This window comes from Callithrix jacchus, chromosome 1, assembly GCF_049354715.1.
Source record: "Callithrix jacchus isolate 240 chromosome 1, calJac240_pri, whole genome shotgun sequence".
Classification (NCBI taxonomy): Eukaryota; Metazoa; Chordata; class Mammalia; order Primates; family Cebidae; genus Callithrix; species Callithrix jacchus.
In genome coordinates this window covers 70,369,235-70,441,323 of record NC_133502.1, presented here as the reverse complement: position 1 = coordinate 70,441,323, position 72,089 = coordinate 70,369,235, and the positions used below count along the sequence as shown (strand labels likewise).

The following is a 72,089-nucleotide window of genomic DNA, read 5'->3' as shown; positions in this document are numbered from 1 at the left end:
TTGCTCTTGTTGCCCAGACTGGGGTACCATGCCACAATCTCGGCTCACCGCAACCTCTGCCTCCTGGGTTCAAGCAATTCTCCTGCCTCTCGGCCTTCTGAGTAGCTGGGATTACATATGTCCACCACCACAGATGGCTAATTTTTGTATTTTTAGTAGAGACGGGGTTTCACCACATTGGCCAGGCTGGTCTCTAACTCCTAACTTCAGGTGATCCACCCTCCTTGGCCTCCCAAAGTGCTGGGATTACAGGTGTGAGCCACTGCGTCCAGCCTGACAATGCTTTCTGACAATTCTTCCTGTATGATTTTTATACCAAATAAACAAAATGTCACTTTTGTACTTTAGGGCACCTAATATCTAAAAGATATTTATGTAAGAAAAATACATAATTTATAAATTGATTTTTTAAAGTTTGTCAAATATCAAATCCCAAGTTATCATAAGTCCTTCGTTAACCAAAATGATAACTCTAACATTTTAAAAAGGCAAAAATTTTTACTCATTAATAGAGGGAAGACTTCACTTTCTAAAAAATCTTTTCTTTTTCCTGTTGCTCCAGTTTATTCAAAAGGGCAGACAAAAGTCTTTCATCTTTAAATTATTATAGGAAAATCTTGTTCCTGGGAAAAAGCTATCTCAACCTTGCATTAGTGCATTATTGATGTCAAACCCAATTCTTAGTAAAACCTTATAGACAGATCTATCTAGTCTTAATCAGTTTGACCAAAAGGTAAGAGTCCTATAATCCTTTTATAACACTGCAATTTTTGTGAAAGAGCAGATTAGTGCTCTAAGGAAAACCATCTGTGATTTTATTCCCATGTTCAGTTTACTAAAAAAACTGAATACCCCTTTAATTTTAGTCAATATGTTAACATCCAGAAATTCTTTTACAAGACTTAATTTTTTACAAACATTTCACAACTTGGTTAGACCTTTAGCTCTATTTTATCTAACATAAAGCAATTCTTTAACCCTTTAATTTAGGCCAAAACTAATCCACGTTCCCATGACTTCTTGTCATCTTTTGCCAAAAACACATTTTACTTTTTTTACATATCTAGCATGTACAACTGTTTTTATTTCCCAAAGATTGCTGAAGTCATGTAAGTTAAAACATACCAGTTTTTATTTTTCTGATAAAATCTTTAATTTTAAACTCTTACTATTTTTAAACCAATTAATCAAAGCTCTTTGATTTCACACAAAACACATATAAATATACAGATGGAAGAAGTTCAAGTGCCTGTAAGATTTTCATTTGTCAGTTTATTATTTGGATTACCACCCTGGCTTTAGGGCAGATCCCTGGGACAAGAAAGCAAAAACCGTGCAGTGTGTACAGCCTAATAAGTAGGCACAGCCAGAAGGCACAACAGATCCTCCAAATTAAAACTCCTATTTTTATACTAGAACCTGGATCCCCAAAAGAGGGAATCAGCCCATCACCCATTGGCATCTTACCTCTCAGTGTGGGGAGGAGACATTTCCACACCTTCTAGGTGGCCAAGAGCACACTTCTCTGATTCAAATATGTGAAAAGCCGAGTATACCCTCATAGCTACCACTAGCTATTACATATCTTAAGTTCTTTCATAATGTGAAGTAATTTCTGATACCCTGGAAAGTAAAATCCATCAGATAATGCAATGCAAAATGGAACAGAGACTTAGACTTTGAGAGGGATCTATCCACTTCCATTTCCTGAGGTTTCATGAGGAAAACAGACGTTTTCCCAAAGTGTCTATTGTGGCACCTTCTCTGTTTTTTTCCAAGGAGTTCCAGGCTCTTAGAGCTTGAATATCTGCAATCAGTTGAGCTGAATTTTCGGACAGGTGCAATGGCTAACGCCTGTAATCCCATCACTTTGGGAGGCCAAGGCAGGTGGATCACTTGAGGTCAGGAGTTCAAGACCAGCCTGGTCAATAGGGTGAAAGGCAGCCATCTCTACTAAAAATACAAAAATTAGCTGGGTATGTTTTCAGGCACCTGTAATCCAAGCTACTTGGGAGGCTGAGGCAGGTGTATTATTCCAGGAAGGTGGAGGTCGCAATGAGCCAAGATTACACCACTGCACTCCAGCCTGAGTGACTGAGCTAGACTTCATCTTAAAATAACAATAATAATTAAGCTGACTTTTAACCATGATGATCTTTTTAAAAAAATTATTTAATTCTCTTATTATTTGACTTTAGCCATGCCAAACTGCCAATATTTCTGATTTTTAAACTTTACTAACAACTTCCCAGGTGAAACCAATAAGCTTTTTCCTTTTTCTTTTTCTTTTCTTTTTTTTTTCGGATGGCATCTACCTCTGTTGCCCAGGCTGTAGTGCAGTGGTCAACCTCTGCTCACTAAACAACCTCCACCTCCTAAAACCAATAAGCTGTAACTAAGGTTGTAAACCTAACCACAAGCGTACAAAGTGTTTTCAAAAAGGTGGCAAGCAGTTTCCACAAAATCTAGAATCTTCAAAGGAAGCTCAGAGAAAGAAAAATCCAAGATGGTTCGTGGAGGGGAAGAGAATCAGCAAATGTTCACGGAGATACCAAATCAGAAATGACTCATTTCCTAAGCCAGAAACTGAACCCCGAAGCCAGGCTAGCACTGTGAGGCAGCAAAGCCCAGCTACTGAGCTACAGCACTGAGCAGTCTCTACTGGAGTCTCCCAGAAGAAGCATAGAGCTGACATCACAGGCAGGAGCTACTGTATCTGGCTTGTTTCAGAGACTTCTGACCAGAAGTTTCAACATGTGGTCTCTGGGCAAGATGGTGGCCGGGATAACAGAAAAGAGAGGAAAGGGAAAGAGAGACAGAGAGAGAGAGAGGCATTGCCTATGGCCCAGCAGGAATGGTGAAGCGCTCAGGAAAGCCAGAAAAAGAGCCATGCATTGCACTGAATCAAGCTTAGGTGGCTGCTTGTTGGTTGGGAAAGAATCTTTTTTAGAATTCCAATCAGCTCTCAAGTTTCCCACATTAGGGAGGAAAAGGCTTCCCATGTTCCATGATTCTGTACTGTTCTAATTCTGTCAGCCACAGCCATCAGCAAAAAGTGGAAAGCATATCAATCCAAAGACAGGGCCGGGTGTGGTGGCTCATGCCTATAATCCCAGCACTTCGGGAGGCTTAGGTGAGTGGATCAGCTTAGGTCAGGAGTTCAAGACCAGCCTGGCCAACATGGTGAAAACCTGTTTCTACTGAAAATACAAAAATTAGCTGGGCATGGTTGCATGCACCTGTAATCCCAGCTACTTGGGAGGCTGAGGCAGGATAATCACTTGAACCAGGGGGTGGAGGTTGCAGTGAGCCGAGATCTGGCCATTGCACTCCAGCCTGGGTGACAAGAGGGGGACTCTGTGTTAAAACAAACAAACAAACACAAAGACAATAGTGGTTAACATTCCATAATGCAAATTATAATCCTAGCTGAGAGAGACTTTACTGAGAGGGGCCTCTAACTCCCTAAATCTTAGGAAAGACTCTCACCTTTCTAAGTTGCGCCTCAAACACAAGTTTTGTCAAGTGTTCTTGCCTTTTATTAAAAGGGACCTTTTATCTTATCTGTCTTAGGAGACACTCTAACTCCCTAAAGTGGACTACTAACCCAATCCCATTCTTTACCCAGGTACGCCACCACTTAGAAACAGCCAATTCGTGACTCAGTCTATTTCTTTTGGGTTGGAGGTTTCCTTAGTATCATCCCTTTGTGATTCACTGAAAAGAAGCTTCCAGAAATGGTCCCAATCCAGAACCGAAGAGTGGGGTCTTGGATCTTGTACAAGAAAGAATTTAGGGCCAGGGTTGATGGTTCATGCCTGTAACCCCAGCACTTTGGGAGGCAGAGGTTGGTGGATCACTTGAGGTCAGGAGTTCAAGACCAGCCTGGCCAACATGGTGAAACCCCATCTCTATGAAAAATACAAAAATTAGCTGAGCATGGTGGCATGCACCTGTAATTCCAGCTACTCCGGAGGCTGAGGCAAGAGAATCTCTTGGACCCAGGAGGCGGAGGTTGCAGTGAGCTGAGATAGCGCCATTGCATTCTAGTCTGGGTGTGTTTCTCTTCCTTTTATCTTTTACACCATGTAAGGTAACTTTCTGCTGTTGCCATGGTATTTGCTAACTGTCATGGTGCTGGTGGGAACGTCTCTAGCATGTTAATGCATTATAATCAGTGTGTAATGATCCCTGAGGACATTCAGAGGTCACTTTCATTCCCATCTTTGTTTTGTTGGATTTTTGTGGCTTCTTTACTGCAAACTATCAGCAAGATCTTTGTGAACTGTATCTTGTGCCAATCTCCTATTTATTCCGTGACTTAGAATGCCTAACCTCATAGAAATGCACTGTTAGTCTAAGCCCCATTTTACCCAGCACCTGTCCAGATGCAGAAGCTCTGGTTCAAAGGCATCTGAGGTGACTACAGAGTGCTGGATGTGGCTGGTCTTAACTGCCATGTGCTAGAAAGTTAAAATACAAGGTTACACTCAAAGATTTAGCTTCAGTAATGTATACATTTTATTAACCATTGCATACTAATCACATATTAAAATAGTATTTTTGATATATTGAACTGATTAAATTGTTGCAATAAATTCCACCTGTTTCTTTTGTTTTCATTTTGAGATAGAGTTGCTCTGTCACCAGACTGGAGTGCAGTGGCACAATCTCGGCTCACTGCAACCTCTGCCTCCCAGGTTCAAGCGATTCTGTTGCCTCAACCTCCCCAGTAGCTGGGAATACAAGTGTCTGTCACTACGCCGGGCTAATTTTTTGTATTTTTAGTAGAGACGGGGTTTTGCCATGTTGGTCAGGCCAGTCTCAAACTCCTGACTTCAGGGGGTCCACCACCACAGCCTCTGAAAGTGCTGGGGCATACCACTGTGCCCAGCCCCTCCTTTTTCTTTTTACTTTTTAGCATTCGGCTACTAGACAATTCAAAATTTACTTGTGGTCCATATTTTAATGCAGAGATTGCCTCCTTTTCAAAATCTCAGGCTGCCCGATTAGTCCATTTTCACACTGCTGTATTGTTTATACAAATTCCTCAGACTGGGTAATTTTTTTTTTAAGTGGTTTAATTGGGCCAGGCGCGGTGGCTCAAGCCTGTAATCCCAGCACTTTGGGAGGCCGAGATGGGCGGATCACGAGGTCAAGAGATCAAGACCATCCTGGTCAACATGGTGAAATCCCGTCTCTACTAAAAATACAAAAAATTAGCTGGGCATGGTGGCGCGTGCCTGTAATCCCAGGAGGCTGAGGCAGGAGAATTGCCTGAACCCAGGAGGCGGAGGTTGTGGTGAGCCGAGATCGCGCCATTACACTCCAGCCTGGGTAACAAGAGCGAAACTCTGTCTCAAAAAAAAAAAAAGTGGTTTAATTGAATTATAGTTCTGTACTGCTGAGGAATCCTCAGGAAACTTCCAATCATGACCATGACAGAAGGTGAAGGGAAAGTAAGGCACATCTTACATGGTGGAAAAAGAATGGGGTGGGGGGTGGGGGGGGCGTGTCACAATTTTAAGCGATCAGATTATCTCGAGAGCTCCCTTACTATCACAAGAACAGAATGAGAATAATCCGTCCCAATGATACAATTACCTCCACCCGGTCCCTGCCCTGACGAGAATTACAATTTTTTTTTTTTTTTTTTTGAGACGGAGTCTCGCTCTATAGCCCAAGCTGGAGTGCAGTGCTGTGATCTCGGCTCATCTCCGCCTACCTGGTTCAAGCAACTCTTCTGCCTCAGCCCCCCGAAGTAGCTGGGACTATAGGCACGCGCCTCCCCACCCGGCTAATTTTTGCATTTTTAGTAGAGACAGGATTTCGCTATATTGGCCAGGATGATCTGAGCTTCTGACCTCGTGATCCACCGGTATCCCCCTTTTAAAGTGCTGGGATTACAGGCGTGAACCACCGCACCCGCCCGGAATTACAGCTTGAGGTGAGATTAGGGTGGAGCCACAGAGCCAAACCGTATCACTGCAAAGGATCCGCAGCGAAGAAGGTCATAACATTCGAAATTTTAAAATAATTGTCATTATATTTTTTCAATTTATGAATTACTATATTATGTATCTTTTTTTTTTTGGAAACGGAGTTTCGCTCTTGTTACCCAGGCTGGAGTGCAATGGCGCTAACTCAGCTCACCGCAACCTCCGCTTCCTGGGTTCAGGCAATTCTCTTGCCTCAGCCTCCTGAGTAGCTGGGATTACAGGCACGCGCCACCATGCCCAGCTAATTTTTTGTATTTTTAGTAGAGACGGGGTTTCACCATGTGACCAGGATGGTCTCGATCTCTTGACCTCGTGATCCGCCCGCCTCGGCCTCCCAAAGTGCTGGGATTACAGGCGTGAGCCACCGCGCCCGGCTATTATGTATCATTTATAAATGCACAGGACGGTACACAAGGTTAAATGCAAATATCCTCTGGCTTTGGCCCGGCTCAGATCAGGGAAGAGGCCCTCTGACTGTAAAGGCTGCAGCTAGGCTGTTATTTTTGCTCCATTCAGCCGGGTCTCTGATCAAATTTTCCGTCCTTCAGGGCGTGAAGGGTGGGTCCTGAAACTTTATCCAATCAGGAGCATTGGATTAGAAACTAATCAGGTGTGCAGCAGGATAAAACAGGACGCTTCCCTAATGTTGCGGGTCCTTTGTGTTGCTCCGTATCCAGAGTTGCAGTTCTTCTCTTCACTGCTCTGCATCCTCTGCTCCTAGAGGCCAAGCCTCTGTGGCCGTGTGTCCTGCAGGTATTCGCAGATTTATGGCTAAAAGACCGGGACCCCCTGGAAGCCCAGAAATGGTGAGTGCTGGGTCTGTCATTGTGAGAGAGGGGTGGGGGCTGGTGGGAACGGGCTGAAAGTGGCTGTAGCTGGACCCAGACTTCCTCTCAGCTCCGAAGTCTGAGGACCCAAACCCTCCTTGGCCCAGCTTGGCTCTTAGCCCCCTGAGCCGTAAGACGGTGCCTGGGCCAGCAGCTGGGACCCTGGGAGTTCTGTCTTTTTCCTCTGCAGCGGCTTTGCCCTGGACTGGCCCTCTCTGGGCAGCTCTGCACTCCCAGTGCCTCATCTCACCCAGATTGTGCAGGGATGGGAAAGTCATCAAGGGGAATCCTGACTCAGAATGCAGGACTCATGAGTGGAAAACGCTGGGGTCTCTAGTTCCTCACTTTTCCTTTTAGAAGTGTCTGGGAGTTACTGTGGAAATATTAGAAAATTAGATAAAAGTGTGATTCAAGAATCATGGCGCGCCCGGCTACGGTTTGTGGCTTGTGGTCCATAGGAGGGACTTGAAAGTCTGTTATAAATTGCATGATGAAGCAGACCCAATTCAATAATCGGTTTGGTACGGTTATGTAGTTTCCTTATTTGTAAGATTTAGGTGAAAATTTCTTGGTTATGTCATCAGATTAATTGGCACTTTGTGGTTGACTAGGATTGATTTATTTCTTCCACATACATAGTAATTCACAAAAAAAATGTTTGTTTGTTTGTTTGTTTTTGTTTTTTTGAGAGGGAATCTCTGTTGCCCAGGCTGGAGTGGAGTGGCACGATCTCGGTTCACTGCAACCTCTGCCTCCCAGGTTTAAGTGATTCTCCCGCCTCAGACTCTGGAGTAGCTGGGATTACAGGCACCTGCCCCCATTGCCTGGATAATTTTGTATTTTAGTAGAGACAGGGTTTTGCCATGTTGGCCAGGCTGGTCTGGAACTGCTGACTTCATGTGATCCACCTGCCTCAGCCTTCCAAACTGCTGGGATTACAGGCGTGAGCCACCGCTCCTGGCCCCGTTATCTTGATTTCTGAATTTTATACTTAACTACATGAAATAGGACTGGGCACCTTCTAGAAGTTTGTTCGTATTACTAATTATTTACTGAATATCCTGTGATGGAAATAAGTAAATGTATTTGTAAGTAAATGATACAGTGAAAATATCTTTTCAAGGTGACAAACCCAGGGAGTGGCAGTGCTGATTGGAACACAGATATGTCTGACTCATGTGTCAAGTCAAGCCATCCAATCACTTGAGAGAGATTCTAACATGCATCCTGCTCACTGAAATGCTCAATGACAACCATTCTAGGAGACACTGCACTGCACCTTAGTGAGTTCCCCAGGTGGAAATAAGTAAATTGTATATTCTCTGAAAGAGATACTTTTGCTTTCTCTCATTGCTGTTTCTCATAAAATGTAAGCACCTTAAATTTTTTTCCCCTTGTATAAACACTGCATTTCAGTAATTCTTCTGGATTTCTCTAACACTTACTTTCAAAACCTAAGTGACCATCTCTGACTTGGAAATTAAAGCCTGAGCCCTGTGACTCCAAGCTAAGGACAATATGGAGCCTGCAAAGGGAGGTTGTTGAAGGCCTTGTCAGTTCTTTCTAGGGAGCCTCCCTTGCAAATGTCCCAACCTGCTCACCCCAGCCCTGGACGAATTCTTTATACAGAGAAAGCAACAGAGCCCAGGAAAGCTGGGGACCCACAGGCAGATGCAGTTAGCGTTAGAATGGGTGGGAAATTTTGAGAGGGAGTCTCTGGATGGGAATTGGGAGGATCTTACTGAAGATAAAGGCGTTGCTGTTTCGGAGCAGTTTCTAGACTTTGTAAAATAAAGTCAGGTTTAGGTAAGAAGTTCTAAATCCCAACAACAGAAAAAAGTACCAAGTATAAGATTTTTAAGGACATCAACATTTAGGCAGACCAGGACTTTCTTTCATAGAGAATAGCAAACAAGCTTAGAAAGAAGGTGGAATGAGAATGGCATGATAGAAGGAAGGGGGCAAAATTAGACTCTAGATCAGAGACTGTCTTACCCTGAAGCCAGCAGGTTCTTAAGGAGAGACAGAAAATGGGCTTGTATGTTGACTCAGACTGAGGGTAGCTCAAAGATCAGGAGCCCTGGGAGAAGAGAAAAATTTAAGCAAAGTTGATTAAGAAGTATTTTGTTTTGACCACTGAAGAAAAGTATTTAGCCGATTCATTTATAAAAAAGAGGTGGACATTTGCAGTCTGTGTCTGGCTATGTGATAAGTAAGGAAACGCAATACCATCTAAGTCATCGTGGGAAGAGTGTTTCTTTCTATTAAGCTGATGCTGATGACCGCAAAGGACATATATATATATATATATATATTTTGAGACAGAGTCTTGCTCTGTTGCCCAGGCTTGAATTCAGTGGCACAATCTTGGCTCACTTCAGCCTCCACCTCCTGAGTTCAAGCAATTCTCCTGCCTCAGCCTCACAAATTGCTGGGATTATGAGTGCCCACCACTGCACATGACTAATTTTTTGTAGTTTTAGTAGAGATGGGATTTCACCATGGTGGCCAGTTTACAACTCCTGACCTCAGGTAATCCACTTGCCTCAGGCTCCCAAAGTGCTGGGATTGCAGGCATGAGCCACTGCATCTGTCCAGAGAATTTTATTAATCACAGCTATTTATCAGGACTATCTATATGCCCCATCTTTCCCAATCTTTTTTTTTTTTTTGTCATATAAATTTTTTCTTTTCCTTTTGACTGTTTCCGAGTTGCACGTTTTATAGTAAACTGGTTAACATAATTGCAGGATTTTGCTTAATTCTGCAGTATCTCGACAAATTATTGAATTTGAGAGAGATTATGGGAGTCCCCAATTTACAGATAGTAGCTCAGAAGCATAGATGGGTCCCTGGGATTTGTGACATGTGTGTACAATAAGGGCTGTATGGTGAGACTGAGCTCTGAATTATGGTTTGTGCTGATTCTGGGTGGTGTCAGAACAAAGATGTCAGACAAGAAGTTGGTGTTAAAAACTTGCTTGGTGCCAGCCTGGCCAACATGTGAAATGCTGTCTCCACTAAAAATACAAAAATTAGCTGAGTGTGGTGACAGGTGCCTGTAATCTCAGCTACTCAGAAGGCTGAGGCAGGAGAATCACTTGAACCCGGCAGGTGGAGGTTGCAGTGAGCTGAGATAGAGAGCACCGGTGCAGTCCAGCTTGGGTGATAGAGCGAGACTCTGTCTCAAAAGAAAAAAAGAGAAAAAGAAACAAGAAAAATAATTGCTTGGTGTTTAGTGAACTCCGCAGATTTGGTGTCAGAAAAAAGATGTTACAGAGCCTGCCCTGGAGGGGCCTCCGGGTGTCTGGTAAGGGGAGGCTCGGTTCTCCTGCACACAGACTGTCACACTGCACATTGTCCTGTGGCTCTAGGTCTCCTCTCAGGGTGGAAGGCACTAAAAACTTAAGGAAAGGAATTGTGATAACAGACCTCCTTCTTTCACAGCTGCCACCACATGATTCTCGTGCATTCGCAAACATACCCACTAGACATTGATGTGTCCACACCCCTCCCAGGACTAGCACCACCCTCAAGAATTCCACCACGCACCTTTGCTTTTAGTGTTTCTTGCCAAAATCCCGTCAAAGTGCCTGCAGGTTTCCTGGCACATCCCCAACTCCAGACACTGAATCTCCAGTAGCAACCTGTTTCCTCCACCAGTGTAGGGTTCTGTACCACTTGCTCATAGTCCAATGTGCCAGCATGGACGCAGGAGTAAATCAGAGTATAGCCCCACAGGGACCACTATCTGCAGCACAAACCAGTCCTACCACTCGCTTACCTTGAACTCTTTCCTGGAGTCTTGTTCTGTCCCCCAGGCTGGAGTGCAGTGGCACGATCTGGCTCACTGCAACCTCTGCCTTCCAGGTTCAAGTGATTCTCCCGCCTCAGCCTCCCAAATAGCTGGGATTAGAGGTGTGTGCCACCATGCCTGGCCAATTTTTGTATTTTTAGTAGAGACGGGGTTTCACCATGTTGGCCAGACTGGTTTCCAACTCCTGTCCTCAAGTGATCTGCCCATCTTGGCCTCCCAAGTGCTGGGATTACAGGTGTAAGCCACTGTGCTCAGTTGAATTTTGTTTCTTTGACCTTTTATGTCCAGGAATACAGGTGATTTGTATCATATCATGACGTTTTTGTGTACAGATTACTTTATCACTCAGGTACTGAGCATTGTACCCACAGATTTCTTTTTCTGATTTTCTTCATCCTCCAACTCTCCACCCGGAACTGGGTCTCAGTGTCTGTTGTTCTCCTAGTGGTGTCCACATTTTCTCATTATTTTGCTCCCACTTAGAAGTGACAACACATAGTATTTAATTTTCTGTTCCTGCACTAGTTTTCTAAAAATAACAGTCTCCAGCTCCACTCACGTTGCTGCAAAGGACGTGATGTTATTCTTTCTTGTAGCTACGTCATATTTCATGGTGTATACATACCACATTTTCTTTATCTAGTCTACCATTGAAGACATACGGGTTTGTTTATTTGTTTTTTTACTATTAGAATAGTGCTGTAAAACATATGCGTGCCTGTGTCTTTATGGTAGAATAATTTACATTCATTGGGTATATTCCCAATTATTGGATTGCTGGGTCAAATGGTAATTCTGTTTTCAGGTTTTTGAGAAGTTGCCAAACTGCTTTTCTCAATGGTCGAGCAAATTGACACACTCACCAGCAGCGTATAAGCATTCCTTTTCTCTACCACTTCACAAGTAGCTGGGTTTTTTGGTTTTTTTTAACTTTTTAGTCTCATTGTGTTTATTTGAATTATTTCTTTTTTATTCATTAGTCTAGTGTTTTATCTATCTTATTATTTTTTCATAGAATCAACTTCTGGTTTTGTTGAGCTTTTTTTTTGTTTTGCTTTTTTAGATGGAGTTTTGCTCTGTTGCCCAGGCTGGAGTACAGTGGCATGATCTCGGCCCACTGCATTCCAGTCTTAAGTGATTCTCCTGCCTCAGCCTCCTGAGTTGGGATTACAGGTGCCTGCAACCACACCTGGCTAAATTTTGTATTTTTAGTAGAGATGGGGTTTCAACATGTTGGCAAGGCTGGTCTTAAACTCCTGACCTCATGATCCACCTGCCTCGGCCTCCCAAAGTGCTGGGATTACAGACATGAGCCACTGTGCCTGGCCTGTTGAACATTTTATAGTTATTTATGTCTCAGCCTAGTTCTTTTCAGCTCTGATTTTGGTTATTTCTTGTATTTTGCTAACTTTGCAGTTTTAATGGTAACATTAAATTCTAAATGAATATCTTTCTAACTTTTTGATGTGGATGTTTAGTGTTATACATTTCGTTGTTAACACTGCCTAGCTGTGACCCAGAGATTCTGGTATTTTTTTTTTTTGAGACGGAGTTTCGCTCTTGTTACCCAGGCTGGAGTGCAATGGTGCGATCTCGGCTCACCGCAACCTCCGCCTCCTGGGTTCAGGCAATTCTCCTGCCTCAGCCTCCTGAGTAGCTGGGATTACAGGAACGTGCCACCATGCCCAGCTAATTTTTTGTATTTTTAGTGGAGACGGGGTTTTACCATGTTGACCAGGATGATCCCGATCTCTTGACCTTGTGATTCACCCTCCCCGGCCTCCCAAAGTGCTGGGATTACAGGCGTGAGCCACCGTGCCTGGCCTATTCTATATATTTTCTTTTTAAATTTAATGATAGAGATTAAAAAACAAAAAATAAATAAAATTAATGATAGACATAAGAAGAATGAATTGAAAACGCTGTGCTCTCAATCTAAATGCTAAAAATAATTTGACACTTCCTATCAATTCCCAGGGTGCTATGAAAATTAAATCACATATGTGTTATTTTCAGCACATTGTTCTGTGACTGTGATAGGATCTGCTTAACACACTTTATTAGTACATGTGTACATGTTTCCCAAGTGCAGACTTACTCAGACATTGCTGCCTTCTGTTGTCGCTGTAAACTTTAAAAATCCAACAAAAAATATAGTATTTCAGGATGGAGATTGGTTGTCTTTATTTGTACCAGAAGTATTTGTATTGTGACAATTGTGGTGGGTGTAAGGGACTCTTTTTTATTTTTTTTGAGAAGGAGTCTCCCTGTGTCGCCCAGGCTGGAGTGCTGTGGCACCATCTCGACACACTTCAGGCTCTGCCAAATGGGTTCAAGCAATTCTCCTACCTCAACAGCCTCACGAGTTGCTGGGGTAACAGGCGTGTGCCACCATACCCAGCTAATCTTTGTATTTTAATAGAGATGGGGTTTTACGATGTTGACTGGGCTGGTCTTGAACTCCTTGAGCTCCTCAGGAGTTCCAAGACCAGCCCAATCCACCTACCTCAGCCTCCCAAAGTGCTAGGATTACAGGTGTGAGTCACCGTGCCCAGCCAGGGACTCTTTGCTGTGCCTGCTTTCTCTAGCTAATGCTAATACTGTGTCTGGGAAAGCGCAGTCGGTATTTACAGGGGACTTGTTGAAAAAGCCCATTCCTAGACCTTTTAGGATCCTGCAGAATTATATTGCATAAAGCAGGGCCAATATTACCAAATGATTTATAAACTTGAGGGGTTCAAGATACATTCAGGAGAGTTTACTTCAACCTTTGATGCAAAGGTAGGCTGCATTGCCTGCCCTATTTCAGTTTGGTAGGAAATAGGTCAGTGCAGTTTATGCTCCCATTACTACAGAAAAATTGCTGGTGTCTGATAGGAGAGGGCAGGGAAAAATAAACAAGAGTTCAAGACAAGCCTGGCCAACATGGAGAAACGCCATCTGTACTAAAAATACAAAAATTAACTAGGCATGGTGGCTGAGGCCTGTAGTCCAAGCTACTACTGAGGAGGGCGAGGCAGGATAATTGCTTGAACCTGGGAGATGGAGGTTGCAGTGAGCCAAGATCATGCCACTGCACTCCAGCCTGGGCAACAGAATGAGACCCAATCTCAAAAACCAAAATAGACATATCCATGTTGATGCACTCAATTTTATAATTTATCATCCAAAATAGTATCATATCTACAGTGGTACTGTGGATCTTATGCTATCCTCTTTTCTCAGAGTTAGAGAATATTTATGTGTTAAAAATAATTTTAGTCACTCTTATAATTCAGAACTTCTTTTTACTGTTTTTTAACTTTGAGTCAAATAAAAATCTTTGCCTACGGCCATGTGGTAAGTATTTGTGTGTTCATGAGTGGTTTTTTTTTTTTTCAGGGACTGTTGACATTCAGAGATGTAGCCGTAGAATTCTCTTTGGAGGAGTGGCAATGCCTGAATCATGCTCAGCAGAATCTATATAGAGATGTGATGTTCGAGAACTACAGAAACCTGGTCACCCTGGGTGAGGATAACTTCGATACACAGTTCCTAATATACCCTGAAAATTATTTTTCTCTCTTTTCTAAGATGTTTTGGTAACTTCTGCTTTGCACAGATGAATTTTAGATGTCTGATTTTAAGAAAATCTTGGGGATTCATTCGTGTAAAACAAATTCTTCAAGATGTTTTATCTTGATTTGAACTTTTCCCTTCCCTGAGCTTATGTATCTTTTGTTCTAAGTTAGTTGCAATTCCAAAAATGTCTCGTGGCATAAAATATCATTGTCCACAACTTAGAATTCAATTGCCACCATCAGTTTTTTATTTAAGTACTGAGTAGTGAAATTAAAGACCTACAAATTTAAAATATTTTCTAAATATTTAGAAAGTTCTATTATGAATCAATATTAATTTTCTAGAATTTTCTATCATATCCTCTTTACTAAGCATAATACCAGGTTGGTTATTAAAGAATTTACTAAGATTTATGTTACTTTTTTTCCTTAATAAAACAGGTATTGCTGTCTCTAAACCAGAATTGATCACCTGTCTGGAGGGAAACAAAGAGTCCTGGAATATAAAGAGAAATGAGATGGTAGCCAAACACCCAGGTAGGTGAGAGTAAAAGAAGCAAGATGACACAAATGAGAGGTGCAAAAGTCATGGAGGAAGCCGGTCCTTAAAATGTGGGGAGTTGTGCTTCAATGGAAAGAGTTTCTGAGAAGCCTGAGTAATTTTTTTCCTTTGCTCTCCCATAGGGACACCTTCTGCCCCATGCTTTTAAATTCTCTAAGGATTCTACTTTGGCTTCAGTAATCTTCCTTCAAGTTCCCAGTGTGAGCCAAAGTTTTCTTTATGGCTTATAAGGGAATGCACAAACTGCTTTGCCATTGCTTCTGGGGACACACAAATATCTGCATATTTTTGAGAAACTCTATGTTAAACCATTTTTAAAATTCTTTTTTTGTATCGTGTAAAATGTGTGAGAATAGTAGTTTTTGTTTCATTGGTGGTGATCCATTTTTCTGCATATGCCATTCTATTTCTATTATTATAGCCTTGAAATATAGTTTAAAGTTATTTACAAAATTTTTTTATTTTTAAATTTTTATCTAGGTATTTATATATTTATTTAAAGACTGTGTCATGAGACTTGCTGTGGGGGGCTAGGCAAACAGGTACCTCTTTCATATTCATTTTACTGCGTTGCATACTTTAGGTATAGATTGGAATTGCTGTAGTATATGATAATTTCATTTTAAATTATTTGAAAACATGATATTTCTTATGATGGCTGTACTTTTTTTCTCATCAACAACTTACATGAGTTTCAGTTTCTTTACATCATCAATATAGTGTTTTTTAAAAAATTTATAGTGTCCATTCTAATCTATGTAAGGTAATTTTGTTTTATATTGTGATTTTGTTTTTTATTTTCCTAAAATTATTAATTTTGTGCAACCTTTCAAATGGTTCTTCCCATTTGTATATGTTTTTTATTAAAACTTAGTTTAATCACTTGGTCCCTTTCTTTCTTTCTTTCTTTTTCTGTCTTTCTTTCTTTCTTTCTTTCTTCTTTCTTTCTTTCTTTCTTTCTTTTTTTGTTTGGTAGAATATCTCTCTTCTTGCCCATGCTGGAGTGCAATGATGCAATCTTGGCTCATGGCAAACTCTGCCTTCTGGATTCAAAAAATTCTCCTGCCTCAGTCTCATGAGTAGCTGGGATTACAGGGATGTGCAACCACACCCAGCTAATTTTGTATTTTTAGTAGAGATGGGGTTTTGCCATGTTGGTCAGGGTGATCTGAAACTCCTGACTTGAGGTGATCTGCCCACCTTTACTTCCCAAACTTCTGGGATTAAGGTGTGAGCCACCACTCCTGGTTCATTTGTCCATTTCTAAATCAACTAATTCAATTTAATGTTACAAGAGTATATTTTAAACTGGTTAAAAAAAATGACTTCAGTTGCATAGAAAAATTTGTCATTATATTTCAATTTATTTGTTTAGCTTCTTAATTTTTTTACATTTTTTTCTTTTTTTTTAATCACCTCCACAATTTGTTTATTTTTATTGGTCCAAGCCTTTTCTTGATATTCTTATCTTCTGATTTTATTTAGATGTCTTTTTTTTATTTTTCTGATTGAGCATAATATGGATTATCTGATAATTTGAAAGTTAACATATACAACTTTATTTTTATTGTTGCTTTTTCAAAATGTTTGATCTTTTTGATTGGACCATGTTGCCCTAATACTTTATATACGTTGCAGTCTTTGGTTGAGAGTTAGAAATTAGCAGAAAACTACATTTCACGATCTTTATGCTGCAGCTCTTTCTTTCCTGGCATAGTTTGAAACCAATTATCTTGGCTAGAGATTCTGGGAGTCTTTCAAACATGTTCTCAGGATGTGTCTTGTGTGCAACTTTGTATTTCTTTTTCAGTTAAAAGACCTCTCCCTGTTTCTTCTTACCAGTCAGTAACTACTTTCCACACCTGTTTTCCGTCCCTGGTACGGGTGACCTCCTGCTGTTGTAACATTCACTTTTGATCTCAGAAAACTTAAAGCTGTCATTTCGAAGTATACCATCATTGTCTTCAGCAACTTCTGTCATGAAAGACAGAAGGCCCCCATCAGCCAAAAGTAAAGATATAGGTGCCAGTATATTTCTCGTCTTTTGCAATATAAGCCAGAAGTTGACAGTTTACTCCAAAGACACCATGTTCTTCTATGGGGGATGAGGAAGGGCTGTGTTAGATAAATAGTAGACTTTTCTTTCTATATAGTTTTTGGCATTGTGCTCACCTGGCTTACTTTATTTATAAATTTCCAACAAAGATATTTTGATCACTGTTTTTGTTACATTTATACACGTATGAAGAAATTATGGCCTGTGGTAGTTTGATATGCCATTTTGCTAATGTACTTTGTATGATTTTATATATTTGATTTGTAACGTATATTTAACTAAGTCTAGTAAGTGGAGTAACTTGCAATTTTTATGTCTTTCAGTTACATATTCTTATCTTACCCAAGACCTTCAGCCAGAGAAGGGCATAAAAGATTCACTTCAAAAAGTAATAATACCAATAAGACATGGAAAAAGTAATACCAAGAAGATATGTGGACATGAGAATTTACAATTTAAAAAATGCTGTGAAAGTGTGGGTGAGTGCGAGGTGCACAAAGGAGGTTATAATGAAGTTAACCAATGTTTGTCAACTACCCAAAACAAAATATTTCAGACTTATAAATGTGTCAAAGTCTTTGGTAAACTTTCAAATTCCAACAGACATAAGACAGGACATACTGGAAAGAAACATTTCCAATGTAAAAAGTATGGCAAATCATTTTGCATGCTTTCACACCTCAGTCAACTTCAGATAATTCATAGTAGTGAAAATGCCTACAAATGTGAAGAATGTGGCAGATCCTTTAACTGCTCCTCAACGCTTACTAAACATAAAAGAATTCATACTGGAGAGAAACCCTACAGATGTGAGGAATGTGGCAAAGCTTTTAGCTGGTCCTCAACCCTTACTAAACATAGGAGAATTCATACTGGAGAGAAACCCTACGGATGTGAAGAATGTGGCAAAGCCTTTAGCCGCTCCTCAACCCTTGCCAACCACAAGAGAATTCACACTGGAGAGAGACCCTACAAATGTGAAGAATGTGGCAAAGCCTTTAGCTTATCCTCAACCCTCACTTACCACAAAAGAATTCATACTGGAGAGAAACCCTACACATGTGAAGAATGTGGCAAAGCCTTTAACTCCTCCTCAACCCTTAAGAAACATAAGAGAATTCATACTGGAGAGAAACCGTACAAATGTAAAGAATGTGGAAAAGCCTTTACCTTCTCCTCAACTCTCGATACTCATAAGAGGATTCATACTGAAGAGAAACCCTACAAATGTGAAGAATGTGGCAAAGCTTTTAAGTGGTCCTCAGGTCTTGCTAATCACAAGAAAATTCATACTGGAGAGAAACCCTACAAATATGAATAATGTGGCAAAGTCCAGCTCTCAGGCCTTATAATACGTAATATAATTTATACTGGAAAAAATCACTGCAAGTGTGGAGAATGTGGGCAAGCCTTTAACCAGCTCCAAACCTTTATTGTACACAAGATAATTCAGATTGGACAAAAATCATATACATATAAAAAAAGTAACACAGCCTTTAAAACCAGCCCTCAAACCTTAATGAATCTAAGAAATTTATGTTAAAAAAATTTTATTTTGAGATGGAGTCTTTGTCACCCAGGCTGGAGTGCATTGGCACAATCTCAGCTCACTGCAACTTCCGTCTCCCGGGTTAAAGCGATGCTCCTGCCTCAGCCTCCTGAGTAGATGGGATTACAGGTGTGTACCACCATACTGGCTGACTTTTGTATTTTTAATAGAAAACCCCATCTTTACTAAAAATACAAAAATTATTTTTTAAAATGTGGCAAAGCCTTTAACTGGTTCTCCGTCCTTATTAATTAAAAAATGGTATACTGGAGAGAAACTCTACATACATAAAAAATGTGACAGAGCATTTAACCACACCTCAAACTTTTCTAAAAGAGAAATCAAACAGAGAAACTCTGGAAATGTGTTAAATGTGTCAAGGCCTTTATGGTTGTCACACATTATGGTAGGTAAGATAATTCATACTGAAGAATACTCGTAAAAATATGGAGAATATTGCAAAACTTTTAACAAATTCTCACACCTTATTGCACAGGAAAGCATTTATACTAGATTAAAACTGTACAAATACAAAGAATGTGAAAGCCATTAATATATGCTCACATCTTACTCAATATCAGAAAGTTTGTACTTAATGAAAGCACTCTAGGCCAGGCATGGTGGCTCACATGTATAATCCCAACACTTTGAGAGGCCAAGGCAGGTGAATCCTGAGGTCAGGAGTAGAAGACCAGTGTGGTCAACAAGGTAAAACACCATCTCTACTAAAAATACAAAAATTAGTTGGGCGTGGTGGTGTGCACCTGTAATTCCAGTTGCTGGGGAGGCTGAGACAGGAGAATTGCTTGAATCTGGCAGGCAGAGGTTGCCGTGAGCCAAGATTGAGCCAATACACTGCAGCCTGGGTGACAGAGCAAGACTCCATCTCAGGGGAAAAAAAGCATTAGAAATATGACTATAAAAAGACCTTTCAGAATATGTAGGCCTTTAAAGACTATTTACTCTGAAGACAAGCATCACAAACATAAAGAGGATTGTAGTACCTTTATTTGTATTACAGATTTTATTGTATATGTTTTATATTAAAGGGAAACCCTGAAGCAGATGCCCAAACTTTGTTGAGAATTTATATTTGAGAGAAAGCCTAAAATTCTAATGAATGTGAAAAACATTTGTTTACAAACTACAGTTTAGAAAATACCCATTTATACTAATTTCTGCAGATGCAGTAAATGGGAAAAATATATTTATTCAAAAATTGTCTATATATACATTTGAGGATTTCAGAGTAGAAAGAAGGAAGGCACTGCAGTCAGTGTCAGACATTACTCTAAATCAGAGTGCTGAGTATCAAAAAATCCAAAGCTAACACTATATACATTTTAAAGAAGCAGATTTTTTTTAGAGATTTATAATTACATTCAAGGTATGCTTCTTTTTATGTAAGAAAATTATATATTTTCTAAAAAGCAAATAATGTAACTCAATCTCAAGTATCTTCATGTTGATTCTTCTCATCGTTTATATAAAAGTATTTACTTTTTGCTTCAGAGATATTAGAGGTTGTTTTTTATTAGGTGTCCATTCTTCATGAGCTTTTCTGTGGAAGACTAAGGACATTAAGTTGTAAGTTGCATAATAAAAACCTAAATGGAGAGGCTCTTTGTGGTTGACTTGTAACACTGTGTTAGTGATGTATAAGGCAGGTGTTCTGTAGAATCCTGAGTAATATTTTGAATTCTAGTGAAAGGAAAACCTTTGACTGTTAGTAGTAAATTATTTTATCAATTGTACCTGTATTATAAACTATCCAGTCTGTAAAGAAAAATTTTAAAATAAATAAATAAATAAATATTGTCCCTGTATGTAATAAAATGCAATAAATTTAATTTTTTTCAAGATCATGTGTGAACTCAATTTTTCATTAAACAAAGTTGTTTTGATGTGTTGAAACTATTGTGTTTTGAATGACGTATTAATTTACCATGAACTTTAATGTGTCGCTTCTTACTTGAGGTTCTAAGGAAGAGATGGTAATGACATGCTGTTTGTTAATGTAGGACAGTGACATCTCTAGTAAGGTCTTCTTTGCCAGTGTTTTGTTTGTTTTGTTTTTTGTTTGTTTGTTTTGAGACAGAGTTTTGCTCTGTCACCCAGGCTGGAGTGTAGTGCCACGGTCTCGGCTCACTACAACCTCCACCTCCTGGGTCCAAGTGCTTCTCCTGCCTCAGCCTCCTAAGTATGTGGGATTAGAGGCACCTGCCACCACACCTGGCTAATTTTTGTATTTTTAGTAGAAACAGGGTTTCACCATGTTGTCCAGGCGGGTCTTGAACTCCTGACATCAGGTGATCCACCCACCTCAGAGTTCTAAAGTGCTGGGATTACAGGCATGAGCCACCAGGCCTGGCCTGCCAGTGTTTTTAAATTGCAAACAAGTTGAAGAATTTTGTTCTCATAAGTCAAATTTATATTATTTTTCACCTTAATTTTTTTTTAATTTTTGTGGGTAGATAGTGTGCGTACACACTTATGGCATTGATGCGATATTTTAACGGGCATACAATATTTAATTATTACAGCTGAGTAAATGAGGTATTTATCACCTTGAGCATGTGTTTGTTTTTTATATCACAATCCCTTTATACAATTTTAGTTATTTCAATATGTGCAATTGAATTATTAACTACCAGGTCATTTTTAGAGTCATAAAATTACATGGGAATAATTAATATCCATACATTTCTGAGTGTTGATGAAATATTCTAAAAAGTTTCTTGTATACATTTTTTGTACGTGTGGCCTCTGCTGGCAAATTAAAACAGACTTTTAGTTTTGGTTTACATAGAGTTACATATGCAAATCTATTACTCTAAAGATATACACGCTGGGCACAGTGGCTCATGCCTGTACTCTCAGCACTTTGGGAGGTAAAGGTGGGTGGATCATTTGAGGTCTGAAGTTCAAAACCAACCTGGCCAACATGGTGAGTCCCCATCTCTACTAAAAATCCAAAAAAAATTAAAAATCTTGGTGTGGTGGTGCGTACCTGCCTTTCCCAAGGCAGGAGAATCCTTTGAACCTGGGAGGCGGAGGTTGCAGTGAGCCGAAATGGCACCATTGCTCTCCAGCCTGGGTGACAGAGTGAGACACTGCCTCAAAAAATATATATATATAACTTAGGTGTAAGAAAGTCATGTAACAAGTGACGGTGTTTGTGTGTGAGTTTGCATGCATTTTCAGAAGAAAAGAACAATATGTGAAATGAAAAAGACCATTTTCATACGGTGGATAATTAGAAACCTGTAAACCTCCGAGATTCTGAAAAAAATTCTGAGTAAATTAAACCTCGTTTCTGTATAAATTACTCATTCTCTGGTAGTATCTTTATTGTAGTGTGAAGACAGATTAATATAGAAAATCAATACTGGGAGTTTGGGGCACTGCTATAAAGATTGTTGAAAATGTGGAAAAGACTTTGGAGTTGGGTAATAAGCAGACCTTGAAACAATTTAAAGCACTCAGATGTGGGAACGTTTGGAACGTTCTTGACACTTGTCGAATGCTTTGGACCAAATGCTAATAGTGGTATGGATGATAAAGTCCAGGTTGAGGTGGTCTCAGATGGAGATGAGAAACTTATGTTTAAAATGGAAGCAGAATATAAAAGTTTGCAAAACTTGCAGCCTGATCATGATGTAGAAAATAAAAACCCAATTTTTGGAAAGAAATTCAAGCCACTGCAAAATTTGCAGAAATAAATAGGAGTTGAATGTTAATAGCCAAGACAATGGGGAAAATGTCTTCACATCATGTCAAAGATCCGAGGCAGGTCCTTCCATCACAGGCCAGGAGCCTTAGGAGGAAACAATGGTTTCACAGTTGAGGCCCAGGGCCCCCCTGTTCTATGAAGCCTTGGGACTTGGTGCCCTGCATCCTAGCTACTCCAGATCCAGCTGTGGCTAAAAGGGGCCAAGGTACAGCTTGGGTTATTTCTTCAGAAAGTGCAATCCTCAAGCGTTGGTGGCTTCTGTGTGTTGACTAGGGCAATGCGGAAGAGAAATGGGGGTTGGAGCCCTCATGCAGAGTCCCCACTGAAGCTGCTTACTGGAGTTGTGAGAAGGCCACTATACTCCAGACCCCAGAAAGACAAATCCACCATGAGCTTGCACTGTGCACCTGGAAAAGCCACAGGCACTCAATTCCAGTCCGTAAAGGCGCTGCCCAAGGCCATGAGGGCCCCTCTTGCATCAGTGGGCCCTGGTTGTGAGACATGGAGTCAAATGAGATCGTCTCAGAGCTTTAAGATTTAATGATTGCCCCATTGCATGGAGCCTGTAGCTCCTTGGTTTGGGCCAATTTCTCTTATTTGAAATTGGAGAATTTAATGCCTGTACCCCCATTGTCTCTTCGAAGTAACTAACTTGCTTTTACTCTACACGCTTATAGGTAGCAGGGAATTGCTTTGTCTCAGATGAGACTTTGGACTTAGACTTTTGGATTAATGCTAAAATAAACTAAGACTTTGGGAAAGCATGTTTGGTTTTGAAATATAAAAAGGACAAGAGATTTGGAAGGGGCCAGGGGCAGAATGATACCCATGATGGTTGCATGACAGTGAGTTGTCATGAGATCGGATGGTTTTGTAAGTGGTAATTCTTTCTGCTCTCCAACTCTCCTGCCACCTAGTGAAGAAGATAACCTGCTTTTCCTTCACCATCTGCCGTTATTGTAAGGTTCTTGAGGCCTCCCCAGCTATGTGGAACTGTGAGTCAATTAAACTTCCTTTTATCATAAAGTATTCAGTCTTGGGTAGTATCTTTGTAGTGGTGTAGTAAGAGACTAGTGCACAAATATAAGATGGGGCTATCTGTATACTAGATACTTCATAATCATCCATAATTATTATTGCTTGAGTTTCTTTGTAACTCTCAGTCACAGGTAGAAAATATTCATGGTGAAAAAATAATACTGACTCAGCATGTGCAGAGGACATCTACTCCTTGGCTGCAAAATGGCCTCTCTGAATTTAAATAAAAGTTCTGCTTTTTAAATTTTCTCATTATCTTTTGTTTTGTGTCTTTTTATGTTTATCCCAATGATGTATCCATCACAGCCCTCCCCACTTTTTCTATGTTATGACTACAGTTTTCTCACTGTTCTCTCTGTGCCATGTCATTTCATACAGCACTCTGTAGGTTCTGATGAGAAGGTTGGAATGTTTTAATATGGTGAAAAACTGTGTTAAACGTGGGAGTGTGAGCTATGTACAGCTTCTCAATGTAACGTCCAGATCGGTTCACTGAGCTCAGAGGCACACACTGTCCACAGGTGAGAAGATGAAATCAGATAGTACTGTGTGTCTTTGTAATAAAATTTTTAATTAGATTGTAAGACAAAGGATAGCATATACAAAATTAGTTAGAAAGCATATCTTAGAAATTAGATTTATAGGAGAGTTAATATTAAGGGATAATTATTAAATGTAATTTTAATGATATATTTATAGCACGACTCATGTTTTCATGCAGAATCTTGTATTTTTGAGGATGAGTGTTAAATGTTGCAAATAAAATGAGCTCTGTGGATTTAAAACTTATGGTAATATTTCTTTTTCATATTAATGTTACAATATTGAGGGATTTTTCTATTATTTTATGTTTTTTTTTAGTGGGTGAGATTCACAGTCTATAATTTTTACAATTAGTCACAGATGTAGCCAACATTTTGGTCATTTTCTCTGGGAAAATTTTGGAGATTATGGCAGCTTTTGGATTAAAACATTTACTCAGTTATTTTTCATGCAAAGATGTTTATTATGTTCACAGAGTTACCAATCATGTGACAGGTAGCAACACCTGATTTTTAGTGTCTTCCATTACTTGCCATCAGCAGTAGAAACTAAAGGTCCCCAAGTTGAAAGTAAAAGCCCTATTATTTTGCTTTTCTCTTGATAACCTGTCTTTTGTTTTAGGGTTTTCTGTCAAGACGCTTATGGTAAGGAGAAAGGGGATCTCCCCCACACCAGCTCCCAATTAAAATCCTGAACACCAAGTTCGAGTGAGCTTCCCTGCTTCTGTATGACATGAACACAAATCTCTCATGCATTGTTCCCAGGAGATTTAAACATCATCTGTAAAATTCTTCGGAGAGAGGAGATGATGAGAAGCCTGCACCTGGTCTCTCCTGGACCTTGGACCTTGCTCTATGTACTTTTTTCTGCTGCAGATTTTTTTCTTTTTCAGATCTAGACCTGCAGACTATTGCTGACTTCTTTTTTTTTTTTTTTTTTTTTTGAGACGGAGTCTCACTCTGTCACCCAGGCTGGAGTGCAGTGGCCCAACCTCAGCTCACTGCAACCTCCACGTCCCAGGTTCAAGTGATTCTCATGCCTCAGCTTCTCAAGTAGATGGGATTACAGGCACCTGCCACCACAGCCAGCTAATTTTTGTATTTTTAGTATAGATGAGGTTTTGCTATGTTGGCCAGGCTGGTCTTGATCTCTTGACCTTAGGTGATCCACCCACATTGGCCTCCCAAAGTGCTAGGATTACAGGTGTGAGCCACCAGCCCATGAATACAGACAGTAGCCACCAACTCCCTTGTCATAACACACACACACACACACAGTCTCCATTCCACCATTTGTCTTTTATTTTTGCTGCTTTTTAAAAGGAGCTAATTTGTAAAAAGTCGGCATTGTAAAATTTGTTTTTTCCTCTCTGTAGAGGTCCTAAGTATGTGTGAGGGTTTTGTTCTTTTTATTCCTTTTATAAGCTAAACACATTATTTTTTTTAACTCAAGTTCCACACTTATTTTTTACATAAGCTCACAAGGGAAAAACATGGGACTATATGGAGTAAAATGTTGTGATAACCCGTTTTTTGCCAGCTAAAACTTACTCTCTCTTTCTCAGACTAAAAGCTGTCCAGGCTTTATGTTAGCTTCTTGAGCCAGACAGACTCCATCTTAGCTTCTCCATTTTAGTGATTTTCCCACCATTAAGTTTGTAACTATAGTATGTAGGTGGGGCAGGCTGACACTGGGCACCTCCAGGAATGAATTCGTTGGTAAGAGGCCGAGCTAAGTGGTACCAGCAGAGCCTGGGAATGCAGGTGCTGTCGAGCGCCCAGAGCCCCCATTATCTGTAAGTTGTGTGTCCTTCATGACAGCTTTACCCCTCGCACCTGGCACTGTTTTATTTCTCATATACTAGTTTATCTTTTAACTTTTCGCTTACTCTGCTTCTGTGAAAAATTTGCTTCAGCCAGGTTCCCCCTCCCTTTTAAAACTAGTGTATAAAAGACCACCTAACTGGCTGGGCGTGGTGGCTCACACCAGTAATCCAAGCACTTTGGAGGCCAAGGCGGGTGGATCACCTGAGGTCAGGAGTTCAAGACCAGCCTGAGCAACACGGTGAAACCCTGTCTTAAATTAAAAAAAAAAAAAAAAAAAGACCACCTAACTTTTTCTTAGGGGCTAAGGGAATTTTGGGTGTCAGCCACCTCTCATTCACCAGCATAATAAAGGACTCATAATTCAATCTCAGAGTGTGCTGCATTCCTTGACTCGCTCGGGTACAACAGTGTGAGGGCCCTTCAACTCCTTTTTTTTTTGAGATCGAGTTTGACTCTTGTTGCCCAGGCTGGAGTGCAGTGGCATGATCTCAGCTCACCGCAACCTCTGCCTCCCAGGTTCAAGCGATTCACCTGTCTCAGTCTCCCGAGTAGCTGGGATTACAGGCATGCACCACTATGCCTGGCAAATTTGTATTTTTAGTAGAGATGGGGTTTCTCCATGTTGGTCAGGCTGGTCTCGAACTCCAGCCTCAGGTGATCCACCTACCTCAGGCTCCCAAAGTGCTGGGATTACAGGCATGAGCCACTGTGCCCTGCCTCAACTCCTCTTTCACCCTACTTTCCTCCCTGGAAGAATTCCTTGGCATGCATTGTTCTCTATGCATTTACAAGCATATACAATCAATATAAACACATACATAGTTAACATAACACACACCACACTATGTGCATTGTTCTGCAATGTTCTTTTTTTAGATTTTTTTCTTTTATTTTTTAAACTTATTCCTTTTTTCATTTTTTATTTTATTTTTATTTTTGAGACAAGCTCTCACTCTGGTGCCCAGGCTGGAGTGCAATGGCGCAATCTTGGCTCACTGCAGCCTCTGCATCTCAGGCTCAAGTAATCCTCCCACTTCAGCCTCCCAAGTAGCTGGGAGTAAAGGTGTGTGCCACCCTGCCTGTCTAACTTTTATATTTTTGTAGAGATGGGATTTCACCATGTTGCCCAGGCTGGTTTTGAACTCCCGGGCTTGAGCAATGCACTCGCTCTGGCCTCCTGAACTGTTGGGATTACAGGCGTGAGCCACGGCACTGGCCTGCAACATTCTTCATCATGGAAAGTCTTAGAGATCTTTTTCTGTCTGTATGCTTCAGGGAAGTAATACACCAAGTTACTCTATTTAACAGCAGCACAGTATTTCATTGTATGATCTACATAATATATTTGACTACATCCCTAGTGAACACTTCAGCTGTACCCATTTCTCTTAATTATAAACAGTAGTACAATTAATGTCTTTGTACACACAACCCTGTGGGCCTGTCTAGTAGTACTTCTGCAGGACAGATACTGGAATGGAATCTCTGAGTCACAGAGTGAGCGCATTTGAAAGGTTGGTAGGTATGGACAAACACCCCTTCAAAATATCTCCCTCAATTTTGTAACAGGTGCCTTCCGTTTTGGGCTTTCCTCAACACTTTGTATCATCAATATATTTTTCTTCATTTGAATTCTATTATTATTTGAGAGCTTAAACTTTTTTGTTTGTTATTGGTCATCCTTTTTTTTGAGACAGAGTCTTGCTCTGTCGCCCAGGCTGGCGTGCAGTGGTGCAATCTCGGCTCACTGCAACCTCCGCCTCCTGGGTTCAAGCAGTTCTCCTGCCTCAGCCTCCCAAGTAGCTGGGACTACAGGCATGTGCCACCACGCCTGGCTGATTTTTGTATTTTTAGTAGAGACAGGGTTTCATCATGTTGCCCAGGCTGGTCTCAAACTCTGACTTCAGGTGATCTGCCTGCCTCAGCCTCCCAAAGTGCTGGGATTACAGGCAAGAGCCACCTCTCCTGTCCGGTCATCTGTATTTCTTCTATAAATTGCCTGTTCCCTTTGGTGCTCTCGAGTGCTGCCTCTCAGTCTCTCTCAATCTCTCTCTCTCGTTATTAACAAAGGTTATATGGACATCATTTTATGTCCATATGTTTATAATGGACATCAATCCTCTGTCTTTCATACTTTATGTGGTGCAAATGTTATCTTCAAATCTCTCACTTATTTTTAGCCGTTTGTTCTTTTCAAACACAGCAATTTTAAATTGTGATATAATCAAAGAATAAATCTTTGCCAGAGGGTTTGTGTCCTGCCACAGGAGGGCAAGCATGCTTTATACTTAATCATAAATACATGAATATTATCTTAACTTGTGATTTTTATAAACCAGGGTTTACTACTCTCCACTTGTTAGATGACAGTCCATTTTAGTTGAGATTTACTTTTCTCTTTTCAATGATTCAATTTTTTTCTATTAAATAGGTGGACATCATGTCTCTTAATCTTTTTTCTCTCTTGATTTCTATTTTCGTACTTTGCCCTGCAAGTCACATTATACTCTTGTTCCTGTAAACCATTATATATCATGAACTAGTGTGGGTGAAATAGACATTACGACTATGTCCTAGACACAATTTTTCTGTTAAATAGCCATGTGACTTTGGACAGGTATTTAGCATATTTATATTAGAAAGTTGAGACTGAATTATTTCTTAGTACTTTCAGAATGAGCCTGTAGGGTTTTAAAGTCTCACACATGGGTCTACATTCAGGCTGAAACCCAGACACATACAAGCCTGGAGTTCGTATGGAATATTAAAAATGAAACTGGGAATGAGAGAAGCTATACAGCATTTGTTTGAATGCTAATAAATTGTGAAAGCACTGTTTCCTGGATACTGGGATTACTGCATAAGAATACCACAATTCAACAAAGAATGGAGTTCCCTATAGAACTCTTTAGCCTGGCTCTAACCAATACACTCTAGGCTGAAAAAAAAGGCAGAATAGGTATTAGAAAAGGAAGCTGAGGAGATTTCAGAAGTGGAAAAGATCCCTTGTTCCAGAGTCTTACATAGGTATAATTGTTATTTTAATATTAATCTAGACTCAGTGGCAGAATTGTGACAACTCTGTGAACACGACTCCTGACCACACAGCTGGTTGTTCAGTGAATTCACTTCTTTGAAGGGTCCTCTTGCTCTCATTCGATACTGTTTTCTGTGTGCAGCCTCCCTCTGTGTAAGTCTGTCTACCTCTCTGAATTTAATGTGCTGTGACATGGGCTTGTTCAGGAGAGGAGAGGCTGTACTCAGACACAGAAAGCAAGCTCCACATGAGACAGTGCCTTCACTGCTTTCCCCCTGCTAGGAGACTGTGAGAAAACCTCCCCGGAAAGAACTGATGGAGTGAGAAAGCACACAGGCCACCTGAACAGGATGTAAGAAGAAGGTGAATTCAGAAACAATTCTTCCTGAGCAAACACCTCTAGCTCTATCTCCTCCCCACATATCCCCACTGTGGAGGGAAACTAATTTAACAAGATAGAATCATTTCCTCTGAACAGTGGTGCAAATATTCCTACAGGACTTTATTAAGACAACCTCCAAGTACTCATCAGGACAGTGAAAGGGAAAAATCCTGCTGTGGCCTTTCTACCCACAACATTACTGCAATTAAAGACATTAAAGAAGATGCCAATATCAAAGCAGACAGGTCACGTTAGAAGCACACCAGGCATCTGCCCATGCCCAGCACCACATTTTTAAAGGAGATTCCATTATTTTTCCAAGGGTGCTGAAAAGGGGCTGCAGGATATGCAGGTTAAATTGAAAAGGCCTTACAAGTACCTTAGGAGGTTAACGGTGTCATCTGAAGCCAGGTTCCTTTCGGTTATAGAGTCAACATTCTGTTGGAATTTGATGAGGTCTGTAGGGATGTTTGCAAAGGGGAAGTGTGACTGGCCCTCTAACTTGGCAGCTATTTGGCATCCCGTGCAGAGCTTGTAGAACGTTCTTTATTTTCCAGTGGATCTGGTGTTCCTAAAGCAATAGGAACTCAGATGTTAACCACAGCATTTTCATTTCAGTAATGGGTGAGTGGATAGATGACTGTGGAGGAGAATGAGGGGCTAAGTTATTATTGGAAAACACAAAATGTGGATCTGATTTTCCATTTTTGTTTAAAAACTGGCATTTGGCAAACATTTTAGATTTGGAAAGCAGCAAAGTTTAACATATTAGTGCGCTATATGATTATGGACTGGAAAGGTAGTTCTTTCCATGCCTGCTCTTATACTTTGCAATTACTCCCCCTCTTAACCCTCCTTCACAAAAATCCTGATGGAAACTCCCCTTAATGTTCATATGTGTGTTTCATTTGTTAATCCTGATGAGGATTTGGGATTTAAGATTCTTCTTTTTTCTTTTCTTTTACTTTTTCTTTTCTGGGTCGGAGTTTCACTCCTGTCTCCCAGGCTGGAGTGCAGTGCTGCGATCTTGACTCACTGCAATCTCCACCTCTCAGGTTCAAGGGATTCTCCTGCCTCAGCCTCTCAAGTAGCTGGGATTACAGGTGCCCACCACCACACCCAGCTAATTTCTTGTATTTTTAGTATAGATGGAGTTTTGCCATATTGGGTAGGCTGGTCTTGAACTCCTGACCTCAGGTGATGCACCCACCTTGGCCTCCCAAAGTGTTGGGATTACAGGCGTGAGTCACTGTGCCCAGCCTTAAGACTATTCTTGTTGTTCAAATAGGTTCGTTTTTCACAAAGGAAAAGAAAAGGGGCAGGTCACCTACAGTTCTCTCTGATCTTGGGAAGTATTAAGACACAAAGTTTTTCTGTTTCTCACAGTTAAATTTCACAACCTAAACAAGGATATCTTAGTGTTTTGGGTTCAGCAGATCAGTTTAGACTGTATTTTTCTGTTTTTGTTTGCATTGTTCTTGCATCCAGCTGCAAGATTGCTTTTCTTTTCACAAAATGTCAAATGGTGGTGAATCTGTTAATTAGCTTTGCAAACGTGTGTTTTAATTCCTAGGCATTTTCCTCCTCCATTCCTGCATATTTCTTATATTTCAAAGGGGGGACATCAAATAAATCCTTCTTTTGAAATACATTAGCATTTAAATTCGTAGGTGATAGTCTGCAGTTGTGTTTCTGTTCATATTTCTAATTAAAGGACAAATACACATGCAACCTTTTTCCATTTGATTAAGAAAATACTTAAATCGCAGCTGCACTGAAGGTAATATCTTGATGTAAATAACTTTATCACATAAAGTAGCTTAATCAATGGATTGCATGTGGCCTTCAAACTACAAAACAACTCTTTTCCCACGTTGTTTGCATAAGCCTCTATAATTTTAGTTACAGGACCTGAAAATTCATAAAAATCAATTAAAAAGGAAAGAGATACATCTTTTAGTCTAAGTATAATGGGGATTGGAAAGGTATGTTTGTTTGCTGATAAGAAAAAACCAACAAAGCAATTATTTAAATAGTTGATAGGAATTTGAGATTATACCTAAAAAAAATAAAAGAAAAGAAGAGAGAGGCTGGGATCAGAGTCATGGAGGTAAAATAGTGAAATGTTTGATGAGATACATCCCCAGTCACTTTTTTCTCTCATGGAGTCTTTTTAAATTTAAGTTTTGCCAACTGCAAACAATAGTCTATTATCCTCATGAATACCTTAGCAGTCCTCTTAGCTCTTATATCTAATGCAGCTAAAAAACATTCATCTTTGCCACCTTTTCTCCATCCCCAAATAGGAAAGAGGTGGATTCAGCACCAGGTGGATACAGACCTAAAATTAAAGGTCTTCAAAGGGCCACCCAGCTGCTGAAGCTAAGCGCCTCTCCTCTGCTTCAGAATTCCAGTTTCTTTGAAATTAATTCAGAGATTATACTTATGCCTTTAAACAGTCTTTAAATAAGAGTGTGTATTATAGCTTCCTTTAAAATCCTCTGGAACATCAGATTGAAATGAAGCTGAGTGTTCCACTAGTTTATGTTTCAACCATGGGGCAGGGGAAGAACTGAAGCTTTTGAGGTTCCTCCCTCTGTTACTTCTCGATAGGATAGGGAACCGTCAAAAACAATGCTGTTGCCTTCTTTTTTCCTTTTTTCTCTTCATTAGCCTTCAGCTTTTCTTCAGATGAAATTTTTTTTTATCACAACATGGCTTGTAAAGTTATAAAATGCACCTGATGTGCATCAGTTGTCAATTTGTTACATAACTAGTTGAGGTAGCTCCAGCTGTAGCTAACTGACAATTGACTATTATCTCCAGGCTTTACACAGAGGAGTCTGTGAGGCTTTGTTAATAAAGGCGTTTTCCCCAGCTTCAGAAGGAAGGCGCTGTCCACAAGCACCTTGACGGCCAAGACTGACCGCTGAAGGTAAGTTTGTTCAAGCTTAGCAGCATGTCTGGTAACTTTAGTTTGCGAGGACGTCAATTTTTCTGTTTGAAGTAGTGTGTTCCCCCAAGTAAGGGGATTTTGGTACTCAGAGCATTTGACAAACGAATGCATTGAGCATGGTGGCATGAGCAAGCCTTATATGCATTCAGGTGAGGTAGGGAGAGAGTGGGGAATATACTCAACAGAAATTTGAATAGAATGATCTTGTGTGTGAAATAGCATCATTCTCTGAGTAGTAAATTCAGTGTCTAGCAGTGGGTAAACAGGACTGAAATCTGGGGGCTCAGTTACAAGGTTTTATAGTGAGTTCTTCAATTCACTAGAATCTTGTGTGAAATGATAATTTTTTTAAAAAGTAATTTAACAACATTAAAATAACATGGGGAAATATTTTGAATTCCTCACGCTTAACTCAGATTTCATAAGACTTTATTTTGAACTAAATATTAGATTGGAGGAGTGCTGATGTTGTCACAAAACTCCAGCCAAAGAAGATAAACAGACCAATGGAGACCACAGAACTTTAATTCGGGCGCCCAGGCCAGCAGCAGGCTCACACCTAAGATGGCCGCAGACCCCAGCAAAGAAGGCAGTGTAGTTTATATGCGGTTTGAGGCGGGAAACCAAGGCAGGAAGTAGGTTTGAGACAAAGACAAGTTTTACCATCTTGGCCGGGCGCGGTGGCTCATGCCTATAATCCCAGCACTTTGGGAGGCCGAGGCGGGTGGATCACGAGGTGAAACCCCGTTTCTACTAAAAGTACAAGAATTAGCTGGGCATGGTGGTGCATGCCTGTAGTCCCAGCGACTCGGGAGACTGAGGCAGGAGAATTGCTTGAACCCAGAAGGCGGAGGTTGCGGTGAGCCGAGATCGCGCCACTGCACTCCAGTCTGGGTAACAACAGCGAAACCCCATCTCAAAAAAAAAGTTTTACCATCTTGGGCTTCCTGGTCATGTAACTCTACAACCTTGAAGCTGAGGTAGGGGGTTGGAAGGTTGGGGAGCACACCGAAGGAGATAGCAACAGGAAATGCAGAAGTTTGTGTGGGCTGTGGACCTCAAGATCTGCTCTGGTGCTCTGTGTAGGAGAGGGTGGTACCAGGTCTGCTTTGCCCCTAGTTTATCTGAATACAAGCTACTACTTAGCCTGGAATGCAGGATAAGCTTCACCAGGGAGAGGTTACTTAAATTCCTTAGCCTTTATACAACTCCTAAATGACCTTTACTGTAAGTTAATTACTACCTGTGTGATACTTATTAAACTTTACTTTGTTCCATTTATTTTATTTTGTTTTCCTTCCACATTGAGGCCATAATTTTTTTTTTTTTTTTTTTTTTTTTTTTGAGACAGAGTCTTGCTCTGTCACCAGGCTGGAGTGCAGTGGCGCAATCTTGGCGCATTGCAACCTCCACCTCCTGGGTTCAAGGAGGCCATAAATTTTTATTTATTGGGGCCTTTATGTATTTTCAAGTCTCCTTGTGTGGGACGTTTATAATTTCATGTAGATATTGTAACAAACTTTGTCACACAAGAGTTTCAACTTAAGTTTATCACATTATAAAACGTGGTCTAAGAATGACTAGGTCTCCATTTTTATCTTGAAAAGCGAGCAATGCCTAAATTAATGAAAGACAATTGACTGTCAGAATTCACACTCAAGAGTGCATTAATTTATCAGCTCAAGCCTTCCCTACTGATTTCTGCTGTGTCTACAGAGCTGTAAGATGGAATATTGTTTATTTTCCTTAAACTATTTGGTAACTCCTATAATAAAACAACTGGAGAAACCTCTTACAGAAAACATAAGTTTTTTATTTTAATTTATATCCTCTTTTAACATTTAAGATGATTAACTGTTGATTTAGTGATCTCTAGTCTTTCTTTCCTGCTATATGGAAACTGAAAATTTCTGCCAGCAATTAAAAGGACACTATTGACCATTAAAACAAATATGAATATGTCCAAGTATTACTATACTACATGTTCACTTCAGTATTAGTCTCACTTAGAACATTCAATTATCAAGAGTACTAATGACAATAGCAAGTAGGCAAATATGTAAAAATGTATCCAAATATATTTATTGAGGTCCTACTATGTAGCAGGTTATGATCTAGATACTGGGAATATGGCAGGTTATAAACAGGTACAGACGTCTGCTCCCTTTGAATACACATTATGGGGACAGGGAGACAATAATAATCTATGAATGTAATAAACAAGTAAATCACGTGGTATTTTAGGAGTTGATAATTGCTGTGAGGAAAAAAGTGGCACACTAAAGAGAATTTGAGAGTCCCAGAGGCTGGGGAGAGGCTGGAGGGCAAGTTAGAGTATAAAATACAAAACAGGTGAGGGTAGCCTCATTGAGTGAATGAGAGCCGAGCAAAGAGCTGGAGCAGGGAGGCGGGTAGCCAGTCATACTGTCCAAGAAAAGAGAGTTCCTGAGAAAGAAAATGGGTTGTGCAAAAGCTCTAAAGGGAGAGTGCCGGGCATGATCACAGAAAACCAGAGAGGCCAGTGTGGCCCAAGCCTGAGCAAGTAGGGGTGTAAATTTGATAGGGCCAGGCTCCTCAATGCATTGGACCAAAGACTTAAATGACTTAAATTTTAGAAACAATGGATTGTTGGTGGGTAGGGAAGAGAGGAATGGTGGGAGAAAAGGAAGCTATGGAGAATATGTGTATGGTATGGCTGCGGAGAATGAAGTAGGCTTTGTGATGAAGGTGAAATGTCTAATTCTGCATGTATCTTAAAGTTAGAGGCAATGAGGTCTTCAGTTCGATGTATGGTGTGACAATGAAAAATAAGAGGACCGCATGAGCAGCTGAAAGGACACTGTCTCCTAAGATGGGGGTGACTGTAAGACAGGCTGTGATATAAATGCAGGAATTTTACCTTGGTATTGAGAGATTAATGTCTATGGATAGATAATGCTGAAATGTGGAAGAGGTCTAAGCTAGAGATGTAAATATGGCAGTTGTGGCCATATTGATGGTATTAAAAACCTTAAGAGAATTGATTAGATCACTAAGAAAGCAAATGTACATGGAAAATTCCAATGACCAGGTCCTGAAGCTCTCCAGTGCTGAGGTTGGTGAAGAAAGACATGGTAAGCCAGAGGAAGTAGTGCCTGCGGAAGAAGGAAAACTGAGATATCCTGGTATTCTAGAAGACAAGGGAGTAAACTCAGTAGGAGTGAGTGATCATCTATGCCAAATGCTTCGACTGTTCAAGTAGGATCAGTGTTGTAAATGTAAACACGTGACTGAAAAAATCTGGAGAGGCCGGAAGAAGGAATGGTCTTTGAAAATGGGATCAAAGAAATGGGATGTTCATTTGTTTCTAATTGCCATTATTACAGCTTGGCACACATTCAGTGACTTAAAATGGCCTAGTTTAATATAGTAGTATTCTGGAGGCCAGAAGTCCAAAGTGAGTCTCACTGGACTGAAAGTGTCAGCAAGACTGCATTCCTTCTGGAGGCTCTATGAGGGAACCCATTTCTTGTCTTTTCCTGCTTTTGGGGACTACTTGCCTTCATTGGCTTGTGACCCTTCTCTTCTCTCCTCAAAGCCAGCATTGCTAGGTTGGGTTCTTCTCGTTCTACTGTCTTTTGTTTTCTTCTAGCTCCTTCTTTTTTTAAGGACACATGTAACTGCATTGTAACCAGCCATACTATCCAGGGAAATCTATTTTTAAAGCCAACTGATTAGCAATCTTAATTTTATCTGCAAGTTTAGTTTCCCTTTGCCATGTAATCTAATATATTTATAGGTCCTAGGAATTGGGATGTGGCTATTTGGGGATGCGGGGTGTTAGGGTTTTTTCTGACGACCACAGGCTGATATCTGGAAGAGAAAGAATCAAGAACATTTTTTTCTTAATATAATGCAAATACCATGTTTGTATGCTGAGGGGATTAATCAAAGGGATACGAGAAAAATCAATGTAGGAGAAAAATAACTTTTTGGAATGGATAGGCCTAAGCGGATGGCATCTGTACATGAGTACAGTTCTCAACTTCCCAGTTAAGAGGTCAAGGTCAGGTATCATCTCTCCCTTGCAAATTCCCTTCTATTCTTTGCCTTTATCCATGGTTGGTAAACTTGACAAAACCACAACCTGGTAAAATTTGAAGCTGAAAATGCCTAAATAAAAGCCCCATGTTATTAATTGGTTTCACTAAAATTTCATATCCAGGAATTTCAAAGTGAAATTTTTTAATGGTTCTAGGCAAGCCTATGATACCTTCTCAGTCCATTCATTCTCCTGCTCTCAGTTAAGACTATTTTCTATATTTCTTCCTTAAACCTTCATGAACCCCTCCTCTATCCTCACTCCCCACCAGTGACCTTGTTCAATATTTCACAAATAATAGTAGAGCAATGTGAAGAGTACTTCCACAGACTGTCACCACCACATTCGTCGATCTATTTGCATCTGCACCCTCATATGGTGCTTTCTTGCCTGTTGTCATAGATAAAATGGCTATATTCCTTATTAAAGTCAATGTCTGACTCATGTACAGATGCCATCTGCTTAGGCCTATCCATTCCAAAAAGTTATTTTTCTCCTACATTGATTTTTCTTGTATGCCTTTGATTAATCCCCTCAGCATACAAACATGCTATTTGCATTATATTAAGAAAGACTGGAGTGGGAGAATCACCTGAGGTCAGGATTTTGAGACCAGCCTGGCCAACATGGTGAAACCCCATCTCTACTAAAAACATAAATAGTAACCGGGCATGATGATGGGCACCTGTAATCCCAGCTCCTTGGGAGGTTGAAGCAGGAGTATCACTTGAACCTGGGAGATGGAAGTTGTAGTGAGCCCAGATTGCACCACTGCACTCCAGCCTGGGCAACAGAGCAAGATTCTACTTCAAAAAAAAAAAAAATGTAGCAAACAAAGTTTGCAGTGTATGTGTGGAGGGGGCTGGTGGTCAGGAAGAAGGTGGTGAATAGAGGGATATAAGAAGCAGAAGAGCAGAAAATTAATGTTTGCTGAAATTGAGTATGCATAGGGGTTCTGATTATTTTATCTATAAATATGTTTTTTTTTTTTTCAATCAAAAGCTTAAAACAATTTCCAAACTATTTCACATAGACATGTTCATTTTCATTAATTCCCCATCTGCAGGGATGCCCTAATTTTAAAACATTTTTTTCTCTGGGAGATGATGCTAGAGGCTGAATGCGGTCAGGAAATTGTTCAGATGTAAACAGCATAGACACCCTCTACTGACTATGAAAATATAATTACTTGCTACAAATATAACAATTTAGATGTCACAACTTCATGAATGTACTTTCTTCCTTGTTTTTATTTCCTTTGAAATATTTGAAGAACATTTCCAAGAGTCCCTCAGTCTATCAGTTATTCTCTGTCATTTCAGTGCTAAAACTTAAAAATATATTACCTTTGGAGGAGATGAAGAAATGTATCTTAAGATGGATGCCATCATTTAGACTGTGATTGTTTTTTTTTTTTAAATAATAGTCATCACTTTTAGTGCTGCTTTAATTAGGGTGGATTAATATTGTTTCACTAGATGATAGTAGCCACCAATCTACTTTGCCTCCTGTGACTGAAATGTTTTCTCACCTCTAGTAGGTTGGGATCAATACTATGCCTACATAATCAGACCCAGGTTATTAAGCTAAACAATAGTTCCAATTAAAAACTTGTTTGACTTGGGGAAAAAAGAAGAAACCCATAAATAAGACTTCTGGGTCAGTAATCCTTTTGTTCAAACTAGAATTCCGTGTGCTTAATAGCCAAATGGTACTTAAGAGCCTGAGAAAGTAGCCTATTGATTTGGAAATTAAATATCTGCCAATAACTTGAATGTACTTTATGTAACAAAATGATAAAAGTGTTTGTCATTTAATTTGAATCACACATCAAGTGCATATTACTCATCGTTTAAATTTAATCTCGATAAAAATCATAAAGTGAGTTCTGTAGGACATTGGTTTTTGTTTTTTAAAAAGGCAAGTTTACAGACATTTATCTATATTTCTTGTGAGCATGATTGCGAGGGTCAGAAAATGTGGCCTATCTAGTATTTTATAAATGTAGAATGTGCAATCTATGCCAATAAATTACTAGAACTCATTAGTATCTTTTATAAACCATCACAATTGTAAACATGTAATTCTCTAACAGTTGCCCATTAAAGTTTAGTACATGTTCATCCTTGTAGCTAAGGATGTGGTGATCAGGGAGGCATAAATACTTCTATGACCAGGGAAGGTACTTCAGCTAAAGTCTAAATGCAATGAGTGGCAGATAGAATAAGATTTTTGAAAGTAGCATTTGTGATTCTCTATTCTACTTTCATTTTAGGTGATACATATAAAAGTACTAAGTTATATGTAAATCCAAGGAAGTTCTGACTTTCATCATCTCAAAGGACCTGACAATCTATAGTCATTTTTAAAATAATTGTTGGGCACATTGAGTTGTTTTTTTCATTGTCCAATCACTCTGCTATTTCTCAGATTGGGAGTTATTATGTTTAATTATGTATTTAATGAAAAGTAATTGTAATTCTTATTGGTTTTTAAAAATGAGATTTTTTTCTCTAATAAATAGAATATTTTTACATTTCATCTAGCCACTCTGGGTATTGCAAGAAGGAAATAGAAGCAATATTTTAAATTTTATCATAATAAAGTAGAAAAAAATAAAATTAATTAACATTAAAAGCTATGAAAGAAACAAAGATCATTCACATTTAGAAAAGCAAGAGCTCTAAAACTACTTTTAGTAAGAAAAGAGCAGAAAAGAGAAATATAATTTTAGAATTCTTTATATATTCTCTCTCCCTGTTTCTTTTTTCTCTCTCTCCGTTTCTCTTATTCTCTTCATTTCTCTCTTTCCTCTTATTCCTGTCAAAGGGTTTGTTAACTTATGGTAACTTTTAAATGTATTATTTATTCATCAGATAAAAGCATTAATATTTATCATCACTGGATGACTCAGTAACTTGTCAGTATCCTTGCAATGTTTCTAAAAAATACCTGTGTAGTGCTCACAAATGATAAATGAGAAAACAGAAGAGGTATTTTTTAGAAGACACTTGCCTAAGATTTATACATTGTTCAAAGTATTTATGGCAGGGCGTGGTGGCTCAAGCCTGTAATCCCAGTACTTTGGGAGGCCGAGGCGGGTGGATCACGAGGTCAAGAGATCGAGACCATCCTGGTCAACATGATGAAACCCCGTCTCTACTAAAAATACAAAAAATTAGCTGGGCATAGTGGCGGGTGCCTGTAATCCCAGCTACTCAGGAGGCTGAGGCAGGAGAAATGCCTGAACCCAGGAGGCCGAGGTTGCAGTGAGCCGAGATCGCGCCATTGCACTCCAGCCTGGGTAATAAGAGCGAAACTCCGTCTCAAAAAAAAAAAAGAAAATAATGGGGAAAAAAAGAATGGTTGCATCTTTACAGAGCATGTATAAACTTTTTTTCTTGTTACATTAGAGAATAATAACTATATATTAGGGGCCAGGCACGATGGCTCAAGCCTGTAATCCCAGCACTTTGGGAGGCTGAGGTGGGTGGATCACGAGGTCAAGAGATCGAGACCATCCTGGTCAACATGGTGAAACCCCGTCTCTACTCAAAATACAAAAAATTAGCTGGGCATGGTGGCGTGTGCCTGTAATCTCAGCTACTCAGGAGGCTGAGGCAGGAGAATTGCCTGAACCCAGGAGGAGGAGGCTGCGGTGAGCCGAGATCTCACCTTTGCACTACAGCCTGGGTAACAAGAGAGAAACTCCATCTCAAAAAAAAAAAAAAAAAAGACTGTGGGAGAAGCACAGTATCTGAACTGGGGTGCCAGAGTGGCGGGAAAAGTCTCCAAAGGCCTTCACTGAGTGGAAGGGGTTCCTCCGGCCTGTTGCACTTCCTGGGTGAGGCAGTACCCCACCCTGCCATGGTTTGCCCTTCTTGCGCTACACCCACTGTCCAACCAGTCCCATTGAGATGAATCAGGTACCTCGGCTGGAAATGCAGAGATCACTTGCCTTCTGCGTTGCTCTCACTGGGAACTGCGCTCCAGAGCTGTTCCTATTTGACCATCTTGAAGTCCTGATTTTATTTTTTTAACTGTAATTTGTCAGTTTTGCAGAAATATACGGTAAATAAAATACTCACAACCAAGTCTAATCTCAGCTTAAAATTTACCATCAACATGAGTAAAATGCTTGTGCTGTAAAAAAAATATATATATCTCTCTATTGCTAGCTCTAAGAGGTTTCACAAATTATCACCAAACACAAGAAAGAACCTGAAGGAAACTTGAGTGTTTATTTCCTGTAATGGAAAACAAATAGCTTGGTAGCAGAATTAGAGGATACAATAAGAATTGAAGTAAAATTAACATTTCCAAGAGATGTACAAGGAATCAGTTGAGATTAAGTGCCGGGAACTGTCTGTTACTCCAAATTTCTGTAGCAAGTTTCATTAACTTCACATGAGGGGATTCATACTCTATTTAATAAGGTCTCACATGGAGTTCCTTTCCATTTACAGTATGTTCCTAAAGGTGAAAACAGCAGGAAAATGAAATTACTTCATTTACCGGAATTACAACTCCTTTTGTATAAAACTTTGATCATTTTATATGTGACAACCTTATGCTTAATTTTTTAGAATATTCTTAATAAAAAATTATTTAGCAAAAGCATACTCCCACTGAGCACATTGCTGCTTTCGATGGCTGTGCTAATCTAGTTTGAATATATCTGTCATTTAATATTAATTATGATGCTGAAATCTATACAATGTTAATTGTTCATTTCACATGCTCTCTCCACTTTATTGTGACTCCTAACTTGCTTAAAAAAATGTAGCTTTTTTTATTTTTTGAGATGGAGTTTCGCTCTTGTTACCCAGGCTGGAGTGCAATGGTGCAATCTCGGCTCACCGCAGCCTCTGCCTCCTGGGTTCAGGCAATTCTCCTGCCTCAGCCTCCCGAGTAGCTGGGATTACAGGCACGCGCCACCGTGCCCAGCTAATTTTTTGTATTTTTAGTAAAGACGGGGTTTCACCATGTTGACCAGGATGGTCTCGATCTCTTGACCTCGTGATCCACCCGCCTCGGCCTCCCAAAGTGCTGGAATTACAGGCTTGAGCCACCGCGCCCGGCCTCATACCTTTTTTTTAAATCCATGTCATTAAGAATATCTGACCGAAGTAGTGTATTAGTAATGTTTGTGTATTTATTAAACTCATGACCTAAATTATATAACACAAAATAGTGTGAAGGAAACGTCAAAAAGTGGTATGTATTTGTTTAGAGTCTAAATGCTTGATATTTTTTAATGTTTTTCTAATCTGTTATTTTGTGGATTTTAACATTAATATACTTTAATAGTTTTTATTTAAAAAATAAGGTTTAAAATTTTAAATCATAAGTAAAACTTTATATTCTTGCTTTAAAAAAATCATTTTAAAATAAACTGAAAATTACTAAAGTTTTTTCATTCATTCTACACCTATGTAAATGGTGTACACACCAACTTAGAGTTCTAGGAATGAAGCCAAAGATCTCTAAAATTATGCCCTGGGTAAGCTGTACATAAAGACAAGGGATTATAATGTTTTGTATATGTTTACCGTACATTTTGCGAAAGGTCATTTAAAATCTACAACACAAAAGCCCATAAGATCATAATAATCCCTGTTGGTCATTTTGTCTACTAATATGTACAAAAATGATGTTACGGTCGTGACATCAAATATTAAACTGATTAATTGTATCTAGACAGCTCTTATCTTCCAGATAGATGGACTTGTATTTCCTCAAAAAAAGCGAATTTACTTATGAATACGTAAAGATACATAATATCCTAATTCTGATAGTATTTCTTTCTAATAAATATGTTTGGCAAGTGAATTAGCAAAAGGAATTAGTTTTGTCCTTGACTGGACTTACGGCATGAAATTAACAATTCCATGTTTCTGATTTTAGTGGTTCTATCAACTCTTAGTATAGTCTTCGACTTCTTACAGGACACTACTTTACCCATTAAGTTCCTTTTTTATAAAGTCAAGTCTAATTATTTAATATTTTCTGTTTCATTTCTAATGTATATAATAGCTAAAATTTATTGAGCTGTCCTTTAATTTTTATGATTACCCATAAGGTAGCTACCATTATTATTCTCCCTTTACAGATGAAGAAATTAGAAGTTTAAGAGAAATGAATGACATCCAAGATCACCTAAGATTTCAACCCAGGTCTGACTCCAGAGCCTGCGCTCTCAACTGTGTCCTCTCTGCCTTCATTTAGTGATAAAGTAAGTTCTGTGTCCACTACTATTCCGTGCGACCAAACCCTGTTTCCAGAGGCGGGACTCTTTGATCTAGACCCCAGTCTCCTTGGACCCCTATACTCACTTATACAGGGGTTAAATCTTCATCTTGTATCAAAAGAATAGCTGGGTTAAAGAAAGTGACTATGAATGACTGAATATTGGTACTGTTTGGTAAAAATTCTAACAATAAAAAAAATTCATCTGAGAGGATAGAAGGGGTAAATATACCCTAATTTAAGGATATTATTTGTATTCACATATTAAGATTTCATTTCTGATCAGCAAACACTTTTCTCCTCTGTTACCTTCTGCTTCACTAAGTAAGATATGAGACTGTATGCCCTAAGTGCATGCAGGAAAAAAAAAAATATGAGACTGTGTGACATTTATGTGGTTAAGTGCACACACTCTGCCGTCAGTCTCTTTGTGTTTAAACTTCATCTCTGCTGCTTACTAGCCTAGAAAGCTCCAGGAGTTCACACAACCTCTTTTCAAGAGGTTGCGAAGAAGTAAAGAAAGCCTCAGTTTCATCTGTAAAATGTGTGTAATATTTCTTACATCATAGAAGGCTTGAGGATGAAATGCTTTACTGTATGCCAAGTGTCATAAATAGTAACTGAAACATTGTCCCTTGTGTGTAAGTGTTTGCTTTCACTCACAGAATCTAAGGAGCCAATTTTAAGGAATGTCTAAATTTTAAGACATTAAAGTGTTAAAAAAAATTCTTAGATTTTGTGAAACACACTATTTTTAAGTTATAAACTAGGAATAGTCTGCGTACAATCTCTTGTCAGCCTTAAGACTTAGAACCCTGAGTCCATATGTCTTGTTGCAAAAAAGATCTACTCTTATTTATGTGTTTTAAATATCTTAATATTTATTATTGTTTAGATAACATTTCTGCTTTCTTTTTCTTAAAGGGGGGACCAAATTATTATTATTTTAAAATTTGATTACAACCAATTTTGTTGGCATTAAAATTAGAGGCATTAAACTGGAATGGATATATACAAAAAACAGAAAATGAGTTTGGCAAAAATGGGAATAGTTTTCCAGTAATTTCAGATTAGAAATCTATTTACACCAACAAACCCCATGCTTACATTGATTGTGCCACAGATTTAAACTTCAGTAGTACATTAGTAAACTGTTCACATTTAGGTCTTCACCTTGAGATTTGACAGCTGTTTCTTGAAAAAAAAATCTCAGTACCTTGTGCAAATAAATCAGTCTTCCCTGTGCCTTAGCACACACTTAAAATTTCTCCATTGTATATGTACAAAATACCTGCAATGTGGGCAGGGCAAAATATTTCAAAACAAAACTATAATATACCTCTCAAATATGAACAATATACACATTAATACATGGTATACAGTATTTACAAAATATAATACAAGTTGTTTTTTCAAACTCATCTTTTGCACTTGTATGCTGCAACAAGGCAAACTTCCATTTCTGTACCAATTTTCACAAGAGTCCAGGGATATGGGAAAACTTATGTTTTACACACATACTGAAATCTGAAATCTAAGATTGAACTTGCAGGAGGGTTTTTAAGTGTACTGCCATCAGCTCCCTGTCTTGGTTGGAATTTTCAACACTGCTTCCCATTCCAGTGACTAGGTGGCTTTGGAAGAACACTAGGAGAAGGTGGATCACTAAACTTTGCCCCAGCATAATTTTCCTTTTGGCTAACTTCAGTTAGAAATGCTGATTTCTTCAAATGTGTATTTTTAATGTTCTCGGTATTTTTAAAAGGCTGTTTCTCCTGCTTCTGAATTCTGTCAGATGAAACAGAATCCTGCCAAAAGCTGTTTTCATTTCTTTTTGCAGAGGTGATCTTGGTTAGTGGCAAATTATATTTGCTTTTCTGTCTGTTTATCTTTGGTTGTTCATACAAGTGTATACCATGAACAAGCTGGCCGTGAGGAAGGGCAATTTTCTCCGATTTTCCCATCTTTGATTTTAAAACCTCTTTCCTGAGCAGGGGGTTGGTCGGGCGCCATGGGACGCAGCGGGGCAAGGTCGGGGCTAGCTCCTTCCGTGCAGGTTGCGGCTGCAGGACTCCGGGCCAAGACAGCAGCAGGCCCGGGACCTCCTGCGCTCTGCTTGGGCCCGTTGCCGGGCTCCGGCCGCCCTGCAGACTTGGCCGGTTCTGCTGGTACTGGTGGAAGCGGCTGGGCAGCTGCCCTGCAGGGCTGGCCCGCACCTTTCGCCGCTTCTTCGGCATTACCCGAGGGGCGCCTCCAGCCGCGGTGAGGCTGCGGTTGGGCAGAGCTGCTGGAGCACGACGCTGTGGGGTCGGACACGGGCCATCTCCCCCGAAGAAGTGAGGGAGGAAAAGGATCGGGGGCAGTGCCTGGGGATCCGGGATCTGGGGTAAAGGCGGTGGAGCCGTGGTCACCATGGGGAGGCCCCGAAGTAACCGCGGGAGGAAAAGCCAAGCGGCTCAAGGCGGCCACCCAGGACAAGCGGCTCCCGCTGCGGGACGGAGACGACGGTCATAGCGCTAGGAAGCTTGTCGCTGAGCAAACGAGGAGAAAAGGAGAAGGTGAAGCCTGTGAAGATGAGGTAGCGGCGACTGATGCTGCTAGGGGAGCCAGAGAAGATCGCGGAACATGACTCGGGCGGTGGCGGCGCAGCAACCAAAACTTCGGCTTTCAAGAAACATAAACATAAAGAAATTGTTAATGATATCGAGGGGCATTGTCTGAGCCAATTTTCATATATGCCGAAATCCCCTGGATAATTACAAAGCATCCACTTCTGTTTTTTCTTCATAAATCGCGTAAGCCTAGCATCACATAAAATTAAAGATTCCTGGAAACAAAGCATAAAAGATAATTTCTCTTATTTTTATTTCCCTTCTCCATGTGCCATTTACCTCATAACCTTAAGAAAAATGGAGGGGGATTCTTTCAAATTCTGTTTATAATCACATCATAAGTATTTCCCATTGTATTCACTCATATGCTTTTCTATCTCCTTAATAATTATTGAGTTTTGCTTCTAATTCTTTCTGCCCTGTCCAAGAGACTATCTAATCTTGTGATGTGCACTTAGCGCTGAGTACTGTAAGCCAATTTTCTTTTATTGAACTTTTACATCCTGGGGAATTCCCAAAGATTGTGAAGCTCTGCGGAGCTTTTCTGAAACATAAGCCTGCCTACCCCTTCTGTCCCTCTCTTTGAAATGAAAAGCTCTAGTTTTTGGTCTAAATTTAGTTCTATTCACTATCTCACCATCACACTAAGCTGCTTCTGTAGTAAAAGATGCTTCTGAAGTTTGCCCCTCACATAGTTCTAAGTTCTAAAGCCACGTGGTCACTGTCTTTTCTGAGCTGCTTTTCCTGCCTCCTCCTTGGTGTTTCTCAGCTTTGCCATTTTGTTTAGGTATCACCCAGGATGCCATGTTCTCTCCGATGTTTTCCCAGTTGACCTCCAAGTCTGGGAGGGCCTTGCAACCTGTTTCTCCTCTGTTTTCTTCCCAGGGATAATTTGGTAGAGATGTGGGATGGTTTGAAATAGAATGCTTTGCTGTGTTGCAGCAAGTCAGAGAAACGCAGGAAAATTATGTCTGAATAGTTTTAAATATTTGTTATCCCATGTCATCCTCCTTATCTCTATGTGTAATCATAATTACTCCTCATTTTTACCAGTGAAGAGAAGCAATTTACTGATCATCACAGGTTATTTGGCAGAGCTGGGGTTTAAACAACATTCTCTGAAACTTCAACACCTGATTTTCTTTTCTGTGATGTAGTATTGTTTCTTAAATATCCTCCTACTTCATTTGTCCTTCACTTAATATAGCAGTGTCATAGTGTGTATTCTGGTGTTTGTAAGTATTCGGTTAAGGAACTCAAGAAAAAAATAACTATACATGAGTTAATGAGTGCATGTAAGAATTATACCAACTTTGTTTTAAGATGCAGCGTCTTACTCTGTCACCCAGGAGGGAGTTCAGTGGTGCAATCATAGCCCACTAAAGCCTCAAACTCCTAGGTTTAAGCTGTGTTCCCTGCTCAGCCTCCCAAGTACCTAGGATTACAGATATACATCACCATACGTAGTTAATTTCTTTATTTTTATTTTTGTAGAGACAGGGTCTCATCATGTTTTCTAGGAAGGTTTCAAACTCCTGACCTCAAGCAATCCTTCCACCTTGGCCTCCCAAAATGCTTAAATTATAGGCATGAGCCACCATGCCCAGCCAAGATCATAACAACTTTTAATCTATTTAAGTAGCGATAGTCCTTGATATTTCGGGATCCAGAAAATGATTTATTTAACATGCACATATTGAGTGTTGGCACTCTTCTGGATTCTAAGGCTATAGCAGTGACTCAAAGTTCCTTTTCTAGTGGACCTTATATTCTAGTGAAGGAGACAATAAATTGACCACTGAGTGTCTCTACAGGGCATCTCTGTAGGGCTGTCAATCACAGTAAGTGCTTCCAAAACCAGGCAAGCAAGATGTGTGTTGACATTTGAAGTAGAGTGATGGAAGTATTGCTGACCAGTTTTATGCCAACTAAGTGAGACTAAAATAAGTGAAATAATTTTGTGCATAATGCAAAAACACGTAAAAGATTATTAACATCGAGAATGACTGTATGCTCTGAAAAGGCTTCTGCACATTATTATTATTATTATTATTTTTGAGACGGAGTTTCACTCTTGTTACCCAGGCTGGAGTGCAATGGCACGATCTCAGCTCACTGCAACCTCCGCCTCCTGGGTTCAGGCAGTTCTCCTGCCTCAGCCTCCTGAGTAGCTGGGATTACAGGCATGTGCCACCATGCCCAGCTAATTTTTTGTATTTTTAGTAGAGATGGAGTTTCACCATGTTGACCAGGATGGTCTCAATCTCTTGACCTCATGATCCACCCGCCTGGGCCTCCCAAAGTGCTGGTATTACAGGTGTGAGCCACCGCGCCCGGCCCAGCTTCTGCACATTATTGAAGGATGGCAGTGTATTCAGGAATGCAGATCTTGGCATCAGACAATCCTTTTCTATCACTTTGTAGCTGTGTATTCTTGGACACATTACTTAACTCTATGAGCTGTATTTTTCTCACTAATTAAGTGGAGTAACAGTGTCCCTCCAAGCGTGCTATAAAAATTGAGAGTGACTATAGTTGGCATAGTTCTTGGTGCATAGTGAGTTCCACTGGGGTAGCGATGTTAGCAAAATTATTATCAATAGGCCAGGCACAGTGGCTCAAGCCTGTAATCCCGGCACTTTGGGAGGCCGAGGCGGGTGGATCACGAGGTCAAGAGATCGAGACCATCCTGGTCAATATGGTGAAACCCTGTCTCTACTAAAAAAATACAAAAATTAGCTGGGCGTGGTGGCGCGTGCCTGTAGTCCCAGCGACTCGGGAGGCTGAGGCAGGAGAATTGCTTGAACCCAGGAGGCGGAGGTTGCGGTGAGCCAATATGGCGCCATTGCACTCCAGCCTGGGTAACAAGAACGAAACTCCGTCTCAAAAAAAAAAAAAAAGTTTTACCTTAATAGTAGTTTTAAATATATTCAGGAAATAGAATCTTTGGGAATCTGTTGCTTTGTTAAGAAAAACAAATGGAGTTTCTCTTATTCCAACAGAAAAGTAAAAGGAATTATGCACAGACCTTATTCAAGTGCTGTTTTTGTTTTGTTTAGTTTTGTTTTTTGAGGTGTGTTATTTTTGTTGTTGTTGAAGCAAAGTGTTTACTAAAAGACACTCCAGGAGCACTAGTTGCTTTCTTGGTGGTGAAGCATCCCGTTACTTTACAGGGAGTGGGGGAGGGGGAGCTGAGGTTTCAGGTCAGATTTAGAGACACAGGCGTTGCACTGCCTAAAAATAGAAATATTGTATAAGTGATGTATATTCATTAACTTTGGAGGGACCAATGCTAACAAGCCCAAGGAAGGGCATTGTGATGAACTAGAATGAGTTTCAAGAAACAACCAAGCTGAAAGGCATTTTCTGATTTTTTTAATGTGTCATAGAAGGAAAATGTATGATGGGAACAATAATTTTTACATATTTTGCTAACATCAAACGTAATTTTACATATTTTATAATTAATTGTTTAAGCGATTTGTACCTATGAAGATGTTGGAAAAGGGCACACAGTACACAAGGATGGGTGTCTAATCAGCGCTCTTTGGGATTCAAGTCACAGAAACCTACTGGCACTTGCTTACACAAAAGTCAGGAGTTTACTGTTAAATACAAGGCTAGCTCATGGAATTGGAGGGAAGAACGGCACTTCCACCTGAGGAGAAGCAGGAGACCCAGAAGGCCATCCAGTTCTATGACGCTCGGACTCCTTTAAGTTGCTTAGTCTTAATAGGTGTTATGTAAGTGTTATTGTTATTTTTGTTACTGTCTGACTATAGATGTTTAGTTGTTAGTTGGACCAATGATTTAGGAGGCAAAAACATCTGTATTTATGGAAGTGTTGTAATGGAAATAACTAGGGTAGTGAGCAGAATGCCAGGGTGATCTCCATGAGTAGGATCTCAAAGCAAGGCCTTTCTATAGAAACAATCAGAAAGGTGACACTCATAGAATCATTGAGACCAAAAGGATATTGTCATTCATGAGATATACCAAGAAGGAACTTCTAGAAAGAGGGACTAGAAGTAATAGGGCTACCTGTGAAGAAAAAATGAGTTTCAAGAATGTAAGGAAGGACAGACAGTACAACTGAAGGCAAGTGGATGGTGAGGAGAGCTGATCAGATAAGGAGGAAAATCAGGCCAGTCCTGTTGTGCAAGCCTTTGTAAGGAGGGATTTTATTCCACTCAAAGGTTGTGTTCCCTGGAAAACAGATTCAGAGATTGAGTTTTGCAGGCAGGAAGTTTGTTGCTGAGTTCTTAAAGAGCAACACTTAAGTCAGAGTAAGGAAAATACCACTGGTGGAAAAATGGAACTGAACTGTGATGTGGTCACACAAATGTCTCGCTTCGCTGTTCCCAAGGAGGGCTGTGGTGCTGGGACGGCTCTGTAAGTTACCTTGCATTTAGGCAATGGGACTGGGCCTTTATACTATATAACCATAGCATCCTAGCTGTCCCTGGCAGAGGGGATAATCTTGGGGGTAGGGTGTCTTCTGCCCTGTGTAATTCCTGGAGAGGGATACTAAGAGCTTTTTATTGCCTGCAGACTGTAGGATGAGCTCTTCTCTGCTGAAGGGTAACCTGGGTAGAATAACACATTGTGTACTATAAATAGAAGCCATTCCAGGATTTCACAGAGAAGTCAACTCCTAATTTTTTCTAAGATTATTTCTTGAACACCTACTTTGAGACATTTTATACTAGAGCCCGAAAAGACAATGTGTAAGTAAGGCATGAAACCAACCATCTGGTGGAGAATTTGGTCAAATGGACAAGACAGCACAAGGCAGTGAATGTTATAAGAAATATAGTTTAAGGCCGGGCACAGTGGCTCACACCTGTAACCCCAGCACTTTGGGCGGCAGAGGTGACAGATGACCTGAAGTCAGGAGTTTGAGACCAGCCTGGTCAACATGGTAAAATCCGTCTCTACTAAAAATACAAAAATCAGGCATGTGTGGTGGTGCACGCCTGTAATCCCAGCTACTGGGGAGGCTGGGGCAGGAGAATTGCTTGAACTTGGGAGGCAGAGGTTGCAGTTAGTCAAGATGATGCCATTGCACTCCAGCTGGGGTGACAAGAGTGAAATGCCATCTCAAGAAAAAAAAAAGCTGGGCGCAGTGGCTCACACCTGTAATCCCAGCACTTTGGGAGGCTGAGTTGGGTGGATCACAAGGGTCAGGAGTTCAAGACCAGTCTGGCTGACATGGTGAAACCCCGTCTCTACTGTAATTACTGTAAAAATACAGAAATTAGCCAGGCATGGTGGCATGTGCCTATAATCCCAGCTACCCAGGACGCTGAGGTGGGAGAATCACTGCTCATAGTGAGAAAGGGAGTTGATGTAACAGAAAATCTCTGGGAAAACGTGGTATTTGAAACAGAACCTAAGGGATTACTGGGGGATTATTCTCATAAAGGGTTGGGGTGTGCTCCAGGAAAAATGCTAGCACTCAAAAAATCCCAGCCACGAGACAAATAGGAATGTAGTTTCTTCTGGCTGGAGCAGGGAGTGTGATCCCTTAGTGATTTGGGAAACCCTACCTAACATCTCAGGAAACAGGAGGAAGATCATAGAATGGGACAGCTGCAAGTAACCTTAGACATCTGCGGGCTCAAGCTCTTCATTACATAGACATATAAAAAGGGAAGCAAATATGCTCAAGAAATTGTTCAAGGTTTAACACAAATGAAAGGCATAGAGAGATGAGAGTTCAGGCCTGACATGTAATCTGAGAATCTGCAACCTTTTCCTAACTCAGCATCATAAGACATGCAGATGTAGCTGCAACATTTACCGTAATTGGATGCACACAGCAAGGGTTTAATAAATACTTGATTAGGGATTTTTATTAATGAATAAGGTGGAGTCGCAGCATGACATTAGACTTACAATCTCAATATAGGGATGACTAAGCCACATGTTTCTTGGGTGTGAGAGAATACTAATTATATTAACTGTTCTCTGTAGCATATTTTCTCTGGTTTAGAAGTCTGTAGGAATTTTTTCCCCCCAAAGGCATCTGGTGAGAGAATTACAATTCATTACAACAGTACAATTATTTACTTGTTAACTTTTTCAATACAACACCTAGATGGATTATCCTGAAGTACCTCAACTGTATTTGAAAGCATTTGATTTTGAATGAGGGCTGTCATAATAAAAATTAACTTTTGGGCCGGGCGCAGTGGCTCAAGCCTGTAATCCCAGCACTTTGGGAGGCCGAGGCGGGTAGATCACGAGGTCAAGAGATCGAGACCATCCTGGTCAACATGGTGAAACCCCGTCTCTACTAAAAATACAAAAAATTAGCTGGGCATGGTGGTGCGTGCCTGTAATCCCAGCTACTCTGGAAGCTGAGGCAGGAGAATTGACTGAACCCAGGAGGCAGAGGTTGCAGTGAGCCGAGATCACGCCATTGCACTCCAGCCTGGGTAACAAGAGTGAAACTCCGTCTCAAAAAAAAATTAACTTTTGGAGAATCCAAAAGGTAGGGCGGCGTCCTCCAGAGTAGCTACAGTAGGTACAGTTAGAGGCTCCTGAGGCTTCCCCAAAAGACACAAGCCACAGTTACTAAGGTGCCAAGGTCAACAAAACAGGCCATCAAATATGGACACCAAACTGAAAGTCGAGGGCAGATGTTCTGAACTGCAGGCGTCGGTGCCTAAGGTGCTTCTCACACACACAGCTTGAGTGAATCGCTAAGGAGATTTGTTTACTTTAGGCTGGATAACGAAGTCCTAAGCAGCCACTATTTACTGGAACCTATTCAATGTCAGATACTCCAGTAGTTATGGTTCATTATTTTTTGCCCTCACAGTAGTTTTCTGAGATGTGTTTTATCCATCCTATATTACAGATGAAGAAATGGAGGGGCAATGTGCCTAAAAAAACTTCTCAAGGCTTCACGGTGATTAAAAGGCATAAAACCCAGGTCCATTTGATTCCAAAACTTATAATCCAAAGTGTCACATGTGTGTGGGTTTATGTGTATGTGTGTGTACACACGTCTATATGCACATTACATAACTTTACAAGTATATAGCTATCTCTCTATTTTACTCTTATGAAAAAGTACAAGCCACAAAACTTCATCAATGCTAACATGCAATACCAGCATTTTCAAATTTCTTTCCTCCTACCAATAAAAACTAAGTTGTGTATCTTCCATTTTCAAGCAAACAAAAATGACAATATCAGTTTATAGGACAGCAGAACATATATTTTACCAAGTCACTTATGTGCAGATATCCTCAAATACAAAGGCTTTGGGATTAAACATATTTGGAAAGTGATCGGTAAAATTTTACTTCAAAAATTTTTTTCTGAATAAAAGGCAGTTAAAACTTATTTAAAAAAATAAAAAGCAAGCTTCCTTTCAATATTTTTCAGTCAAAAAATTATTAGTAAACAAGGGAGACTATGTGAATCAGCTGAGTCACAGTTGGAATTTTTCTTTAACAATCGCTGTATTTAATAAGCTGGTACCCAGAGTGCGTGCCATGCTATTTCAACGTGATAGCAAGATCATGAGGAAGATCCAAGGGAAATGGTCTAGGGAAACTGAACCACAAGACTAAGAACGAGAATTGTATCTGCATGCACACAGCTACTTTTGTTCTGCCTGCCTATACAGGGAAAGGATTCACTCTGTTTTCTATGACCACTTAAAGATTTTAATCCAAGCTTCCTTTCAGTAGCAGAGATCAAAAACTCCAGATATTGCTGGGTTATTGAAGAGAGAGATAATATATCTATGAGAGGAGAGTAACATCCTGGCAATGGCTCCAGGGAGGTTTTAGCCCTAATGGGACTTAAAATGTGATCAGAGTAGACCTAAAAGCAGCAATGGTAATGGTTAGGTGAGGATGCCAGCAAGTCCAGTCATTCTAGTACTGTTTAATATTGATAATCACCTCCACATCCTCTGACACTCCTAATGAATGGATACTTCAAAGATGTTCATAGAAGACCCTTCCTCCTGTATAAAACTCTGTGTGCCAAACAGGGTGTAACTAATGCCCTTTTCACCACCATCCCATCAAGGTAAATTCAACCTTATGCATCCAAAGAGTAGAAAAATTGCCCTCTTTTTAGGGATGGTTTGTGCTGCTCTGCCAGTGTTCTTCCTGCAGTTATGATGGCTGTTTTTACTGCTGGCATGAAGCTGGAAAGGTCACCTGCCTTAGGTCTGTTAATTAACATCTGCTGTACTCCTGCTGCTTGAAAGTTTATCATTAAGTGGGGCCACATTTCATTTGGTTAACAATGATCTTTAAATACACTTAAGAGTTTGGACAATGAAAACTTTAAGCAGGTTTTAGTTACACGTGTTCTGGGAAGCATTAACTTAGCCAATTCTTTTCTTTCTTTTTTTTTTCTTCTGAGGTGATGTCTCACTCTGTCACCCAGGCTGGAGAACAGTACTGTGATATCAGCTCACTGCAATCTCTACTTCCTGGGTTCAAGTGATTCTCCTGCCTCAGCCTCCCAAATAGCAGGGACTACAGGCATGCCATGCCCAGCTAACATTTTGTGTGTATATATATATATATATATATATACACACACACACACACACACACACACACACATATATATACATATATAAATATAAATTTATATATATATGTGTGTGTGTGTGTGTGTGTATATATATATATATATATATATATATTTTAGTAGAGACAGGGTTTCACCATGCTGGCCAGGCTGGTCTCAAACTCCTGACTTTGTGATTCACCTGCCTCAGCCTCCCAAAGTGCTGGGATTACAGGTGTGAGCCACCATGCCCAGCCTAGCCAGTTATTTTCTAAGACCGTCATTTATTGAAAATACGTGACTGAGAAACCTTGGTGTGTGGGGAAGATATACCCGATGAGAATGAGAAATAAATGTGAAGCACAGGGCGGTGACTTGAGAGGCAGAAAAAGGCTCTGTGCTTTCAGCCAAAAAGGAAGGGGCAAGCGTGAAACACAGCAGAGTGGAACGTAGGCATAACGTTCTATTTAAACTAAAATTCCGTTATCGTAAGGAAACAAATTCTTCACACCTGCCTTCATCTTTCATTTCAACTCTCAGTTCACAGATATGGAGTTTCTGGAAGAGAAGCTGTAGTTACACTGTTCCTCAATTATTTATCACCATTCTGTCAGCAGTTGCCTTTATGGTATCATTCCAGGGAACACATGAAAATTCTCTTAATGATTTCCTTAAGAGTTCTTCTGTTTTCTCCCTGATGCCTTAAAATTTTTAACAAAATCTTTTAATTCACACTTAGAGATAATTCCTAACATGAGCCTACCATAGATGAGAAAACAAACATTGCTAAATGCAGTGCATTCAGGCTAAAGTGTAAATGACTGATAACTCTTCCAATAAACGAAAAAACAGAACAGGGGCAATAGCAGGCAGTGTCAGAAGGGATGGGGGAATACAGAGGAAGAACACTAAGGAATGGAAAGATAAATTTCACTTACTTCACAATTGTGCCTCAGGCAGACTCTGTTATCAGTAGTTCCTAAGGCTCCTGAGTCATAATAATGGTTATGAAATTTGGAGTCATCCTCTCTGACAGTGCAAAATTTGGCTTAAAAATCTGAAATATAGTCTTTATGTGAAGGAAGAGCCATTTGAATTCTTACGTTAACACTGCTTCCCCCTCTCTTCTAAGAAGACAACCACAATTTAGCATGATGAATAATCTCCTCTTACAATTGTATTTTTTTTGTAGACTCTTCTGCCAATTTGTTGCTTCTTGCCTACTTCTAGTATAATTAAAAGCATTGGCTATGAGAAGGGGCTGTTGGCTTCTACTTCCTTCTTAAAGCAATATACTTTAGAATATGCTTCACATTAGCATAGTATATATTACTACCGTAGTATATCGCCTAAATAAAGCCATAACAGTGAGTAACACTGAGCTTTCCTCAGGGTTCTCTGTCATGGGCACAACTTTGAGGTTTTGAAAAAATTTTCCTGGAAACTGTCAATAAGAAAAGAAGTGAAAAAGCCTCTGGAAACTGAGCTATAAGTTAAAAACTCTGCCTTGGTTGCTGTTGGCCTTTTCTGGGGTTCTCAAGATGAATCCTTTTTTTTTTTTTTTTTTTTTGAGATGGAGTTTCTCTCGTTACCCAGGCTGGAGTGCAATGGCACAATCTCGGCTCACCGCAGCCTCCGCCTTCTGGGTTCAAGCAATTCTCCTGCCTCAGCCTCCCGAGTAGCTGGGATTACAGGCGCGTGCCACCATGCCCAGCTAATTTTTGTATTTTTAGTAGAGACAGGGTTTCACCATGCTGACCAGGTTGGTCTTGATCTCTTGACCTCATGATCCACTCACCTCGGCCTCCCAAAGTGCTGGGATTACAGGCATGAGCCACCACGCCCGGCCAAGATGAATCCTTTTTAAGGCACACTGTCCCCTCCATCCATGATGGCTGTGCAACTGTACCTTACTTTCAGGAGGCTCATTTCCTGGCTAGTGGAGGATAGAATGTCAGTTTTTCAGCCAAACAAGTTCTGGGTTCAGTATTTGGCTTTGCACTTATTAGTTGTATAACCTGGGGGAACTTATCTTGCCTCTCTGAGTCTGTTTCCTCATCTGTAAAAATGAGGCTAATGTGTCTTATACAGGAATAACTGTAAAATGTTACAGTTAAAATCCAATGGCCAGGGGTACCCAGATGTGCAGAGGAGTCTTGCCCAGGTCATGGCAGGACAGTCTGTCTCAGCAAGTGACACTGACCTGAGTAACTGACCTGGTTGATCTTGCTGCTGGTTCAGAAACTTGTTTTCTTGGACTTACTGGTTACCTGTGGGTTGACTTGCTTTATCAGCTTAAATCTGTGTGCCTTGAGAGCTGTGACTACATACATATGCCAAATGCCAGTGTATTAATGAACCATAGGGAAAAGTATCAAATATATCACATGCTTGCACCAGTCTAATCACATATTCTCTCTCTCTCTTTTTTTTTTTTTTTGGTATTTCCATTCTTTGTGGTTTCTGGGTTTTGTTTTGCTTTCCTTTTTTTTTTCCTATTAAAAAAAAATACAACCAGGGGAATTTATACGGCAAACTATCAGGGTCAGGATGACAGGAAAAGAGAAAGAAGGGGAAGGCCAGAGGCATGGGAAGTGAATAAAAAGTGGGTCCCGGATCGCATGGAACGGTCCACAGGGTCATGTACAGTCCTCAGGAGATGACCGGTCCCTTTGGCATGCATATCCGGTGCCTGGTCTTCTGGTCTGCCTGCTCAGACACCCATGAGCAGAGATAGCTGGCCACATGTAAACCTGCCAACGACAAACTCAGGACTTCACAGAACGACGTAGTTCAGTTCCTTGGCTTTATGCTCAGGCATCACACGGCAGGCAGCCAGCAGCCTTTCTTGCCTGAGAGAAGAGGCCAGAAGAGCAGGAGAGTCACCTTTGAAGACACTCTGGCATCACAACAGTGAGGTGTAAGCAGCCACCCGCTCATGTGAAGATGTGGCCCTCACCACCCATGCAGGCATCTGTCCAGACATCCCCAGTCAATCTGGCCAAAGGATGGGCCATGACAGTTCCTTTCTAGCCACAGCTTCATAGTGTTGTCCATTCTCCAGTCTTGCTTGAACTGCCTATCACCTTAAAGGCTGGAGGAGAAGGAGACTGGAATTCGTTTCCTTTTCAGCTCAGCAATGGACATTCATTCCCAAGAAGCAAGTAACTTAACAAGGACAGGTTGGCCATCTGGATCCACACTGAAGGTCTTTCAAGTTCATCCACTTTATACCCAGAGCTCAGGGCAGAAAATTCAGCCAGAGCTAGAGCAAACAGGGTGGCCGGAGTGATGGCTGAGAGAGAAAGTGCCAGCAGCACACTGCAAGGCCAGAGTACATTCAAGACGGGGAGAGGGGCATGCAGCAGGTTGGAGCCCCAAGTCAGAGTCTAGGGCAGCGTTGAGTCTGAAGGACGCAGCCCGGCCTGCTGGGCTGACAGGGTGGGTCTGATGCCTCATGTGATGGAGCCCCACTGGTTGTACTCCTATGTGGAGGGTGGTGGGTTCCTGCCCTGTGGAGGCCCCTGTTCCTGAACTGAGGCCAGGTTCCATCTCAGTGCTGCAGTCCTGAGGAGCAGCATGCTGGCCCACGAGCCAGGCCACAGTCCTCAGCCCCTCTGGGTTCCACAAGAAGGCCCAAGGGAGCCATAGTTGCTGGGAGGGAAGGGGCCAGGAAAGGGAGGCTGCATTCTGCTGAGGGAGACTCAGGGAGGGACTACCATGGGCTTGGAAGAAGCTATGGCCCCAAATGTTGCAGAGCCAAAAGGAATGGGATGTATTTCAAAAAAGTGACAACAGTCTTATCCCTATTTTAAAAACAGAATATTGTTGCTGTTGCTTTTGCCTGGTTTTGTTTTTTTCCTTTTTTTAAATTTTTTATTGGATTTTAGGTTTTGGGGTACATGAGCAGAGCATGCAAGACAGTTGCGTAGGTACACACATGGCAGTGTGCTTTGCTTTCCTTTTCCCCTTCACCCACGTTTGGCATTTCTCCCCAGGCTATCCCTCCCCACCTCCCCCTCCCACTGGCCCTCCCCTTTTCCCCCCTATAGACCCCAGTGTTTAGTACTCCCCTTTCTGTGTCCATGTGTTCTCATTTTTCATCACCCGCCTATGAGTGAGAATATGCGGTGTTTCAATTTCTGTTCTTGTGTCAGTTTGCTGAGGATGATGTTCTCCAGATTCATCCATGTCCCTACAAACGACACAAACTCATCATTTCTGATTGCTGCATAATATTCCATGGTGTATATGTGCCACATTTTTCCAATCCAGTCTATTATCAGTGGGCATTTGGGCTGATTCCAGGTCTTTGCTATTGTAAACAGTGCTGCAATGAACATTCGTGTACATGTGTCCTTATAGTAGAATGATTTATACTCTTTTGGATATATACCCAGTAATGGGATTGCTGGGTCAAATGGAATTTCTATTTCTAAGGCCTTGAGGAATCGCCACACTGTCTTCCACAATGGTTGAACTAATTTATACTCCCACCAACAGTGTAAAAGTGTTCCTTTTTCTCCACATCCTCTCCAGCATCTGTTGTCTCCAGATTTTTTAATGATCGCCATTCTAACTGGCGTGAGATGGTATCTCAATGTGGTTTTGATTTGCATCTCTCTGATGACCAGTGACGATGAGCATTTTTTCATATGATTGTTGGCCTCATATATGTCTTCTTTCGTAAAGTGTCTGTTCATATCCTTTGCCCACTTTTGAATGGGCTTGTTTGTTTTTTTCCTGTAAATCTGTTTGAGTTCTTTGTAAATTCTGGATATCAGCCCTTTGTCAGATGGGTAAACTGCAAAAATTTTTTCCCATTCTGTTGGTTGCCGATCCACTCTAGTGACTGTTTCTTTTGCCGTGCAGAAGCTGTGGAGTTTAATTAGGTCCCGTTTGTCTATTTTGGCTTTTGTTGCCAATGCTTTTGGTGTTTTGTTCATGAAGTCCTTGCCTACTCCTATGTCCTGGATAGTTTTGCCTAGATTTCCTTCTAGGGTTTTTATCGTGCCAGGTCTTATGTTTAAGTCTTTAATCCATCTGGAGTTAATTTTAGTGTAAGGTGTCAGGAAGGGGTCCAGTTTCTGCTTTCTGCACATGGCTAGCCAGTTTTCCCAACACCATTTGTTAAACAGGGAATCCTTTCCCCATTGCTTGTTTTTGTCAGGTTTATCAAAGATTGTATAGTTATAGATATGTTGTGTTGCCTCCGGTGCCTCTGTTTTGTTCCATTGGTCTATATCTCTGTTTTGGTACCAGTACCATGCTGTTTTGATTACTGTAGCCTTGTAGTATAGTTTGAAATCCAGTAGTGTGATGCCCCCCGCTGTGTTCTTTTTGCTTAGAATTGACTTGGCTATGCGGGCTCTCTTTTGGTTCCATATGAAGCTCATGGTGGTTTTTTCCAGCTCTGTGAAGAAAGTCAATGGTAGCTTGATGGGGATAGCATTGATTCTGTAAATTACTTTGGGCAGTATAGCCATTTTCACGATATTAATTCTTCCTAACCATGAACATGGAATGTTTCTCCATCTGTTTGTGTCCTCTCTGATTTCATTGAGCAGTGGTTTGTAGTTCTCCTTGAAGAGGTCCCTTACGTTCCTTGTGAGTTGTATTCCAAGGTATTTTATTCTTTCTGTAGCAATTGTGAATGGCAGTTCGTTCTTGATTTGGCTTTCTTTAAGTCTGTTATTGGTGTATAGGAATGCTTGTGATTTTTGCACATTGATTTTATATCCTGAGACTTTGCTGAAGTTGCTTATCAGTTTCAGGAGTTTTTGGGCTGAGGCGATGGGGTCTTCTAGGTATACTATCATGTCGTCTGCAAATAGAGACAGTTTGGCTTCCACCTTTCCAATTTGAATACCCTTTATTTCTTTTTCTTGCCTGATTGCTCTGGCTAGGACTTCCAGTACTATATTGAATAGGAGTGGTGAGAGAGGGCATCCTTGTCTGGTGCCAGATTTCAAAGGGAATGCTTCCAGTTTTTGCCCATTCAGTATGATATTGGCTGTTGGTTTGTCATAAATAGCTTTTATTGCTTTGAGATACGTTCCATTGATACCGAGTTTATTGAGGGTTTTTAGCATAAAGGGCTGTTGAATTTTGTCAAATGCCTTCTCTGCGTCAATTGAGATAATCATGTGGTTTTTGTTTTTGGTTCTGTTTATGTGGTGAATTACGTTGATAGACTTGCGTATGTTGAACCAGCCTTGCATCCCCGGGATGAATCCTACTTGATCATGATGAGTAAGTTTTTTGATTTGCTGTCGCAATCGGCTTGCCAATATTTTATTGAAGATTTTTGCATCTATGTTCATCATCGATATTGGCCTGAAGTTTTCTTTTCTTGTTGGGTCTCTGCCGGGTTTTGGTATCAGGATGATGTTGGTCTCGTAAAATGATTTGGGAAGGATTCCCCCTTTTTGGATTGTTTGAAATAGTTTTAGAAGGAATGGTACCAGCTCCTCTTTGTGTGTCTGGTAGAATTCGGCTGTGAACCCGTCTGGACCTGGACTTTTTTTGTGTGGTAGGCTTTTAATTGCTGCCTCGACTTCTGACCTTGTTATTGGTCTATTCATAGTTTCAGCTTCCTCCTGGTTTGGGCTTGGGAGGACACAGGAGTCCAGGAATTTTTCCATTTCTTCCAGGTTTACTAGTTTATGTGCATAGAGTTGTTTGTAATATTCTCTGATGATGGTTTGAATTTCTGTGGAATCTGTGGTGATTTCCCCTTTATCATTTTTTATTGCATCTATTTGGTTGTTCTCTCTTTTATTTTTAATCAATCTGGCTAGTGGTCTGTCTATTTTGTTGATCTTTTCAAAAAACCAGCTCTTGGATTTATTGATTTTTTTTGAAGGGTTTTTCGTGTCTCAATCTCCTTCAGTTCAGCTCTGATCTTAGTTATTTCTTGTCTTCTGCTGGGTTTTGAGTTTTTTTGATCTTGCTCCTCTAGCTCTTTCAATTTTGATGATAGGGTGTCAATTTTGGATCTCTCCATTCTCCTCATATGGGCACTTACTGCTATATACTTTCCTCTAGAGACTGCTTTAAATGTGTCCCAGAGGTTCTGGCACGTTGTGTCTTCGTTCTCATTGGTTTCGAAGAACTTCTTTATTTCTGTCTTCATTTCATTGTTTACCCAGTCAACATTCAAGAGCCAGTTGTTCAGTTTCCATGAAGCTGTGCGGTTCTGGGTTGGTTTCTGTATTCTGAGTTTTAACTTGATTGCACTATGGTCTGAGAGGCTGTTTGTTATGATTTCAGTTGTTTTGCATTTGTTGAGCAGTGCTTTACTTCCAATTATGTGGTCAATTTTAGAGTAGGTGTGATGTGGTGCTGAGAAGAATGTGTATTCTGTGGATTTGAGGTGGAGAGTTCTGTAAATGTCTATCAGGTTTGCTTGCTCCAGGTCTGAGTTCAAGCCCTGGATATCCTTGTTGATTTTCTGTCTGGTTGATCTGTCTAATATTGACAGTGGAGTGTTAAAGTCTCCCACTATTATTGTGTGGGAGTCTAAGTCTCTTTGTAAGTCATTAAGAACTTGCCTTATGTATCTGGGTGCTCCTGCATTGGGTCCATATATGTTCAGGATCGTTAGCTCTTCTTGTATCGATCCTTTTACCATTATGTAATGGCCTTCTTTGTCTCTTTTGATCTTTGTGGCTTTAAAGTCTATTTTATCAGAGATGAGAATTGTAACTCCTGCTTTTTTTTGCTCTCCATTTGCTCACTAAATCTTTCTCCATCCCTTTATTTTGAGCCTTTGTGTATCCTTGCATGTGAGATGGGTTTCCTGGATACAGCACACTGAAGGGTTTTGGATTTTTATCCAATTTGCCAGTCTGTGTCTTTTGATTGGTGCATTTAGTCCATTTACATTTAGGGTTAATATTGTTATGTGTGAATTTGATACTGCCATTTTGATGCTAAGTGGCTGTTTTGCCTGTTAGTTGTTGTAGATTCTTCATTATGTTGATGTTCTTTAGCATTTAGTGTGATTTTGGAATGGCTGGTACTGTTTGTTCCTTTCTATGTGTAGTGCCTCTTTTAGGAGCTCTTGTAAAGCAGGCCTGGTGGTGACAAAATCTCTGAGTACTTGCTTGTTCGCAAAGGATTTTATTTTTCCTTCACTTCTGAAGCTCAGTTTGACTGGATATGAAATTCTGGGTTGAAAGTTCTTTTCTTTAAGAATGTTGAATATTGGCCCCCACTCTCTTCTGGCTTGTAGTGTTTCTGCCGAGAGATCTGCTGTAAGTCTGATGGGCTTCCCTTTGTGGGTGACCCGACCTTTCTCTCTGGCTGCCCTTAGTATTTTCTCCTTTATTTCAACCTTGTTGAATCTGACGATTATGTGCCTTGGGGTTGCTCTTCTTGCGGAATATCTTTGTGGTGTTCTCTGTATTTCCTGCATTTGAGTGTTGGCCTGTCTTGCTAGGTGGGGAAAATTTTCCTGGATGATGTCCCGAAGAGTATTTTCCAGCTGGGATTCATTCTCTTCGTCCCCTTCTGGTACACCTATCAAACGTAGGTTAGATCTTTTCACATAGTCCCACATTTCTTGGAGACTTTGTTCATTCCTTTTTGCGCTTTTTTCTCTAATCTTGGTTTCTCGTTTTATTTCATTGAGTTGGTCTTCGACTTCAGATATTCTTTCTTCTGCTTGGTCAATTCGGCTATTGAAACTTGTGCATGCTTCGCGAAGTTCTCGTATTGTGTTTTTCAGCTCCTTTAATTCATTCATATTCCTCTCTAAGTTATCCATTCTTGTTATCATTTCCTCATATCTTTTTTCAAGTTCCTTAGTTTCTTTGCATTGATTTAATACATGTTCTTTTAGCTCACAAAAGTTTCTCATTATCCACCTTCTGAAGTCTAATTCCGTCATTTCCTCACAGTCATTCTCCGTCCAGCTTTGTTCCCTTGCTAGTAAGGAGTTTTGGTCCTTTCTAGGAGGCGAGGTGTTCTGGTTTCGGGTGTTTTCCTCCTTTTTTCGCTGGTTTCTTCCCATCTTTGTGGATTTATCCGCTTGTCGTCTGCGTAGTTGCTGACTTTTCGATTGGGTCTCTGAGTGGACACCCAGATTGTTGATGATGAAGTATTTCTGTTACTTGGTTTTCCTTCTACCAGTCTAGCTCCTTCACTGTACGACTGCTGAGGTCCACTCCAGGCCCTGCTTGTCTGGGGTGCACCTCTAGCATCTGTGGCACAGCGAGGGATGCTACCAGTTTCTTTTTCTGCTATCTTTGTCCCAGGATGATGCCTGCCAAATGTCAGTCTTTTGGATATAGAGGGGTCAGGGAGCTGCTTGAGGATACAGTCTATACTTTATAGGAGCTCAATTGCTGAGCTGTGAGCTCTGTTGTTCATTCAGGGCTGTTAGGCTGCTATGTTTGATTCTGCTGCAACAGAGCTCATTAAAAAAACCCTTTTTTTCTCAAATGCTCTGTGTTGGGGGGTTCGGGCTTTATATTTGGACGTCCGTTGAGGTGTCCTGCCCAGCTAGGAGGCAGACTAGCCACTGTTTGCCTGCCGAGGCTCCGCCATGCTGTTGTGAGGTTCGCCCTATTGCTGCAGGCTCTGCTGTTCTGCTGTGGTCTCTGCCACGCCCTGCGGCGGAGTCTCTGTTGTAGCTGGTTGCCTCAGCAATGGCAGGCTGTATCAGAAGTGGGCGTGTATCTCAGTAGGGACGGGTTGCCTCAGTAATGGTGGATGCCCCTCCCCCACAGAGCGTCTCGGACCGTCTGCTCGGGATCGTTTGAAATCGCAGTTTTTTTGGTCCCACTGGGCTATCCCAAACGCTCTGTCCCTGCAATCCCCTGGGCTGGCCCACTGTCCAAGTCTCGTTCAGTCTCAAGTCCAGCCCTCTCAAGTCTCAGGTTGCCGGTTCAACAGGGCACCCGGACAAGCGCACCCTGTGGGGAGTGCTGGGTAGGGCCGGCCGCCGCCACCCCGGCTGCCGGCTTCGCCAGGCAGAGGTACTGCCTGGCGTCCCGCGTCTCCTTTATACTTGGGAATTTCCCCATTCTGTGGGCAACAAAGATCAGTCTGGAAATGCAGCTCTGACTCACCTCTCCGCGGATTCAACGAGAGCTCCAATCCTGGGTTGTTCTCACAGCACCATCTTGAGTCCTCCCCGTTTTTTTCCTTTTAAAACCACTCACGTTTAAAAGGTGAAAGGGCTGGGAGATGCGGTCTGCTTTGCTTTCCTCCTTGGTAGGCACCAGGAGGCCTCCGTCTCATGCTGGCTCCTGCTCTCCTTGTCTGGGCTCCAGTCACACAAAGCAAGGCCAGGGAGGATAACAACTGTTCTGTCTTCCCAACAGCAATTCCCTCTCCCGGTAAAACCAGGGCACATGTGAGGAGGATTCCAAAGACTAAAGTGCACAGAACTCCCCGGAGCAGGTGGCCTGGGGGCAGGTCACGCTGAGAAGGAAGAGGGCTGAGGAACATGAGCCCAGAGCCACAGCTGTGAAACAAACACTGATATCATGGTCTCAGAGATATAGCCTATCCTGGGGGAAACTTGGATGACCTTCCCTGGCTGCTAATGACTCGTGAACATGAAGGGAGCAGGATGCAGCAGGAGGGAAACAGTGCATTATAGAAAACCAGTGGACACCCCAGTTCTGAGAGCAGGGATACTCGAATAATCCTAAAGGCAGAGTCTCTCTTGGGGAAGGTTTCAAGAACATGGTCAGGATCCTACCAGTGAGGCCTGCTGGGGAAAGGAGCTCCTCTGGGTGCGAGAGGAGTTGCAGAATTGGGGGAAGGGCTGCTGAGGAAGAGAGCCCAAGGCTGGCATTAGGCTGTGTAGGCAGGAGGTGGCTGGAACTGGTTGATGACCTCATATTCCGCCAGGTAGGGCCCGTTCTCCATCTCAGAGAGCAGCTCCAGCGCCTGCTTCTCTTTCTCTATGGGGTAGTGGTGAAGGAGGTTGGCTGCTGTGGCCAGGATTGAGGCTCCACCAGCTCCTGCCACCAGGTAGAAGCTAACAGCGAAGGTGACATAGACCTGGGATCCATGGTACTTATGCTGCTGCTGCTGCTGGGCCAGGATGAGTTCAGAAGCCCAATAAAAAACGCCAGTGACAGTGGCACACTGCAGGACAGTGAGGATATGGGCGAAGGCATAGCGATGGGTGATCTTCAGGTCGGGATGCTTGGGACCAAAGACATCCAGAAGGAAAGCGGAGAGACAACACAGGATTTCCAGGAGGCAGAAGGCAGCAGATGACCCGCAGGAGCAGCACTGTCTGGGGATTCATGCAGAAATCTTTCAGCAGGTCCAGGTGCACACAGCCCAATACGTCGGAGACCCCCAGCTCCTGGCCAGAACAGGTGCCTCCGTGGATGGGCAACCAGGAGCGCTCGGCAAGGGCAAAGCACAGCACCGTGATGGACAGGGCGCCAGGCAGGGCAGAGGCCAGGCTGTGCGCCGGCTGCTTGGGCAGAGCGCTGCTTCCCGGGCTTCTCCGCCGGCGCCCGCCAGGTGGCCCTGCGCCTCCGGGGGCGTACGTGCCCAGGGCCGCCCGCCGTCGCTCCGCAGTCGCTGCTGGTTGCCGCCGACCTCCCCTCCGCGGGGTGTTCGGAGCCTTGCAGTCAGGTGGAGGACAGCAACGCCCCGGGTGCACTGCAGGTGAGGCCGGCACGGGGCAGTCAGCAGGCCTGGGGCGGGGGTTGCGCCACTCAGCCCAGTCCCGGGCATCTCGGCTGCCGGGGGCTTTGTTTCCAGGCCCCAATCCCGCAATGCCCGGACAGGCCCGGGTCGGATCCACATATTCTCTTAACACAGAGCCACATATAAAAACAATGTATTGTAAATTTGCTAAGTTAATATGGAATAAAAAAAACCCGTACTATTCATGATTGAAGTTTATTGCCTTTAGAATCTGATAACTGGCTAAATGTATCTGTGTGGTAGGGATCTGTGTCAAGTGGATGGCGATTCGAGTGGACCTGTCACCACCTCCCTCATGCTGCCTGGATAGGATCTGCTGATGTACATGGTGGTGGAGGTCGTTTGTTTATGCTCTGTGGATGGATAAACCCATTCTCTCCTCTGCCTGATGATAACTTTTCTCAGGATAGGATGTAATCTTGATTCAATTTCTGCCGACTCCAATAACATCTCTTCTGTCCTGCATCCCTGAGATTCTTCCCCATGTCACTTGTATCAGAGTGATAAATATTCCTGAATGTTCAATTTATGCATTTGTAAAAAATATGTTATATCCATTTTTATGGATTTCACTGGTTTAGTTCTCAAAATATTAGTTTGTATCTATAATTATTGATGAGCTTGCACCATTGTCTTTGTATGCCAATTTTTTAAATGAAGCAAAAATGCTTAGGACAATGTCTAATATAGAGTTGGTGCTCCGTGATGGTGGCTATCAGAAGAGTTATTTTTCTGTGGTGGTTGATGAAATGAGATTTTAATTCCCTACACTGAAACTACCACATATGACTGATCTTCTATGCAGGTAAATTTCTGTCTCAGTTTCCTAATTTATAAAGTGAAAAAAATGATAGAAACTGCCTTACAGATTTTGTTGAAATTAAGATAATGTAGAGTGCTTAGTAAACAGAGTTCCTGTATCATAGCGAATAGCCCAAAATGTTAACTTCTATTTTAATGATACAAACATGTGGTGGGGGGCAGGGTGGTGGTGGTGGTGGTGGTGGTGGTGGTGCTATTCTGGTTATTATCCAGAGAAGGCAGGGAATACTATGGGCCAGATAATTGAAAAGAGGTGGTACTAAAAATGTCTGTTGCACAAATCTGATTAGTGTATCTTCTCCCCCATGATCTGAGGATAAATGCCTTATGCATTTGATGGTTTTCATAGAAAAGACAGTTGAGAGTTAGCTTATTAATAAGACGAAATGTTGATTGTTTCAAATAAAGTGAGCTTAAGCAATGCTGGACAACAGCTCAGAAACTACATGCCAAGATTGTTACACTCCAAGATCTGACCTCCTTCTCTGAAACTCAGAGTCGAAGACAGACATGAGTACAAATGGCACATATGAAAGAATCAATTCTCAGAACGCCAGCATATTAATATACCACAGGGGATGCAACCATGAACCAAAATGCAGCGCCATCATGGTCATCATCGTCTCATTGTGATCACACTAGGTGGGAAGGTACCTTGCAGATGGAAGCCACCGTGTTAACTCTCTAGGACAAATCGCTGCTGCAGGAACCAGAAACGAGAAGTCCATTAGAGTAACACATTCTCACCTAAGTCTGGGATTCAACGTGGATAGTCAGTGTATCAGAACTCCCCTGGGGCTTTTTCAAAATATTTTATCCAACTTCAGGCTATCCAGATTTAGATAAGTTATAGAGGATGAAATCCCATGATCTCATTAGACTCTCGTGAACTACCAAATAAAATGACAAAACTGAGCCTTGAACAAAAATAAAGAGAATTAGACAAAACCAGAGTTAAATGCTATAAGAAAAATGAATCTTTTTGAGGCTGTTTTACAGAAGAGATCATCTTGCCAATGGGTCTGAAACATTCCAAGACAGTGGACTGCAAAAATCTAAGTGGCGCGCACAGGATGTTCAGTGTCCATTGTACCTGGCTCACTGAGAGCCGATCAAAGGATTTTTACTTTAACGAGATCACCAAATAAACATCTGCAAAAATTAATTGGAGGTGGAGGATAGCAGCCCGACAGGATTATAACCCATATTCATTGTGTACAATTTCCCTGTTTTTTCTTTTTAATATAGGAGTGCTTTGGAAAACAGTGAACAGAAACTATGTTAACTACTGGCAGCTGCAAACCTCTGCATGCTCCTGATTCTACATTGTTACTCACAGCCTGTTTATGTTTACTAATAATCACTACTTTCCGATTGAAAAAACATTCCAGAAACAACCCCTCTTTGGAGAGTAAAGTGCATGTAGCTCTTTCCTATCTTTTCAAAGGGTTGACTTCAAAAACGGTAGGCTCATTTATGAACTAAATGTACAAATTCTGCCTTGGAGTAGACATACCTGTTCAAGAGGAGTAATCCTGTCGCCAAAGGGCTGGGCACAGCATATGCCCCTGTGGGCTCATCTGGAAAATAGGTCAACAGGTTTCACATCTCAAAATGATCCCTACCTATTTCATTAGAAAGCAATTTTGTTGGTCAAACTTTTTTGTGTAACTTATGTAATAGGACATAGCTGGTTGCATACCCCCATATATGCCGATACAGTGTTGTGTATAAATTACTGCATAAAAACATGCCAAATGGGCAAAAAATACAACATGAGCAAAGTGATCAGATTAGATTGGCAGATGCTTATTTAAATATGTCTGTTTACATTGTGTATAAAAGGTTTTCAGGCCGGGTGCGGTGGCTCAAGCCTGTAATCCCAGCACTTTGGGAGGCTGAGGTGGGTGGATCATGAGGTCAAGAGATCGAGACCATCCTGGTCAACATGGTGAAACCCCATCTCTACTAAAAATACAAAAAATTAGCTGGGCATGGTGGCGCATACCTGTAATCCCAGCTACTCAGGAGGCTGAGGCAGGAGAATTGCCTGAACCCAGGAGGCGGAGGTTGCAGTGAGCCGAGATCGCGCCATTGCACTCCCGCCTGGGTAACAAGAGCGAAACTTCGTCTCAAAAAAAAAGGTTTTCATGGGCTTTGATTTTAGATTCAGTAGAGCATCTCTGTTTCTTTTATGAGAACTAAATTACATGAGTTATTAGCAGTTTTGGAAAATGTAAGTTAAATTACAGAAGTAATATGTTTTTGCTATTTATTTTTCATTATAAATCGTAACACAAATGTAACAATATATTCTAGGAGCCTATCACCAGTCCCTCCTAACTAGAGGTAGTACCACTAATAATCTTTTTGAAATCTTCAAAAGAAATAAAAATAAATTAATCAAAATAATAATTTATGTCCTGGTAGCACAATTTACAAGATCCTTGTGGATAGAAAATGAAATAAAGAAGGCACATGGTGAACCAAATCACATTATTGGGCTACTAACAGACATTAATTTTAGAGTATTCAATTGTGTAGTCCCAAAACAACATTTAAAAAAAAACTTTTAGTAATAGCCTAATATAGTCTAAGAAAGCATACTGAGACTATAGGCTTGTATATAAAATACGTATATGCACATGTATATATAAAGCATACATTTACATGTATACATGAATACATATGCACATAGCATCACCTTGCCCCAATTTAAAATTGTGTGCAATGCAAAATCTACCCACAGCATATCAACACCAGACAGTGAACACACGTTTCCTATTAAGTCAGACTACTTCTCCCCAGTGCAAAGTGAGCAGGAAAGCCTTTGATGTCCATTCTAGGCTCAGATACTCTGTAACGTCTACTCAGATAGCACTTCTAGAACTTTTCTGACTTACTAGATTTTCAGGTGTCTAGACTGAATTTCGCTTTTCAATGTTCAAGTGCTCAAAGAGTATGTAAATCCCTATATGGTATATAAACACATAGAGCCAAGAAAAATATGAAAGAATATACAAGTCTTGCAAAGTCATTATTTTGACTTATAATTTAATCTACGCAGACTAAAAGGAATGCATATGCTAATGTCTGGGCATTGCTGGTTCATTTCTTCTTGAAGCTTCATGTGTTTATATTTCCATCTGTTTTTATCTCCTTTTAGCCTGAAAAACTTCATTAGCGTTTTTTCATATTTTATGTGTGCTGGCAATGAAATCTCAGTTTTTTTTTAGACAGAGTCTTGCTCTGTCGTTCAGGCTAGATTGCAGTGGTACATTCTCGACTCACTGCAACCTCCACCTCCCGGGTTCAAGCAATTGTCCCTGCCTCTGACTCCTGAGTGTTCGAGATTAAAGATTCCCACCACCACTCCTGGCTGCTTTTTTTTTGAGACGGAATTTTGCTGTTGTTACCCAGATTGGAGTGCAATGGCACCATCTCGGCTCACCGCAACCTCCGCCTCCTGGGTTCAAGCAATTCTCCTGCCTCAGCCTCCTGAGTAGCTGGGACTACAGGTGTGCGCCACCACGCCCAGCTAATTTTTGTATTTTTAGTAGAGACGGGGTTTCACCTTGTTGACCAGGATGGTCTCGATCTCTTGACCTCGTGATCCACCCGCCTCAGCCTCCCAAAGTGCTGGGATTATAGGTGTGAGCCACCGTGCCCGGCTGCTTTTTGTATTTTTAGTAGAGATGGGGTTTCACCATGTCGGCCAGGCTGGTCTTGAACTCCTGATCTCAAGGGATCCACCTGCCTCCCAAAGTGCTGGATTTATAGGTATGAGCCACCATGCCTGGCTTCTATTCTTCTTAAAATATATTGTCACTGAGTATAGACATCTGAGTTGACATATATTTTTTTCTATCAGCACATGAAAGTTATTTCACTTCTGATACCCATCGTTTTTAATGAGAAGTTAGAAATAGTTGAGATAGAGTTGACTCTTGAACAACATGTATTTGAACTTTGTCCACTTATATGTGGATTTTCTTCTGCCTCTGCCATCCCTGAAACTGCAAGACCAACCCTTCCTCTTCTCTTTCTCTTTGGCTTATTCAACATGAAGATGACAAGGATGCATAACTTTATGATAGTCCACTTCCACTTAATAGTAAATACATTTTGTCTTCCTTGTGATTATCTCAATAACATTCTTTATTCCAGCTTACTTTATTGTGAGAATACATTTTACAATACAAATCATACACAAGATGTTTGTCAATTGACCATTCGTTATCAGTCCACTATAGGCTATGAGTAGTTAATTTTTTGAGAAATCAAAAGTTATATGCATTTAACTGCAGGGGCTGGGAGGAGTCAGTACTCCTAGCCTCATGGGTTGTGCAAGGGTCAAGTGTAATTGTTCTTCTATAAGACGTATTTCCTTTGGCTGCTTTTAAGATTTTATCTTTGCTTTTTAGTAGTTTGGTTATAATGTGCTTAGGAATTTCTCATATTTTGTTTTCCTTTTTTTCCTGCTTGGAATTCAATAGCCTTTATTATTATGTAAATTTATAACTTTCATCAACTTAAAATATTTTCTCTACTTTGTTCTATTCTTCTGAGATTCTAATTACACGAAATTTAGACTTTTTAATGGCCCTCAAGTTTCTGAGGGGCATTCATTTTATTATTCAATAGTTTTTTCTAGTCTTTATTATTTATTTATTTATTGAGACAGAGTCTCACTCTGTTGCCCAGGATGGAGCACAGTGGCATGATCTCAGCTCACTACAATCTCTGCCTCCAAGTTCAAGCGATTCTCCTGCCTCAGCCTTCTGAGTAGCAGGGTTTGTAGGCATCTACCACCACACCTGACTAGTTTTTGTATTTTTACTAGAGACAGGTTTCACCATGTTGGTCAGGCTTGTCTCAACTTCTTGGCCTCAGGTGATCCGCCCGCCTCGACCTCCCAAAGTGCTGGGATTAAAGGCATTAGCCACCGTGTCGGCCTCTAGTCTATAAATGGAATACTTTTTATTTTTCTGCATATTCATTAACTTTTTCTCTAGTATTTTTGCTATGCTAATAAGCATACCCCATAATATTTAATTTTTTTTAGACTTTTTTTTGAGATGGAGTTTCACTCTTGTTACCCAGGCTGGAGTGCAATGGCGCGACGCTCACTGCAACCTCCGCCTCCTGGGTTCAGGCAATTCTCCTGCCTCAGCCTCCTGAATAGCTGGGATTACAGGCATGCACCACCATGCCCAGCTAATTTTTTTTTTTTTGTATCTTTAGTAGAGATGGGGTTTCACCACGTTGACCAGGATGGTCTTGATATCTTGACCTCGTGATCCACCCGCCTCGGCCTCCCAAAGTGCTGGGATTACAGGCTTCAGCCACCGCTCCTGGCCTAGATTTCTTTTTGACAGTTTTTTACTTCTCTGAAAGTTTGAAATATTTTATTATAAACATATTACCCTTCTACATTTTGAGTGGAGTTATGATTTGTTATCTGGATTATATCAGTGTTGGTCTCAGTGATTGTCTTTTGTTTGAGAATTGGGAACATTTTCCTAGTACTTTACATGTCACATACTTTTGGAATATACCTTAGATATGCTGATTGTATTTTGTGAAGATTTTTCATGCAGATCTATTTCTCTGGAAAATGTCAATTTTCATTTGCTTGGTTGGTTTTGGCAGGCAATTAACTTGCTTGGACATAAACTACAAACTGTTTTAAAGAGAGCAAATCAAATATTGTTCAGCTAATTTGTTCTTAGGTAGGCTGATCTGAGAATTCTGAGCCAGTCCCATGCATGCATTTGTCCAGGGGTCAGCTGTAAGTTTTTGATGAGTTTATAGACAAAGTGTGACTCTCTTCTCTCTGACGCTCCATCCCAGGGTTCCCTTTTACTTATGGCGGTTGCCACAAAACACTTTTATTGATCCTTGAATCCAGAAAGTCTGTATTTTTTTTTTAATTGCATTTTAGGTTTTGGGGTACATGTGAAGAACATGCAAGATAGTTGCATAGGTACACACGTGGCAGTGCGATTTGCTGCCTTCCTCCCCTTCACCTGTATCTGGCATTTCTCCCCATGCTATCTCTCCCCAACTCCCCACCCCCTGCTGTCCCTCCCCTATTCCCCCCAACAGACCCCAGTGTGTAGTGCTCCCCTCCCTGTGTCCATGTGTTCTCACTGTTCAACACCTGCCTATGAGTGAGAATATGCGGTATTTCATTTTCTGTTCTTGT

At 40.9% G+C, this 72,089-nt stretch overlaps 1 protein-coding gene and 2 pseudogenes across 3 annotated transcripts in view; 1 reads left to right on the top strand and 2 right to left on the bottom strand.

The window, feature by feature from the left end:
- LOC100391263 (uncharacterized) overlaps nt 1–20,230 on the top strand; it is a 119,768-nt gene extending 99,538 nt beyond the window's left edge. For 2 of the 3 annotated variants that reach the window (XM_017971980.4, XM_078364684.1), the window contains 4 exons: nt 6,677–6,805; nt 14,025–14,151; nt 14,645–14,740; nt 17,145–20,230. In XM_017971980.4, the coding sequence (XP_017827469.1) occupies nt 6,767–6,805; nt 14,025–14,151; nt 14,645–14,740; nt 17,145–18,142 (1,260 nt within the window). In that variant the 5' untranslated portion in view covers nt 6,677–6,766 and the 3' untranslated portion in view covers nt 18,143–20,230. Of the gene's footprint in view, nt 5,948–6,676; nt 6,806–14,024; nt 14,152–14,644; nt 14,741–17,144 lie in introns of all 3 variants that reach the window. The other variant, XM_078364678.1, reaches the window with a different exon arrangement.
- Nucleotides 20,231–43,194: 22,964 nt separating this feature from the next.
- Nucleotides 43,195–44,869, bottom strand: LOC100389477 (proline-rich nuclear receptor coactivator 1 pseudogene; annotated as a pseudogene).
- A 17,741-nt stretch (nt 44,870–62,610) lies between these two features.
- Nucleotides 62,611–64,719, bottom strand: LOC144581372 (transmembrane protein 127 pseudogene; annotated as a pseudogene).
- Between the last annotated feature and the right edge of the window lie 7,370 nt (nt 64,720–72,089).